This window comes from Anolis sagrei, chromosome 1 (genome assembly GCF_037176765.1).
Source record: "Anolis sagrei isolate rAnoSag1 chromosome 1, rAnoSag1.mat, whole genome shotgun sequence".
NCBI classification, from domain to species: Eukaryota; Metazoa; Chordata; class Lepidosauria; order Squamata; family Dactyloidae; genus Anolis; species Anolis sagrei.
This window is the reverse complement of record NC_090021.1, coordinates 10301306-10373394: the sequence shown is the minus strand read 5'-3', so window position 1 is coordinate 10373394 and position 72089 is coordinate 10301306. Positions and strand designations below refer to the sequence as shown.

Below are 72089 nucleotides of genomic sequence, written 5' to 3'. Positions count from 1 at the left end.
AGGCAACTAGGTCTCTCAGTTATTAAAATGATAGAATCATAGTGTCAGGAGTCAATTTCTGACGGCATGAAGACATCACAAATTCCCTCCGTGACATCCTGACTGAATCATTCTGGCTGCCTCAGTTTTCTCTCTGTGACATTTTGAAGCCAGCAAAGGGTGCTGGAAACCTTGTATTGGAACTTGTGAAGCAACAAGCTCTAATAAGGAAACTGAGAAGAGGGGGGAGATGGGCAGGAAAGGTGTATAAAAAGAAGTGGTGGTGGGAAAAAGTCGGTAGTGTCTTTCTTTGCTGCAGAGATACAAGCAATATATTCATTTCCAAGCAAAACCGGCTTGTGAGTGATCATTTAAGATTGCTATATAAAACCTCCAGTCTTACACATAGAATCATAGAATCAAAGAGTTGGAAGAGACCTCATGGGCCATCCAGTCCAACCCCCTGCCAAGAAGCAGGAATACTGCATTCAAATCACTCCTGACAGATGGCCATCCAGCCTCTGTTTAAAAGCGTCCAAAGAAGAAGCCTCCACCACACTCTGGGGCAGAGAGTTCCACTGCTGAATGGCTCTCACAGTCAGGACGTTCTTCCTCATGTTCAGATGGAATCTCCTTTCTTGTAGTTTGAAGCCATTTTTCCTTGTCATAATCTCCATGGAAGCAGTAAACAAGCTTGATCCCTCCTCCCTGTGGCTTCCTCTCACATATTTAAACATGGCTATCATATCTCCTCTCATCCTTCTCTTCTTCAGGCTAAACATGCCCAGCTCCTTAAGCCGCTCCTTATAGGGCTTGTTCTTCAGACCCTTGATCATTTTAGATGTACCTACATATGTCTTTGAACTGTCAGGGACAAAGACATATCAATGCACAAAAACATATATTCAGCAGAGTATCAGAAGTGTGTTTTTTTTAGTTGTCCAAAAACATCTACTCTCCCTTAAAATATATTTGACTTTAAATCATGCTCTCAAGAAACAAAATAAACAGTCTTCTTTAAAAGTAACAGAGTTGGTTTACCCACAAAACTTGAGGTATACAGCATACAGGTACTTTGCTTATGAATCCAGGTACAATAGGATTTTGTGGTCGTTTTTCTGTGTAGGTAACACAGGGTATCTTCCTTAGAATCAATAGTCCATAGTCCAATGGAGCCTAATGGCTTCTGTATAGCCATACCATTGCTATATTGAAGTCTAAAGCAAACACTGATCTAAAATGGAGTATTTCCAACAATGCATTACATTAAGAATCTTGATAACTGTAATACATTCATTTTAAGCCGTTTCCCAGATCACAGCTTGGAAATATGTTCTGGTCCAAAAAAAACATTTGTCTGGAATTGTCTAACATTCTCTGTACTAGGGAACTTTACATATTCTAATCTAAATAGCAGAGGTGCTATGTGAATTCCAAGAAGCATAATGGGATGATATCAAGAGTCCTCCAATGCCTATTAGAAAGCACCAAAGGACATCAGCACCTTTTGAGTATTGGTTCCAATCTGCATCCATCCCATTGTGTTTTGATTCTGTTGCATGCTGGTTCCATTACTTACTAATGTCGTTCAACCTCTTGTTGAATACAGATATATTTGGAACTCCTCAATTCTGTAGCCTGCAAACATTAAGTTCGCTTATGAAGACACAAGTCTCTAATTAAATTCTGGGCCTTGTAACATTTGGCCTTACTGACTGAGTCTGAGGCCATCCAGAATCAGAAACATAGAATTGGAAAAGACCTCTAGAGACATCCAGTCCAACCCTTCTTTACCATGCAAGAATACACAATCAAAGTCTTACTTACTTTATTTACTTACTTTATTTTTACGCTGCCTTTTTCCCTGTGGGGACTCAAAGTGGCTAACATGTCTTTGCACAATACAGTATGTGCTGGTACGGCTGTACCAGGAGCTCCAACTTTATTTGCTTTTTCTCAAATGTTTGCTTGCAGTCATAGGACAGGCCTCTTGTCCATCATAATTAAGCTTCGGTTCCGCCCCTTGTTCTGGGCTCTGGGAGGGAAAGCAGCCAATTTTTGGGCAGTCTCACACAAGGTAGCTAAGCTATAGGACGTAGACCAGCTCATCCCATAGAAAAGCTTCCTTTCTCAATAGCATCCGGGGATACAGAAACAGAAATTCCAGGGGAAAGGTCCCAAAAGTTCTGGCTGAGAGCTCACTGCCGCTCAGCCTCACAGCAATCAGAGGGAAAACAGCCCTGAAGTTTCAAAGAATTATCTGAGGGAGGACAGCATTACAGATCCACAGAACTCCAGCTGAAATATCTACAAGCCTTGGCTGGTAGGTCTACTTGATACCCAGACGCATTTGGAATCAGTAGTAGAACCCACACCGATGAGGCCTAGATAATAGACAGCCTAGGAGAGGTTAAAAGGGGTTTTTTCTCACAGAGAAAGTACAGATAATCAAAGTCAGGTGCCAGTCCATTGACGACTAGACTAAGAAAGCCTTGAAGTGTTGTTTGAACCTTTGAAGATTTGTTGTTTGTTCCATAATAAAGACTTGGTTGTATCATTAAAGACTCTAAAGACCATCACTTCAGAAAAATCCCCGAGAACCTCTCTTTGAGGTGCCCCTGGCTTGCCGCTGAGCTTAAAGTGTAGAAAAGACAGCTGTTACAGGCCCAGCGCGTGGCAGAACACAGTAGAATTTTTTTAAAAAGGCAAATGCATATAAAAATGAATATAAACATAAAAACAAATATTTGTGTCACATATTAAAATAGAATAAAAACACATTTAAAATAATACTAAAAAACATGTGCACCAACTGCACCTGTACCTTGGGAAGTCTGAATTGTCCACAGTGATCCATGCTCTGGTTACATCACGCTTAGATTACTGCAATGCACTCTACATGGAGTTGCCTTTGAAGACTGTTTGGAAGCTCCAAATGGTCCAACGGGCGGCAGCCAGATTGTTCACCGGAGTGATGAACAGGGAGCGTACAACCCCCCTGTGGTGTCAGCTTCACTGTCTGCCAATCTGCTACCAAGCACAATTCAAAGTGCTGGCTTTAGCCTATAGAGCCCTAAACTGTTCTGGTCCAGTTTACTTATCCGAACGTATCTCCCCCTATGAACCATCTAGGAGATTGAGATCATCTGGAGAGGCCCTACTCTCGGTTCCGCCTCCTTCACAGGCACTGTCCTGTCACGCGCTGGGCCTATAGCAGTTGGCTTTTGAACAGGATGTGCTCTTTGTGCCCAGCGGGAAGCCAGGGTGCCTCAAGTGAGAGGTCCTAAGGATTTTCCTATGCAGAGTCTTTAGAAGCTTGAAAGGTTTAACAAAGTCCTTTATGATTGCTTAAGTCTTCAACAAACTATCAAATACTTCTTAAATCTTCAACAAATTAAACAAATGCTTCAAGGCTTTGGATCAACTGGTGACTTTCTTAATCTTGTCCACAAGGGACAGGCAACTGCCTTCGTGAACTGTTTCTTTTCTTTAAGAGGAAAAACCTTTTTAACCCCTCCTTGGGCAATCTACTTTCTAAACTTTGCTGGTGTGGGCTCTACTCCCAGCTCCAAACTGCTTCTTGGGTCCCAAGTAGACCTACCTGTCAAGGCTTTGTAGATTCTCCAGCTGGAGTCCTTTGGAACTGTTTCCCCCCCCCCCCCCGGAATTTCCCCCAGATGCTGTGAGAAACGAAGTTTCTCTACAGGTGGAGCTAATCCACATCCTATAGCTAAGCTTTCCAATGCAAGACTGACCTAAAATGGCTCCCTCTCCTCCCAGAGTCCTGGGGAAAGGGGCGGAACCAAAACTTGACAATGATTGATGGGTCATTGGCCCTATAATTGCAAACCAAGGGAAGCCACCTTATTGCAAACACTCAAAGAAAGAAAAGGAAGTTGGAGCTTTTGGTACAGCCGTATCGGCACAGGCACAGTTGGTGGGGACAAGAGACAGGGCCTTTTCAGTGGTGGCTCCTTAGCTATGGAACTCCTTCCCCAGGGATATTAGATCAACCTCTCCTGACTTTCAGGAAAAAAAGGTGAAAACATGGCTTTGTGACCAAGCCTTTGGTAACTACTACAGTACAATAGATGACTTAGATTTATATCATTGGAATGGCCCGACCTTGGCTGTGGATAACCTGATTTTATAGCTGTAAGTGGTATTGTTTAGGTTTGAATTGTTTTTAACTTCATTTAGATTTTTAGCTAAATGTTATTTAATTGTTGAATTGTTTAAGGTCTTAAGTTGCCTGCGGGCTTGAGAAAGGCGGGATAGAAATATCGTAACTAAATAAATAAATAAATAATAAATTTTGCCTTTGCCTCAAGAAGGGCAGGATATAAAAATAGAAAATAAATAAATAAATATCACTCTTTTAGCAGTAGCTAATGTGTTGCACAAAAGTTTCTTAATATACTTCTAATTCAGTGTGTGTGTTTTACAACTCTTCCTATGACTTTTGATGACTGGCCATTCTTTTCACACAACCACAGAATAACACACCCACTGGTCCAAACAAGGAGCACCCTGAGACCTAGGTACCCAATTCAAGGAGGGTTTCTGATGAGAAGGGAAGCCAAGGTGAGTGACAGGAATGCAAGTGTTTGAAACTGTGGGGCCAGCCAGGAGTGGAGATCTATCATACTAGGGTTCTGTCAACATTAGGGACCTCAAGCTGTAGAACTGTGGCTATGGAAAATAAGAATAAAATATTAACCTTATGCTGATCTGTTCTAGTGAGCCTGATCTTGACAATAGCTGACATTTCCCTTTGGACTGTATTGTGATTTCTGCTTCTAGTGCAGTGTTTCTCAACCTGGGGGTCGGGTCCCTTGTGGGGGTTGTGAGGGGGTGTCAGAAGGGTCGCCAAAGACCATCAGAAAACATAGTATTTTCTGTTGGTCACGGGGGTTCTGTGTGGAAAGTTTGGTCCAATTCTATTGGTGGGGTTCAGAATGCTATTTCATTGTGGGTGAACTATAAATCCCAACAACTACAGCTCCCAAATGGCAAGGTCTATTTTCTCCAAACTCTACCAGTGTTCACATTTGGGCATATTGAGTATTTGTGCCAAGTTTGATCCAGATCCGTCATTGCTTGGGTCCACAGTGTTCTCTGGATGTAGGTGAACTACAACTCCAAAAACTCAAAGTCAATGTCCACCAGATCTTCCCAGTATTTTCTCTTGGTCATGGGAATTCTGTGTGCCAAGTTTGATTCAATTCCATCATTGGTGGAGTTCAGAAGGCTCTTTGATTTTAGGTGAACTATAAATCCCAGCAACTCCAGCATTACCAAATGACAAAATCAGTCACCCCCAACCCCACCAGTATTCAAATTTGGGCGTATCGGGTATTTGTGCCAAATTTGGTCCAATGACTGAAAATACACCCTGCATATCAGATATTTACATTACAATTCATAACAGTAGCAAAATTACAGTTATGTAGTAGCAATGAAAATGACGTTATGGTTGGGGGTCACCACAACATGAGGACCTGTACTAAGGGGTCGCAGCATTAGGAAGGTTGAGAACCACTGTTCTAGTGGCATAAATGCCATATCATGTACCAAGGGCCAGGAACTAGAAGTTGTGATTACATACAGTACCAGATCCAGGGAACATCCTGATCACATAGACCTCAGATTGATTGATTGATTGATTGATTGATTGATTTACAGCATTTATATTCCACCCTCCTCACCCTGCAGGCGACTCAGGGCGGATTACAATGCACATATATATGGCAAACATTCAATGCCATTACACATACAACATATATAGACAGATATAGAGGCAATTTTAACATTCCAGCTTTTCGAGCTTCACGAGGGTATGCTTGGTTCTGGCCTCAGGGGGAGCTGCTGTGTCACCATCCACTTGTGACACCGGGTCCTTTGATGGAGTCCTTGCTTATTCTTCTGCATGCTGCTGGAAGGTTTTAAGGTGTTGTTAACTAGTTCAATTAGCCTCTCCATATATAGCGGTACCTAAATTTCCTCCTTGACAGATGCAAATGTCTTCCAGGCTGCATAGGTCAACAGCAAGCTAGACTATTAATGGTCAGGAGCTTTCTCCAGTCCAGCCTGGCTTTGAACTCATGCTCTTTCAGTCAGTAGTGATTTAATCCAGCTGGCTACTAACTAGCCGCACCACAGCCCTGTCCTGTGGTAATAATGATGATTTACCAGATATGCATTAGATATAGAAAACCAGTTTTGTTATTATTGCTTTTGCATTATTTGCATAACTGAAGTTCATAAAATACTGATGCTTGGAATAAATTTTATCTGTGCTGTGAGTAGATTGGACTGAAAATAGCACTGAGTCCTGGTGAATCATTTGATCAAAATTATTGTTTGTTGTCAGTTGCCTTTCTGTTCAGTTTAAGGGCTCATTGTACCTGTGCTGGTACGGCTGTACCAGGAGCTCCAACTTTATTTGCTTTGTCTCAAATGTTTGCTTGCAGTCATAGGACAGGCCTCCTGTCCATCATAATTAAGCTTTGGTTCCGCCCCTTGTTCAGGGCTCTGGGAGGGAAAGGAGACATTTTTTGGGCAGTCTCACACAAGATAGCTAAGCTATAGGACGTAGACCAGCTCGTCCCGTAGAAAAGCTTCCTTTCTCAATAGCATCCAGGGAAAAAGTAACATCCGGGGATACGGAAGCAGAAATTCCAGGAGAAAGGTCCCAAAAGCTCTGGCTGAGAGCTCACAGCCTCTCAGCCTCACAGCACCAGAGGGAACAGCCCTGAAGTTTCAAAGAATTCTCGAAGGGAGAACAGCATTACAGATCCACGGAACTCCAGCTGAAATATCTTCAAGCCTCGGCTGGTAGGTCTACTTGATACCTAGATGCATTTGGAGTCGGTAGTAGGTCCCACACCGATGAGGCATAGATAGAAAGCAGCCTGGGAGAGGTTAAAAAGGATTTTTCCTACAGAGAAAGTACAGTTAATCAAAGTCAGGTACCAGCCCATTGACGACTAGACTAAGAAAGCCTTGAAGTGTTGTTTGAACCTTTGAAGATTTGTTGTTTGTTCCATAATAAAGACTTTGTTGTATCATTAAAGACTCTAAAGACCATCACTTCAGAAAAATCCCTGAGAACCTCTCTTTGAGGCCCCCTTGCTTTTTAATGGAGTTCCAAGGCAGGCCTCTCCCACCTGATGTTCAGTGATCTGAATCTTCTCTTTTCCATGTGCAAATCTACATGGATACTTAAACCTGATTTTTTTTTGGGGGGGGGTACAAATCAGCTTGGGAGCAGCTATAGGATTCTCTCAGTTCTTGTGGGTTTTTTCGGGCTATATGGCCATGTTCTAAAGGCATTTCTCCTGATGTTTCGCCTGCATCTATGGCAAGCATCCTCAGAGGTGAGGTCTGCTGGAACTGGGAAAAAAGGGGTTTATATATCTGTGGAATGACCAGGGTGAGACAAAGGGCTTTTGTAAGTTGGGCTAGATGTGGATCTTTCAACTGACCACCTTGATTAGCATACAATGGGCTGACTGTGCCTGGAGCAAACTCTTCTTGAATGGTGATTAGATGTCCCTGCCTGTTTTTCTCTCTGCTGTTTTTGCTGTTGCAATTTTAGAATTTTTTAATACTGGTAGCCAGATTTTGTTCATTTTCATGATTTCTTCCTTTCTGTTGAAATTGTCCACATGTTTGTGGATTTCAATGGCTCCTCTGTGTAGTCTGACATGGTGGTTGTGAGAGTGGTTCAACATTTTTGTGTTCTCAAATAAAATGCTGTGGCCAGGTTGGTTCATCAGGTGCTCTGCTATGGATGACTTCTCTAGTTGGAGTAGTCTGCAGTGCCTTTCATGTTCCTTGATTCTTGTTTGGGCAATGCTGCGTTTGGTGGTCCCTATGTAGACTTGTCCACAGCTGCATGGTATACGGTAGACTCCTGCAGAGGTGAGAGGATCCCTCTTGTCCTTTGCTGAACGTAGCATTTGTTGGATTTTCTTGGTGGGTCTGTAGATCGTTTGTATGTTGAGTTTCCTCATCAGCTTCCCTATGCAGTCAGTGGTTCCCTTGATGTATGGCAGGAACACTTTTCCTCTGGGTGGATCTTCATCTTGACTCTCGTGGCTTGTTCTTGTTTAAAAGCCTTGGTAGACCATGCAAAAAGAATCTGTGAACCCCACCTCCTCCAAGATGAACTGAACCACCTCAACTGGGCTCTCCAGGCCAATGGATATTCCACCTCAGACATCAGAAGAGCTGCAAGACTTCAGTCCCAAGTCTACATAGGGACCACCAAACGCAGCAGCATTGCCCAAATACAAATCAAGGAACATGAAAGGCACTGCAGACTACTTCAACCAGAGAAGTCAGCCATAGCATAGCACCTGATGAACCAACCCGGACACAGCATATTATTTGAGAACACAGAAATACTGGACCACTCTCACAACCACCATGTCAGACTACACAGAGAAGCCATTGAAATCCACAAGCATGTGGACAATTTCAACAGAAAGGAGGAAACCATGAAAATGAACAAATTCTGGCTACCAGTATTAAAAAAAACTCTAAAATTTCAATAGGACAACAACAGAGAGAAAGCAGGCAGGGACATCTAATTACCTCTCAACAAAAGTTTGCCCCAGGCACAGTCAGGCCATTGTATGCTAATCAAGGTGGTCAGTTGAAACATTCACACCTAGCTCCAGCAGAGAAGAGTCCTTTGTCCCACCCTGGTCATTCCACAGATATATAAACCGGTTTTCCTAGTTCCAACAGACCTCACTACCTCTGAGGATGCTTGCCATAGATGCAGGCGAAACGTCAGGAGATAATGCCTCTAGACCATGGCCATATAGCCCGAAAAAACCTACAACAACCCATAACAATCTTGATTCTAACATCATGGCATGCTTTTCAAGAGACTCCTCTTAGCTATATTTTCACCATTTGGGAAAGAAGCAGCCAAAACTCATGAGTTCCAAATTTCTGAATAGATATAGCAGGTTTGGAATTGAGTTGCTGTGGGTTTTTTGGGCTATATGGCCATGTACAGCCCGGAAAATTCACAGCAACCCAGTGAATCCGGCCATGAAAGCCTTCAGCAACACAGGTTTGGAATTGCTAGACAGATTAACAAAAGGGAAGGCACAAGCCAAAGATGATTACATTTTTTCAGCGCTCTGGGTGCTAGAAATGCCAAACCAGAACTGGGTCCAGAAATCAACTAGCAGACACCAGAGCTGTTCCAAAATTGGTGTTGCCTGTGGTACAGATTGAATATCCCTTCTCCGAAATATTTTGGAGGAGATATGTTGTGGATTATTTTTTTGTTATTATACTGGAATACATGTGCATATATGTGCAGAACGGGATAACTTGGAGATGGGAATCAAGCCTAAACTTGAAATGCACCTATGTTTCATATATACATTTATACATAGACTCTAATCAAGGTGAAAGAAGAAAGCGCAAAAGCTGGGTTGCAGCTAAACATCAAAAAAACCAAGATTATGGCAACAAGAATGATTGACAACTGGGAAATAGAGGGAGAAAACGTGGAGGCCGTGACAGGGTTTGTATTCCTAGGCGCAAAGATTACTGCAGATGCAGACTGTGGCCAGGAAATCAGAAGACGCTTCCTTCTTGGGAGGAGAGCAATGTCCAGTCTCGATAAAATAGTAAAGAGTAGAGACATCAGACTGGCAACAAAGATCCATTGCCTAGTCAAAGCCATGGTATTCCCTGTAGTCACCTACGGATGTGAGAGATGGACCTTAGGGAAGGCTGAGCGAAGGAAGATCGATGCTTTTGAGCTGTGGTGTTGGAGGAAAGTTCTGAGAGTGCCTTGGACTGTGAGAAGATCCAACCAGTCCATCCTCCAGGAAATAAAGCCCGGCTGCTCACTGGAGGGAAGGATACTAGAGACAAAGTTGAAATACTTTGGCCACATCATGAGGAGACAGTAAAGCCTAGAGAAGACAATTATGCTGGGGAAAGTGGAAGGCAAAAGGAAGAGGGGCTGACCAAGGGCAAGGTGGATGGACGGCATCCTTGAAGTGACAGGACTGACCTTGAAGGAGCTGGGGGTAGTGACGGCCGACAGGGAGCTCTGGCGTGGGCTGGTCCATGGGGTCACGAAGAGTCGGAGACGACTGAACGAATGAACAACAACATAGACTGGAGGTAATTTTATGCAAGATTATGAATAATCTTATGCTTGAAAAAGTATGTATATACTGAACTAAATGAAAGCAAAGGTGTTATTAGATTTGGGGGTATTTTGGAATTCCTAATAAGAGATGCTCAGGTTGTATTTTCAACAATGTGAAGTTACTGAGGCATTTCTAAACATTTGATCATTCAGTTTAGTTCTTCAGTTTACTTCACAGCCTGGGGATCACAACCAGATACAGTGAAGACATCTGCCCTTGTGCTGTGCTACTCTGCTGCTGAGTATGCATGCCCAGTGTGGAACACAACTCACCACGCTAAAACAGTGGATGTAGCTCTTAATGAGACATGCCGCATTATCACGGGGTGTCTGCGCCCTACACCACTTGAGAAATTACACTGCTTAGCTGGTATTGCACCACCTGACATCCGCCGGGAAGTAGCAGTCAATAGTGAAAGGACCAAAGCAGAGATATCTCCAGCTCATCCCCTGTTTGGGTATCAGCCAGCACGTCAATGACTTAAATCTAGAAATAGTTTTCTAAGATCTACAGAGACACTAGCTGGAACACCTCAGCAAGCGAGAGTCCAAAAGTGACAGGCTCAAACCCAGAACCTCAACCAATGGCTGATACCAGATGAGAGACTCCCCCCTGGGCACACAGAGGACTGGGCGACTTGGAAGGTGCTAAACAGACTGCGCTCTGGTACCACGAGATGCACAGCCAACCTCAAGAAATGGGGCCACAAAGTGGAATCCACGACATGCGAGTGTGGAGAAGAGCAAACCACTGACCACCTGCTACTCTGAGCCCTGCCACATGCAACGCCAGAGGCACTCCAAGTGGCCAGCTACTGGTCAAAGGACATTTAATCAACTACCAAACTCACAAATTTTGTATTTTGTCTGTTTGTTTGCTTTGTTGTTAGAAATGTAATATAATTTGACTGGTTGTCCTGACACAACAAATAAATAAGTTCTTCAAAATCTTGAAGATGAAGTCTTTGTTAAATGTCAGTGAACTTTTCCTCCAGAATAGGTACTGAGACAATGAGTGAGACAAAGCATTATGGAAGCTGCACATGAGGATGAAGGAGTTATCCAAACTCAATTGTCTCTGATGAAAATTATGATCCTGACTCCAACTTGATGAGTCTCTTTCAAGACTATAATCTCTGTCTTGGCCTTTTGCCTTCCATTATGCTCTTTGAAGGTGTGCTAGATGTTTTTGATGTCAATGGCAGTTGAGAAAGTTGGCACTAAATGGCTTTCTCATGGAAGATCTGACTGCAATACATTCTTGCAATGTCCTTGTGAAGTCAAAAGGACACAATAGTGTTGTGACTTAAAATATTGTACGTCACTTAACCCCAAGTCCCTTTCTTTCATTCCACCGAGCCTTGGCCATCTAGTCTTGTGGGTGACTCCTCTATTGGATCAGCTGTCATCAGGGCTCACTGAAGGGGATCTCTGTTAGCGTCTGCAGAAGTTTTGTAGAAGCTTATGAAAAAACATGGACTCTGGAGTCATCTGGTACAAAGCAGGTTCAATTTTACTTGAGCAGTTCCAAACATAACCATTACTGTATGCGAGCAGACATGAACTACGCAGAACACAGGACAAAGAAAGTTGAAACGAAAACAAAACTGCATCTGGCTAGCTAGAAACAGGACACTCCCTAATTTTTCTTACAGCTACACTCAGAGAGTGTCTCAGGGTTACATTCTCATAGCCTTTCTATGTAAACATACATCCTAGCAATACAAACTTATGGCAACCATATTTCTACTGCATGAAATTACATTTAAACATACATAGAATCACAGAATCATAGAATCAAAGAGTTGGAAGAGACCTCTTGGGCCATCCAGTCCAATCCCCTGCCAAGAAGCAGGAATGTTGCATTCAAATCACCCCTGACAGATGGCCATCCAGCCTCTGCTTAAAAGCTTCCAAGGAAGGAGCCTCCACCACACTCCGGGGCAGAGAGTTCCACTGCTGAACGGCTCTCACAGTCAGGAAGTTCTTCCTCATGTTCAGATGGAATCTCCTCTCTTGTAGTTTGAAGGCATTGTTCCGCGTCCTAGTCTCCAAGGAAGCAGAAAACAAGCTTGCTCCCTCCTCCCTGTGGCTTCCTCTCACATATTTATACATGGCTATCATATCTCCTCTCAGCCTTCTCTTCTTCAGGCTAGACATGCCCAGCTCCTTAAGCCACTCTTCATAGGGCTTGTTCTCCAGACCCTTGATCATTTTAGTCGCCCTCTTCTGGACACATTCCAGCTTGTCAATATCTCTCTTGAATTGTGGTGCCCAGAATTGGACACAATATTCCAGGTGTGATCTAACCAAAGCAGAATAGAGGGGTAGCATTACTTTCTTGGACCTAGACACTATGCTCCTATTGATGCAGGCCAAAATCTCATTGGCTTTTTTTGCCGCCACATCACATTGTTGGCTCATGTTTAACTTGTTGTCCACGAGGACTCCAAGATCTTTTTCACACGTACTGCTCTCAAGCCAGGCATTGTCCCCCATTCTGTATCTTTGCATTTCATTTTTCTTGCCAAAGTGGAGTATCTTGCATTTGTCCCTGTTGAACTTCATTTTGTTAGTTTTGGCCCATCTCTCTAATCTGTCAAGATCGTTTTGAATCCTGCTCCTGTCCTCTAGAGTATTGGCAATCCCTCCCAATTTGGTGTCATCTGCAAACTTGATGATCCTGCCTTCTAACCCTTCATCTAAGTCATTAATAAAGATGTTGAACAGGACCGCGCCCAGGACAGAACCCTCATACATCATACATTAAATCATACACTGACAATTTCATCCCAATTCTCACCATGAGGGCCATTTTCTTTGCCTTTGTGGTGCTCCTGCTGGCCATTGTGGCCACTGAAAGTAACTATGCTGGGGATTCATTGGTGTATCTTTGAAACAAAGAATCATAGAACTGGGAGAAACCAGAAGATTGACCCATTCCAACCCACCACAATTACAAGGTTTGAAAGTTATCTAATAACAATTTTATGTATTTCATAGAATTATAGAATCAAAGAGTTGGAAGAGACCTCATGGGCCATCCAGTCCAACCCCCTGCCAAGAAGCAGGAATATTGCATTCAAATCACCCCTGACAGATGGCCATCCAGCCTCTGTTTAAAAGCTTCCAAAGAAGGAGCCTCCACCACACTCCGGGGCAGAGGGTTCCACTGCTGAACGGCTCTCACAGTCAGGAAGTTCTTCCTAATGTTCAGATGGAATCTCCTCTCTTGTAGTTTGAAGCCATTGTTCCGCGTCCTAGTCTCCAAGGAAGCAGAAAACAAGCTTCCCCCTCCTCCCTGTGGCTTCCTCTCACATATTTATACATGGCTATCATATCTCCTCTCATCCTTCTCTTCTTCAGGCTAAACATGCCCAGTTCCCTAAGCCGCTCCTCATAGGGCTTGTTCTCCAGACCCTTGATCATTTTAGTCGCCCTCCTCTGGACACATTCCAGCTTGTCAATATCTCTCTTGAATTGTGGTGCCCAGAATTGGACACAATATTCCAGATGTGGTCTAACCAAAGCAGAATAGAGGGGTAGCATTACTTCCTTAGATCTAGACACTATGCTCCTATTGATGCAGGCCAAAATCCCATTGGCTTTTTTTGCCGATGGGATTTCGGCCTGCATCAATAGGAGCATAGTGTCTAGATCTAAGTAATGCTACCCCTCTATTCTGCTTTGGTTAGACCACATCTGGAATATTGTGTCCAATTCTGGGCAATTTAAAGGAGTGCAGGATAGTTGCAATAATATATAAGTGGAACTGAAGTAAAGTACTTTGTAACAGATAAGCTTATGTGCAAATGAATTCATAAATAAACATTTCTTTGCTTCAACATGCATATTAAATAATAATAATAATAATAATAATAATAATAATAATAATAAACCTTATTTGTACCCTGCCATCATCTCCCCCAACGGGGACTCGGGGTGGCTCACATGAGGCCAAGCCCAAACAACAAATTACATTAAAATACAATACAAATTACAATAAAATAAAATAAGCAAGATCGCAATAAAGTACAAAGCATATAAATACAACAAGCAATATACACAAAGCATAAGAAAGCAATAAACAACATGACAGAGAGAGGGCCACATGTACAATAAAATGGTTTAAAAACTCAGGGTGAGATAAATGGAGCAGATTATTTGTATGGGGGAACTCATAGAGAACAGTGTAATAAACATACCTTCGTACAAGGGGGGGGGGGTTACTCCTAGGTCAAAATGTTGACGGGGGCAATAGCTAAAGCTTGTGTGACTACTCTCCAAAAGTGCAGCGACAGAGCCAGGTTTTGAGATTCTTTTTAAAGGTTTCTAAGGTAGGGGCTTTCCTAATCTCACCGAGCAATGAGTTCCAGAGTTGGGGAGCCACAGAGGAGAAGGCTCTCTCCCTTGTACCCACAAGGCGAGCCTGAGAAACTGGCAATGGTGAAAGGAGGGCCTCCCCTGAAGATCGAAGAGCTCGGGCTAGTTTAGGGAGAGAGATACAGTCACGAAGGTAGACAGGTCCCAAACCATTTAGGGCTTTATAGGTAAGAACTTGGACTTTGAATTGGGACCGCTCCCTGTAAGTTGCCCCAATTATTCATCTGGCTGCCAAACATTGGACAAGTTGTAATTTCCAGACCATCTTCAAGGGTAGCCCCACGTAGAGTGAATTGCAGTAATCCAGTCTAGAAATAACTAATAGGCTTGGACGATCAAGAAAAAAATTGGTTCTAAACTCGTTTCGTTTCTAGGGTGCGCTAGCATTTCGAAATTCTGAGGACTTCCAAAATTTAAGATTTCAAAATTTCGAAATTTCCGAAATTTCGTAAATTACGAATCGATTCATTAATGGCGGAGGCGATTGCGCAATATGCTTAAAAAACCTCCAAATGGGACAGGGGGAACTTCTGAAGTTTCCCTCTCCCTCTGTTGTTGACTGTTGGTGTGATAAAACAAACAACAACTATAAAACTTGCACCAGACATGTGAAAATAATTACGAAATAATTACAAATTAATAACAACTATATTATATTATATTATATTATATTATATTATTATTATATTATTATATTATATTGTTGTATATTATATTATAATATTATTATATTATATTATTGTATTATATATTGTATATTATATTACATTATTATATTATTATTATATTATATATTATTATAATAATATAATATAATATAATATAATATAATATAATATAATATAATAAATTTATTATTATATTATATTATATTATTGTATATTATATTATTATTATATATTATATTATATATTATTATATTATATTATAATATATTATATTATAATATATATATATATTATATTATATTATATTATAATACACAATTATAATATAATATAATAATAATATAGTAATATAATATATAATATAATAATATAATATAATATACAATACTATAATATAGTATTATAATAATATAATATAATATATAATATATAATATATTATTATAATATTATTATATAATATATTATATTATAATTGTATATTATATTATATTATATTATATTATATTATATTATATTATATTATATTATATACTAGCTGTACCTGGCATCGCATTGCTGTGGCATAGAGTGAGGGTATGAAAAATAAAGTAATGAGAAATTTTGGGCAAGAAGGATGCCAGGAGAAAGAGGAGGGAGGGGTGAATGTGGGATTTGCCAGCTGTAAGGAAGGAAGGAAGGAAGGAAGGAAGGAAGGAAGGAAGGAAGGAAGGAAGGTAGCCCAGTGCAGCCCAGAGTGAGGCAAGAAGAAGCATGAGGAAAGAGGAGGGAAGCAGCAGGGCAAAGGGACCGGAAGTGGGGTAAATGCGAGATTGTAAAACTTGCACCAGACATACGGAAATAATTACGAAATAATAAACCGCATTGAGTCGCCTGTTAAGGGCTGAAAAATGCGGTATAGAAATGAAGCAAATAAATAAATAAATAAATAAATAAATACAAAAATTGGAAAACATTGTTTCGATTCTTAATTACTCCTCACACTATTCCTGCATGGCTCGATATTGGATCGTAAGCTAATTTAAATATGAATCAATAACAAATTACGAAAATAACAAATGAAACCGCCCAAGCCTAATAACTAAAGCATGGACCACCATGGTCAAGTCAGACTTTACGAGGTATGGTCGCAGTTGGTGCATGAATTTTAATTGAGCGAAGGCTCTCCTGGCCACCACAGACACCTGTGCTTCAAGTATCAGCGCTGAGTCCAGGAGGACCCCCAAACTGAGGACCTGTGACTTCAGGGGGAGTGCAACCCCGTCTAGCACAGGTTGCCACCCAATACCCTGGTCAGACTGGTGACTGACCTGGAGAACCTCTGTCTTGTCAGGATTGATCCTCAGCTTGTTCATCCTCATCCAGTTTGTCACAGCAGCCAGGCACTGGTCCAGTATCCGAGGGGCTTCCTTGGAATCTGGTGGAAATGAGTAGTGGAGGTGGGTGCCATCTGCGTAGAGATGGCACCATACTCCAAAACTCCTGATATCCTCTCCCAGCGGTTTCATGTAGATGTTAAAAAGCATGGGGGACAGAATGGATCCGTGCGGGACCCCACGGGTCAATGGCCAGGGGTCCGAGCAGGAGTCTCCCAGCTTCACTGACTGGGAACAATCCTCCAGGAAGGACCGGAGCCACAGAAGAACTGTTCCTCAGAGTCCCATCCCAGCGGGTCTCCCCAGAAGGATATCATAGTTGATGGTATCGAAAGCTGCTGAGATATCCAAGAGAACAAGCAGGGTCACACTCCCCCTGTCCAGTTCCCTGCAGAGGTCATCCACCAAGGCGACCAAAGCCGTCTCGGTACTGTGCCCAGGCCACAAGCAAATGATCTAGAATATTGGTGTCATGGAGGAATCCCTGAAGCTGCGAGGCAACCACCCGCTCCAGAACCTTGCCCAGAAAAGGGAGGTTGGAAATTGGTCTGTAGTTGTCACATATAGTGGGGTCAAGGGAGGTCTTCTTTAGCAGAAGTTTTACCACCGCCTGCTTAAGCAGGATGGAAATTTCCCCTGGCCCAATGAAGCATTTACTATCACAACAAACAATTCCCAAAACCCCTCTCTGGCCACCTTATCTAACCAGGAAGGTCAAGGATCCAGAGTGCAGGTGGTCGCCCTGACAGTGGATCCTCAGGCTGTCTCGGGTTCCCACTTTCAAGTAGACACACTCAAACCTCGAAGATTGCAGAACGGTGCATCTGATCAGGATGATGGACTGCCGAAAGATCACCACGACCCTTCCCCCCGCCCCCCTTGCCTGCTGGTGCACCCCAAAACCTGGTGGGCACAGCTGGGTAAGGTTTACCCCCCTCCAACTCATCTAACCACGTCTTGGTGATGCACGCCAGATCCGCCACCTCATCCAGGATCAAGTCCTAAATGACAGATGTCTTACCATTGACAGATCTGGCATTCAGAAGCAGGATTTTAAGTCCAGGGGGTCTCTCATGAAAACTGTCACACCTATCCTTCTCCAGGGATGCAATTACTCTGTTTCGCTTCCTCCTTCCCCACACCACCTCAATGGCACCCGACCCGTTCAGAACCCCTCCCTCCTGATGGATAGGTTGATTGGAGCTATGATCTGGAGAGATCAGTCAGCTCTTCAAAACTGGAGAGCTGACTAATGAGTTTACTTTACCAGAGGAAGTGATCTCCAAGGGAGATAAGGAAAAGGAGACATCTGAAATGGAGAGGGGGCTAAACAATGGGAGCGTGTGTGGGCGGGATTGGAAATTGGAAGAGGCAGGGATGGACACTAGGGAGGGAGTCTCAAAACAAGACTCTAATGAGGGAGGGGCCAAAATGGGTGGACTTTCTATCCTAATGCTGGGGCTTTTGGAAACCTGCGGGTGTGACCTCAGCCCAGTGACCAGAGGGAGGACCGATGGATCTACAAACACCTTTCTAAAAATGAGTCTCGTGTAGAGTTACAGAAATAAAGTTACGTGACTGTAAATCAGTCTGTGATTACATTGATGTACCCTGTGAGGAGAAATTGGAAGCTACATATTGACTCCAGGTTTGGATTACACATTGAAGAAATATACACAGACATATAAAGATTGCATCTTGTAACAAACATATATTAAGAAAGGCGCCACAGAGACAGAGATATTCTTTTCCAAGTATGAACTACAAGTCACTGAGCTTGTGAGGTTCAATGTATTGTCATGGCTGGAATCACTAGGTTCTTGTGGGTTTTTTCAGGCTATAGGGCCATGTTCTAGAGGCATTTCTCCTGACGTTTCGCCTGTATCTATGGCAAGCATCCTCAGAGGTAGTGAGGATGCTTGCCATCCTCACTACCTCTGAGGATGCTTGCCATAGATGCAGGTGAAACGTCAGGAGAAATGCCTCTAGAACATGGCCCTATAGCCCGAAAAAACCCACAAGAACCTTGTGAGGTTCAATTCCTCACTCCCCTCATATTACCTTAATGCCTTACGTGTACATACATATATGTGTTCGATGTAGATGGAGGTGGGATAACCCCTTGTCTTTGTTGCATATGGCAAAGAAATCTTTGTTAAATGTCAGTGAACCTTTCCTCCAGAATAGGTCCTGAGACGATGATTGAGACAAAGCATTATGGAAGCTGCACATGAGGATGAAGGCTCAATGACGGAGTTATCCAAACTTAATTGTCTCTGATGAAAATTATGTTCCCAACTCTAACCTGATGAGTCTTTACAAGACTATGATCTCTGTCTTGGCCTTTTGCCTTCCATTATGCTCTTTGAAGGTATGCTAGATGTTTTTGATGTCAATGGCAGTTGAGAAAGCTGGCAGTAAATGGCTTTCTCATGGAAGATCTGACTGCAATGCGTTCTTGCAGAATCCTTTTGAAGTCAAAAGGACACAATAGTGTTGTGACTTAAAATATTGTACGTCACTCAACCCCAAGTCCCTTTCTTTCAATCCACCGAGCCTTCTATAAAAACCGGAGTTCAAGACCTTGGTCTTCATCCAGTCTTGTGGGTGACTCCTCTATTGGATCAGCTGTCATCAGGGCTCACTGAAGGGGATCTCAACCCGATTCTCACCATGAGGGCCATCTTCTTTGCCTTTGTGGTGCTCCTGCTGGCCATTGTGGCCACTGAAGGTAACTGTGGAAGGAATTTATTGTTTTGTCTTTGAAACAAAGAATCATAGAACTGGGAGAAACCAGAAGATTGACCCATTAAAACCCACCCCCATTACAAGGTTGAATTAGATGCATATTACTGAAGACATTACTATTAGATTAGATGCATATTACTGAAGACAATTTGAATATATAGGGATTTGCTTCTTTAATGGGATGGTCACAGTGTCCTAGAGCTTGGAAAGCATTACTTTGGAGATGAGAATTCCTAGAGCTCACCAACAATCATCACAATGGAATATTGCAGATATAGTCTGAAAAGGCAATGTTCCTGACTTCTGTATGATTCTTTACACCCTGCTTTTGTCTGCAGAAATGTAGAGGATGAAGTAGAGGATTGCTGGATGAAGACTGTGCTTTCGTCATGCTTTTGAATGGGGATACTTTAAGATAAGGATGGCCAATATAGTAATGGACTATATCTGCCATGGTCCCTTATCATGAGCTAAAGGCTAGTATTGTTGGTGGGGGGGGGGGGGGGTATAGGCCAAAAAGTTTAAAAAGTAAATAGTATGCTTAGGTAACCATGGAAAAATTTGGTTCTAAACTCATTTTGTTTTTAGGGGGCCCTTGCGTTTCATTTTTTTTTAATAATTCCGAATTTTTCCTTTAAAAAATGTCAAAATTTACAAAATTTCGTAAAATTACAAATCGATTCGTTAATGGCGGATGAGATTGTGCAATATGCTAAAAAAAAACCTCCAAATGGGACAGGAGGAACTTCTGAAGCTTCCCTCTCCCTCTGTTGTTGACTGTTGGTGTGATAAAACAAACAACAACTATAAAACTTGCACCAGACATGTGAAAATAATTACGAAATAATTACGGATTAATTACAAAATAATTTCGAAATAATTACGAAATAAATTGAAAAAAATGTTTCGAATCTTAATTACTCCTCACACTATTCCAGCATGGCTCAATATTGGATTGTAAGCTAATTTAAATACGAATTAATAACGAATTACGAAATTAACGAATGAAACCGCCCAAGCCTAGTAAATAGGTCTAGTTGCTCATCTATCTTTCATCTATTACAGGCAGCCTCTGAGTTACAAACATTCAACTTCCATATGACTCATAGTTAAGAATAAGTGTGAGACAACAGGATGTGAGAGTAAATCTTGGAAGAGTTATCAAGGGGAAAAGGTGCCTCCACTGAAGCTTTCTCGCCAATCTTTTTTCCTTTCTTTTTTGTAGCCTATCCGTATCCAAGTAAAGGCAAATGTGCTGTTCCCTGTCCTGGAGGCTGTGGCAAAACCTGTGCTTACGGTGTGGACGCCAGCGCAAACTGTATCTGTGCCCCCTCTGGAACTTACTGCTGTCGGACACCACCACCACCTCCGCCACCTCCGCCACCTCCACCGCCACCACCACCTCCTCCACATTATAAACATTATAAAGCACCAGTACCCCACAAAAAAGGCTGAGCACCTGGAGAACCAAACAAGAAGAGCCGTCTCAGGCATGCAAGCACATCTTGCCAGCACATGCAAAAAAAAAAAAAGTCTCCTCTTGCTGAATAATATTAATAAAAAGGGTTGAAACCACAAAAAATTGAGTCATGTGCTTCCTTTGTGTGCCTGTTCCTTCAAACTTATGAAATATCCAAAACATAAACTTTATTATTTATTTATCTGTTTATTTACATCCTGCTTTCCTTTCTTAAAAATTACTCAAAGCCGGTATGGATTCCTGAGATTTGTATAATGGAAATGTTTTATTGTTTTATTGTATTTTAAAGTTAGTTGTATTGTTTTAATCTACTGCTGTAAACCGCTCCGAGCCAAATTGGGAGTAGCGGTATACAAGTCAAATAAATAAATAAATAAATAAAACCGAACCCCCAAAATGTCCATGGCTCCATAGGGTTTGATAGAGGAGTATATTGTTGTTCATTCGTTCAGTTGTCTCCAACTCTTGGTGACCTCATGGACCAGCCCATGCCAGAGCTCCCTGTCAACCGTCACCACCCCCAGCACCTTCAAGGTCAGTCCAGTCACTTCAAGGGTGCCATCCATCCATCTTGCCCTTGGTCGGCCCCTCTTCCTTTTGCCTTCCACTTTCCCCAGCATAATTGTCTTCTCTAGGCTTTCCTGTCTCCTCATGATGTGGCCAAAGTACTTCAACTTTGTCTCTAGTATCCTTCCCTCCAGTGAGCAGTCGGGCTTTATTTCCTGGAGGATGGACTGGTTGGATCTTCTCGCAGTCCAAGGCACTCTCAGCACTTTCCTCCAACACCACAGCTCAAAAGCATCTCTCTTCCTTCGCTCAGCCTTCCCTAAGGTCCAGCTCTCACATCCATAGGTGACTACAGGGAATACCATGGCTTTGACTAGGCAATGGATCTTTGTTCCCAGTGTGATGTCTCTACTCTTCACTATTTTATCGAGATTGGACATTGCTCTCCTCCCAAGAAGGAAGCGTCTTCTGATTTCCTGGCCACAGTCTGCATCTGCAGTCATCTTTGCACCTAGAAACACAAAGTCTGTCACGGCCTCCACATTTTCTCCCTCTATTTTCCAGTTGTCAATCATCTATTTTCCAGTTGTCAATCATCCAGTTGTCAATCATCTGGAAATACAGAGGAGTATACATTGGCCATATTCCTATTTTACAACAAACTTACATTTAAAAAAACTCTAAAATGTTGCACAAGCAACATACACATCTCAAACCTCAGAGATGACTACACATTAGTTGGCATGATTTCTTCACAATAACTTGAGGAGACACATACAACGAGCTAAAGATTCAGCTGCTGGGTCTTTTCCTGTTTTCCTGATATGTTCTGATTTTATTCCTGAGGATGTTTCTTCATCTTTATTGCTAGATCAGACCCCTGTCTGAGGACTCCATTGAATTTGCCAACACCTTCAGCACCCTTCTGTCTACTTGACCGGCACCCATTATATTGACCGAAACGGTAACATCAAAACCTATTTAAACCCATTCTCTCTATCCCAACTACATTCCTTTCTGCCATCACCTTTCTCCTGGGCAGATCAATAAACATACACAAGCATTCAGATATACCAATATTTTATTAAATTGCCCTCCAAACCCAAAGACCAATTGGCAACAACAACAGTCAGTGTATCCCTGCCAAACATCCTACAAATCTGGGTCGTTGTAGGTTTTTTCAGGCTATATGGCCATGTTCTAGAGGCATTCTCTCCTGACGTTTCGCCTGCATCTATGGCAAGCATCCTCAGAGGTAGTGAGGTCTGTTGGAATTAAGAAATGGGTTTATACCTGTGGAATGACCAGGGTGGGACAAAGAACTCTTGTCTGCTGGAGCTAGGTGTGAATGATTCAACTGACTACCTTGATTAGCATTTGATGGCCTGGCAGTACCTGGGGGAATCTTTTGTTGAGAGGTGATTAGATGTCCCTGATTGTTTTCCCTCTGCTCTTTTGCTGTTTTAATTTTAGAGTTTTTTTTATATACTGGTAGCCAGATTTTGTTCATTTTCATAGTTTCCTCCTTTCTGTTGAAATTGTCCACATGCTTGTGGATTTCAATGGCTTCTCTGTGTAGTCTGACATGGTGGTTGTGAAAGTGGTCCAGCATTTCTGTGTTCTCAAATAATATGCTGTGTCCAGGTTGGTTCATCAGGTGCTCTGCTGTGGCTGAGTTCTCTGGTTGAAGTAGTCTGCAGTAGTCTGACTTCCATCAAATGCTAATCACGGTGGTCAGTTGAAATATTCACACCTAGCTCCAGAAGACAAGAGTTCTTTGTCCCACCCTGGTCTTTCCACAGATATATAAAGGGAGTGGGGAGCAAGCTTGTTTTCTGCTGCCCTGGGGACTAGGGTGCAAAACAATGGCTTCAAACTACAGGAATAGAGATTCCACCTGAACATGAGGAATAACTTCCTAACTGTGAGAGCTGTTCAACAGTGGAACTCTCTGCCCCAGAGTGTGGTGGAGGCTTCTTTTTGGAGGTCTTTAAGCAGACGCTGGAAGGCCATCTGTCAGGGGTGCTTTGACTGCAATTTTCCTGCTTCTTGGCAGAATGGGATTAGACTGGATGACCCACGAGGTCTCTTCCAACTCAATGATTCTATGATTGTAAGTACTGCTCTACACACCCTTTAAATCCATTTCACTCTATGAGGAATGCCTGCATTTAGTCCAAACTTGCAGAAGTGGAGTTGTGCCTCACTAAACTACAAACCTCAGAATTCTGCAGGAGGCAGAAATCAGATTTAAAGTGGATCCCTTCTCTAGTGTGATGAAGTAGTGTGATGGAGTCCCTGTTGGCACAGTGGGTTAAACCCTTGTTCCGGCTGGACTGAAGACCACCAGGTCGCAGGTTCGAATCCAGGGAGAATGTGGATGAGCTCCCTCTGTCAGATCCAGCTCCCCAAGCGGGGACATGAGAGAAGCCTCCCAAAAGGATGGTAAAAGCATCCAAACATCCGGGCATCCCCTGGGCAACGTTCTTGCAGACGGCCAATTCTCTCACACCAGAAGTAACATGCAGTTTCTCAAGTCGCTCCTGACACACACACACACAAAGTGAAGTAGTAAGACAGACCATGCATAGTGGTCTCTCTTGGTCTCTCTAAGGAAGTAATGCTACCCCTCTATTCTGCTTTGGTTAGACCACATCTGGAATATTGTGTCCAATTCTGGGCACCACAATTCAAGAGAGATATTGACAAGCTGGAATGTGTCCAGAGGAGGGCGACTAAAATGATCAAGGGTCTGGAGAACAAGCCCTATGAGGAGCGGCTTAGGGAACTGGGCATGTATAGCCTGAAGAAGAGAAGGCTGAGAGGAGAAATGATAGCCATGTATAAATATGTGAGAGGAAGCCACAGGGAGGAGGGAGCAAGCTTGTTTTCTGCTTCCTTGGAGACTAGGACGCGGAACAATGGCTTCAAACTACAAGAGAGGAGATTCCATCTGAACATTAGGAAGAACTTCCTGACTGTGAGAGCCGTTCAGCAGTGGAACTCTCTGCCCCGGAGTGTGGTGGAGGCTCCTTCTTTGGAAGCTTTTAAACAGAGGCTGGATGGCCATTTGTCAGGGGTGATTTGAATGCAATATTCCTGCTTCTTGGCAGGGGGTTGGACTGGATGGCCCATGAGGTCTCTTCCAACTCTTTGATTCTATGATTCTATGATTAATACGTCTATATCAGTATTGCTAGTCTCTAGTATTAGCCAGTTGAAAAGTTCTGGGAGCTGAATTATATGCATCTGGTGAGATTTAAGTCTCCACCAGAGTGGAGTAAATATGGAAGGAGGTGCTTCAAACCAGAGACTCAAACCTAGAACCAGAAATGAATTGGCAGGTGCCACAGCAGATAAAATAGGGGATAAATGATCTGGATCGATCACAGTCTGGTTTCAGGCCTGGTCACAGCACCGAGACGGCTTTGGTCACCTTGGTGGATGACCTCCACAGGGAACTGGACAGGAGGAGTGTGACCCTGCTGGTTCTCTTGGACATCTCAGCAGCTTTTGATACCACTGACCATGGGATCCTTCTGGGTTGTCTCTCCGGGATGGGACTGGGGAGCATGGTTGGAGGCTCGTTCTCAGATGGTAGAGCTGGGTGACACCTGCTTGGACTCCTGGCCATTGACCTGTGGGATCCTGCAAGGTTCCATTCTGTCCCACATGCTTTTAAACGTCTATATGAAACAGCTGGGTGAGGTCATCCGGAGTTTTGGAGTTGGGTGCCACCTCTATGTGGATGATGCCCAATTCCACGACTCTTCTCCACCAGAATCCAAGGAAGCCCCTCGGATGCTGGACCAGTGCCTGGCTGCTTTGTCAATCTGGATGGGGGAAAACAAGCTGAAGATCAATCCTGACAAGACAGAGGTACTCCAGGTCAGTCTTACGTCTGACCAGGGTATAGGGTGGCAACCTGTGCTTGACAGGGTTGCACTCCCCCTGAAGGGGGACACCTGGCTTGAGAGCAGTACGTGTGAAAAAGATCTTGGAGTCCTCGTGTACAACAAGTTAAACATGACCCAACAATGTGATGCGGCAGCAAAAAAAGCCAATGGGATTTGGGCCTGCATCAATAGGAGCATAGTGTCTATATCTAGGGAAGTCATGCTACACCACTATTCTGCCTTGGTTAGACCACACATGGAATATTGTGTCCAATTCTGGGCACCACAGTTGAAGGGAGATATTAACAAGCTGGAATGTGTCCAGAGGAGGGCGACTAAAATGATCAAGGGTCTGGAGAACAAGCCCTATGAGGAGCGGCTTAAGGAGCTGGGCATGTTTAGCCTGAAGAAGAGAAGGCTGAGAGGAGATATGATAGCCATGTATAAATATGTGAGAGGAAGCCACAAGGAGGAGGGAGCAAGCTTGTTTTCTGCTTCCTTGGAGACTAGGACGCGGAACAATGGCTTCAAACTACAAGAGAGGAGATTCCATCTGAACATGAGGAAGAATTTCCTGACTGTGAGAGCTGTTCAGCAGTGGAACTCTGCCCCGGAGTGTGGTGGAGGCTCCTTCTTTGGAAGCTTTTAAACAGAGGCTGGATGGTCATCTGTCAGGGGTGATTTGAATGCAACATTCCTGCTTCTTGGCAGGGGGTTGGACTGGATGGCCCATGAGGTCTCTTCCAACTCTTTGATTGTATGATTCTATAAGACACAGGTCCGCAACTTGGGGGTCCTCCTGGACTCTGTGCTGATGCTTGATGTGCAGGTGTCGGCGGTGGTTGGGAGGGCCAGCTGCGACCATACCTCGCAAAGTCTGATTTGGCCACGGTGGTCCATGCCTTAGTTACCTCTAGACTGGACTATTGCAATGCAATCTATGTGGGGCTTCCCTTGAAGATGGTCCGGAATCTACAATTGGTCCAACGCTCGACAATCAGACTCCTAACTGGGGCAAATTACAGGGAGCAGTCAACCCACTGTTCAAGGAGCTCCATCGGCTGCCGTTCATCTTCCAGTCCCAATTCAAGGTGCAGGTCATCACCTATAAAGCCCTAAACGGTTTGGGACCCACCTACCTTTGTGACTGCCTCTCCTACCACAAACCTGCACTATCTTTTCGATCTTCTGGAGAGGCCCTACTTTTGCACCCTCCTCTATCACAGGCTCGACTTATGGGAGCGAGGGAGATGGCCTTCTCCACTGTGGCCCCCCGCTTTGGGAACACACTACCTCGGGAGATCAGCCAAGCCCCTACCCTAGCAGCCGTCAAGAAAGAGCTAAAAACTTGGCTCTTCCAATGTGCCTTTGGAGAGCGACCACTCAACCCATTTATTTGTTCCCACCTACAATTGCCCTCATGATAAAGTACCCCCCCCCCCCCCCCCCCCTGTCCTTTATAAAGGCTAAACCTCACTGCTCTTCCTCTTGGGTTCCTCCATTACAAATACACTTTTTTATTCCTATCTCACCCAGGGTTTTAACCTTTTAACATTTTATCTCATACATCTGGCCCGCCCTTTGTGTTTGATTTTACTATGCTATTTTATACTGTTTATTTTATTTGTTATTTTATATATTTTGTTATGATGTATTTTGCTGTTTTGTGTCTAATTATGTTGTATTATTTTTGGGCTTGGCCTTATGTTAGCCGCCTCGAGTCCCCTTTGGTGGGATATAAATAAAGTGATGGTGGAGGGTTATAAATAAAGATTATTATTATTATTATTATTATTGTATTGTAGAAGGCTTTCATGGCTGGAATCACTAGGTTCTTGTGGGTTTTTTTCGGGCTATAGAGCCATGTTCTAGAGGCATTTCTCCTGACGTTTCGCTTGCATCTATGGCAAGCATCCTCAGAGGTTGTGAGGTCTGTTGGAATTAGGACAATGGGTTTATATATCTCTGGAATGGCTGGGGTGGGCCAAGGAGCTCTTCCCTGCTGCAGTTAGGTGTGAATGTTTAGCTGATCACCTTCATTAGCATTTGAAGGCCTGCCTGAGCCTGGGAAAATCTGTTGCTGGGAGGTGTTAATCTGTGCCTGGTTTTTTCCTCCCTGTTGTTTGGCTGTTATAAAAACAAAATCTGGCTACCAGTATTAAAAAACTCTAAAATTATAACAGCCAAACAACAGGGAGGAAAAAACCAGGCACAGATTAACACCTCCCAGCAACAGATTTTCCCAGGCTCAGGCAGGCCTTCAAATGCTAATGAAGGTGATCAGCTAAACATTCACACCTAACTGCAGCAGGGAAGAGCTCCTTGCCCTACCCCAGCCATTCCACAGATATATAAACCCATTTTTCCTACTTCCAACAGACCTTCTCAACCTCTGAGGATGCTTGCCATAGATGCAGGCGAAACGTCAGGAGAAATGCCTCTAGAACATGGCTCTATAGCCCGAAAAAACCCACAAGAATCTTATTATTATTATTATTATTATTATTATTATTATTTGAAACACCACAAGATGAGTCCACAGCAGACACTCTGCTGGCTGTTGAATTGGATCACACATCAGACACCTCCCAAGTGTCTAGAACTGTGTGATGTATCGGCAAATAATGCGTGCAGATCCCAGTAAGGTGGCCTTCTGCGGCTGGCAGATGGTAATTTTGTCAGCGCCAATTGTGTTTAAGTGCAGGCCAAGGTCTTTAGGCATTGCACCCAGCAGGCCTGTAGCAAGGGGGGGGGGGTTAGGGGTTCAACCCCCCCCCCCCCCCAAATTTTTCAGGTTAAAAAAAAATAAACCTGGTTTACTCATGAATTTTAACTGGTTAACCAAATCCGCATGCTAAGTCTATGAGCCGCAAAAAAATTAGAGTCCCTCCAGAACTGCAAGCACTATCTCAAGAAAAAAATATTGACAATTTATTCACACTGTCATTTTTTGGAATATTTTTTATTGTGAATTATTGAATACATAAAAAGTGGTGGAACAATTGGGTAGGGATAGGAAAGTGTAGAAAAGGGGAGAGGGAACTTTAATAATCATTATGTAAGATCTTCATTGCTAAAAACCTGGAACAAATATAAGAATTTTTTTTTTACCAAAAAAACCACTATGGATTTCACCAGTGGAAGCATACCATAGAAGGAAAATTCCAAGAAACAGGTGGCTCAGTTATAAACAATTGCTTACTAAGATAGACAATGAATGGTGCCTGGAAACTATGGAAGAATTAAAACAAAAGGACAAAGAGATAGGCTGGTTCCATTGTTTACAAATAAAGGAATGTTTTAGAAAGGACCAAAAGGTAGGATTTAATGAAAAAGACACATGCTGGGATATCATAATGAAAAGGGAAAAAACTGATTAAAATGTTATAACAAAAATTACTGGAATGGAATAACGAGCAAGAACTGATACAGGCAAATATGATAAAGTGGCCTAGAGACATTGGACATTCAATACTATACAAGGACTGGGAGCAGGTCTGGAAGACACGGATAAGATACACAAGAGCCATTAATATAGTGGAGAACTGGTATAAGCTATTTTACAGATGGCACTTAACACCGATACAGCTCTCCAAATTTAACAAAAAATGTGACGGAACCTGCTGGAAATGTAAAAAAGAAGCCGGAACATACTTCCATCAATACTGGGAATGTAGGGAGGTACAAAAATTCTGGCGGTTGATACACAAACACGCCCAAAATATAATTCAAACAAAGTTTGAAATGAAACCTGAATATTACCTATTGAATATAATAGACCTAGATTTTTTAAAAAATCAGGTGGCTCAGTTATAAACAATTGCGTCCTGGGCCCGGTCCTGTTCAACATCTTTATTAATGACTTAGATGAAGGGCTAGAAGGCATGATCATCAAGTTTGCAGATGACACCAAATTGGGAGGGATAGCCAATACTCCAGAGGACAGGAGCAGAATTCAAAACGATCTTGATAGATTAGAGAGATGGGCCAAAACTAACAAAATGAAGTTCAACAGTGACAAATGCAAGATACTCCACTTTGGCAGGATAAACGAAATGCAAAGATACAGAATGGGGGACAATGCCTGGCTCGAGAGCAGTACGTGTGAAAAAGATCTTGGAGTCCTCGTGGACAACAAGTTAAACATGAGCCAACAATGTGATGTGGCGGCAAAAAAAGCCAATGGGATTTTGGCCTGCATCAATAGGAGCATAGTGTCTAGATCTAAGGAAGTAATGCTACCCCTCTATTCCGCTTTGGTTAGACCACATCTGGAATACTGTGTCCAATTCTGGGCACCACAATTCAAGAGAGATATTGACAAGCTGGAATGTGTCCAGAGGAGAGCGACTAAAATGATCAAGGGTCTGGAGAACAAGCCCTACGAAGAGCGGCTTAGGGAACTGGGCATGTTTAGCCTGAAGAAGAGAAGGCTGAGAGGAGATATGATAGCCATGTATAAATATGTGAGAGGAAGCCACAGGGAGGAGGGAGCAAGCTTGTTTTCTGCTTCCTTGGAGACTAGGACGCGGAACAATGGCTTCAAACTACAAGAGAGGAGATTCCATCTGAACATTAGGAAGAACTTCCTGACTGTGAGAGCCGTTCAGCAGTGGAACTCTCTGCCCCGGAGTGTGGTGGAGGCTCCTTCTTTGGAAGCTTTTAAGCAGAGGCTGGATGGCCATTTGTCAGGGGTGATTTGAATGCAATATTCCTGCTTCTTGGCAGAATGGGGTTGGACTGGATGGCCCATGAGGTCTCTTCCAACTCTTTGATTCTATGATTCTATGATTCTATGATTCCTCTATATCTCGTCAGCTGCGAGAATCCTAATAGCACAAAAATGGAAAAATAAGGAAACCCCAACCAATGAAGATTGGATTCAGAAGATAATGGAATTTAAGGATTTGGATAAACTTTCACAAATACTAGAAGAACAAAGTAAAGGGAAACATGTAAATTGGAAACAATTCGAAGAATATATTAAAAGGCAAACTAAGCTGGACATTTAGGATGCTACATATAAGATGGAATACAAATTAATAGGAACACAAGAAGAGTTATCAAACCAACGACCTCTCCCCTGCGGACTGAACGGGAGTCAACACTTTCGTCCCCCCCCCCCCTTTTTTTCTATTTCCACCCTCAGTACCTACTCCTAGATTCACAGGACCCCACCCCCACCTACCCCATTCCCATTCCTTTCCCTTCCCTCCTACACAAACCTCTTAATTTTTCCTACCTCTCCTATCCAGAAATATGTTCCCCCTCTTTCACTGTATATGCAAAAAAACTCAATAAAAACGTATATAAAAAGAAAAAAGAAAAGGGGAGAGGGAGAAAGGGGGGGATTTACTCACTCTCTCACACACTCATACAGTATCATTCACTCCACACTCAGACGTAGGGAAGGTTCTCTCCTTGGGGAGTAGTACTTCCAAGTTGTTCAAGGGGTTGCTTGTCCATTTCTTCTTCTTGGGACTGGTTTCATTCCATCAGGAAGAGTGGAGGAGGTCTGGTTGAACTCATGGTTTTACCATGTTCTGGTCTGATGGTGGTTTTCTCTGAGCTGGGAATGGATTATCTTATAGTTCCTCATTGTTATATTCTTATTTTGATATTGTTTTATTTATTTATTTATTTATTAGATTTTAATTAATTAGTGTTTTTATTCGATTATTCTTTTTTTCTCTTCATCTAGGAATTGGAGGAAATTAGTCCAGTTTGTTGTTTTACTCCTATTACTATGTTGGGATATTCTTTGTGTGAGAAGGTCCATTGGGAAGTCAGATCTGGCCACGGTGGTCCACGCTCTTGTCACATCCCGGTTGGATTACTGCAACGCACTCTACGTGGGGTTGCCTTTGAAGACTGCTCGGAAACTTCAACTAGTCCAGCGAGAAGCAGCCAGATTGCTCACCGGAGCGGCGTACAGGGAGCATACCACCCCCTTGTTGCGCCAGCTCCACTGGCTGCCGATCCAATTTCGAGCACAATTCAAAGTGCTGGTTTTGACCTACAAAACCCTATACGGTTCCGGCCCAGTGTATTTGTCCGAACGGATCTCCCTCTACATCCCATCTCGAAGTTTAAGATCCTCTGGGGAGGCCCTGCTCTCGACCCCGCCACTGTCACAAGTGAGGCTGGCAGGGACAAGGAGCAGGGCCTTCTCAGTGGTGGCCCCCCCACCTGTGGAACTCACTCCCTGGGGAGATTAGATCGGCAACTTCCCTTCTGGCGTTTAGGAAAAAACTGAAGACCTGGGTGTGGGACCAAGCCTTTGGTCATTCTGATGACTAAACTAAGGATCTGATGATAGACAAGGACAAATGGAATGGAATGAAATATGGACTCTGAACCCTGAGCATGAGATTGTTTTAGCGTGAGATTGTTTATTATTTTATTATGTATTGATGTTTTAATTAATTGTTGAATTGTTTTGTATTTTGTATTACTTGTCAATTGATTTGGGCATCTAATTGTGCCCCCACTGTAAGCCGCCCTGAGTCCCCCCCGGGGTGAGAAGGGCGGGGTATAAGTAAGTGAAATAAATAAATAAATAAAATATTCATAATATCAAGGACTTTCCATGTCCAGTGCTCTATTGAGGGAATTTCAGAAGACTTCCTCAGCTGGGCCAATTTAATTCTTGCTGCAGTTATTAGGTTTCAAGACATTGGGTAGAAATGAGCATAATTGCATTCCAAATTGTGTGATTTTTTTTTTAACTGGAGGAAAACCGATTGGGAGCTGGGCAGGGGGCACTCAACGCGTTCAGCTTCTCCTTTGTCTCCAGCTCAAATGTCATTCTAGATTTTTCATGATAGTCATCAATCTTTTATTTCTCTTTCTTCTCCATGGAGTTGTGCTTGATGTGCTTGATCGCATCAGCTGTTAAGATCTACTGTATCTCTTTGAAATGGCCGAATCTGATATAGACAACTGTATGTTCTGCCACCTGGCACAGACTGCCCTCTTCATGGAAAGTGAGGTGAGATTGCCAGGAAGCTTTTGTCTTGTGTTCCTCCACTGAGATTAAGATGACACTGTGATATTCAGAGACAAAAGACCAGACATCATTCAACTCCAAGTACGTCTCCCTCCATTAATTGAACTCTCCATAAATATCAGGGCTCTGGGCCTCACTTCTCATCTGAACTTTGGATCATCACCTTCATTGGATCCTCCAAACAGAGCTTCACCATGAGGGCCATTTTCCTTGCCTTTGCCGTTCTCCTGCTGTGCATCGTGGCCACAGAAGGTAAAGGGGAAATGGGGAACTCTGTGGTTTCATTCTAGAATGCTTATATTGTTTATTGTTGATATTTACTTGTATTTTATCCTGCCTTTCTCCTCATAGAGAGGTACTCATGGTGGCAAGGATAGGTGCAGGATTAGACAAGTGATTTACTGGCTTGCTTTTTATCCCAATGGTTGTGTAGTGGGTTGCTTCTATGAGGAAAAATGCTTTTGTCACAATATTCAAAAGTTGGAGTGGTGGTGTTAGCACTTCACCTCCCAGAATATCTGTAAGTATAGTCACTGGAGTGAATGCATGTCCCAGGGGGCCACCCATGTCCATCCAGTCCAACCCATTCTGAAATGCAATTTTTATTTCTCGTGTCAGGGCAGCCAGTCAATTATATTACATTTCTAACAGAACAAAGCAAACAAACAGAGAAAATACAAAATGTGTGAGTTTGGTAGTTGATTAAATGTCCTTTGACCAGTATCTGGCCACTTGGAGTGCCTCTGGTGTAGCCACAAGGAGGTCCTCCATTGTGCATGTGGCAGGGCTCAGGTTGCATTGCAGCAGGTGATCAGTGGTTTGCTCTTCTCCACACTCGCATGTCATGGATTCCACTTTGTGGCCCCATTTCTGAAGGTTGGCTCTACATCTCGTGGTGCCAGCGCGCAGTCTGTTCAGCGCCTTCCAAGTCGCCCAGTCCTCTGTGTGCCCAGGGGGGAGTCTCTCATTTGGTATAAGCCATTGGTTAAGGTTCTGGGTTTGAGCCTGCCACTTTTGGACTCTCGCTTGCTGAGGCGTTCCAGCGAGTGTCTCTGTAGATCTTAGAAAACTATGTCTGGATTTAAGTCGTTGGCGTGCTGGCTGATACCCAAACGGGATGAGCTGGAGATGTCTCTGCCTTGGTCCTTTCACTATTGGCTGCCACTTCCCGGTGGATGTCAGGTGGTGCAATGTAATTTCTCCAGTGGTGTAGGGCACAGACACCTCGTGATAATGCGGCATGTCTCATTAAGAGCCACATCCACTGTTTTAGCGTGATGAGATGTGTTCCACACTGGGCATGCGTACTCAGCAGCAGAGTAGCATAGCACAAGGGCAGATGTCTTCACTGTATCTGGTTGAGATCCCCAGGTTGTGCCAGTCAGCTTTCGTATGATATTGTTTCTAGCACCCACTTTTTGCTTGATGTTCAGGCAATGCTTCTTGTAGGTAAGAGCACGGTCCAGAGTGACTCCCAGGTATTTGGGTGCGCTGCAATGCTCCAGTGGGATTCCTTACCAGGTGAAATGCAATAATACACAGCTAAGAAATTCTGAAAGATGTCAGTCCAACCTCTGTTTAAAGCTGCATTTCTCAACCTGGGGGTCACAGTATTTTGTGTTGGTCATGGGGGTTCTCTGTGGGAAGTTTGGCCAAATTTTTATCATTGGTGGGGTTCAGAATGCTATTTGATTGTAGGTGAACTATAAATCCCATGCACCAATGGTGTAGTCAATTAGTATGTTTCTTTCAGACTTGGCCTCTAGTCTGCTTGGAGATGGAGGGACAGTTGTGGAGTTGTAGACCCTCCAAGGCCTCAGTCCCAAAAATCACTGTCTGGAAACTGCAAATAATTTTAGGCACTGCCTGTCTTTGGCTGTCCAAATGAATATTCTCTGGTTGGTACAAAAATATGTTAGTAATTGAAGGTTTGTATAATTAAGCTTGGTGCCCTGGATAGCTCCTGAAGCCTTGAATGGTTCTATCTCCTAACCAAGCACTTTACTCAATCCCTGCTTAATCCAAAGTAGCTCAGACTTCATCTTGAAAATCTTTCCCTACTCTTGTCATTAGCTAATTCTGGATTTTCTCTTTTGCAGCCTATCCACAGAAAGGCAAATGCGGCTTTCACTGTCCTCATGGACTTTGCCAGAAACATTGTGCCTATGGTGTAAATGCTGCTGCAAACTGTGCATGTGCTTTCCGAGGATATGGATATCAGTGCTGCCGTGTGCCACCACCTCCACCACCTCCACCTCCTCCACCACCACCACCACCTCCTCCTCCACCACCACCACCTCCACCACCACCACCACCTCCACCACCAAAGCATCACAAGCATCCCAAACATCACTGGGTAGCACCACAACCTCACAAGAAAGGCTGAGCACCTGGGGAACCAATGGAGAGGAATGTGACAGCCATTTCTTCAGCAGTTGCAAAAGAAATCTTTATCTCCTATTACTGAAAAAAATAAATAAAAAGTGTTATAAACGTCACATCTTTGTTGTGTGTTCCCTTCTGTCAAACTGAGACAGCTCAAAATTCTGTAAAGCAGTAGTTTCAAAAATTACTACCAGAACCTCCTCTTATCTGTACAAACATCACTGGGTAGCACCACAACCTCACAAGAAAGGCTGAGCATTATTATTATTATTATTATTATTATTATTATTATTATTTCAAACATCCTTCTCAACCCCTATGGGGACTCAGGGCGGCTTACAATTGGCAATAATTCAATCATAAAATACAGAATACAGAATAACAAATATAACAATCAAACATGAACATTAATAAATAAAGATTAAAACAGTATACTTACACTCTGATTAGCTATTGCCCATCTGGTGGCTGTTTAGCTAGCCATCTACTAATGATTACTCCTTTTAACTTATCCAAATCCTCTTCCATGCCATAGTCAAACATTATCAATTGTCCTTTAACCTGATTGCCCGAAGGCCTGGTCCCACAGTTCCACGTTTTAACCTTTTTTCTAAAGGTGAGGAGGGATGAGAATGACCTAATTTCCTCGGAGAGCAAATTCCACAGGTGGGGGGCCACCACCGAGAAGGCCCTGTCCCTCGTCCCCGCCAAGCATGTTTGAGACAAAGGTGGGGCCGAGAGCAGGGCCTCCCCAGACGATCTTAACCTCCAAGGTGGGACGTAGAAGGAGATACGTTCGGACAGGTACACTGGACCGGAGCCGTATCTGGAGCATCTGGAGAATCAATGGAGATGTCGAAGGCTTTCATGGCTGGAATCACTCATTTCTTGTGGGTTTTTTCGGGCTATATGGCCATGTTGTAGAGGCATTTCTCCTGACGTTTCGCCTGCATCTATGGCAAGCATCCTCAGAGGTAGTGAGGTCTGCTGACCTCACCTCTGAGGATGCTTGCCATAGATGCAGGCGAAACGTCAGGAGAAATGCCTCTAGAACATGGTCATATAGCCCGAAAAAACCCACAAGAACTGAATCAATGGAGAGCCATGGCAAGAGATGTGCTAGCCATTTTGTCAGCAGTAGAAAAAGAAATGTTTCTCTCCTTTCAGTAAAAAAATAAAATTTGGTAAAAACTCATCATCTTGACCATGTGTTTTGTTTTGTGAAACTGAGACATATCAATATGCTGTAAAGCTGGATGTTTTGGTATAATTACAGAACTTCCTCTTATCTCTACTATGACAATCTTCTCCAACCTCTAAACTATTCAGATGCATTGAATGCATCCCAAGTCCAATGCATACAAGAGATCATAAGTTTCAAAGCTATTGGAGAATCAAGCTCAGTGCTGTCACCTGACTTTATTGGTATAAGTGTTGTTATAGTTAAGTAGGGGGTTGTGGTTTGTTACTGATTTTTTGTGGATTTTCAGCATTGGTTACATCTGCATTGGTTACATATGCTACCTCTATTTTCCATAGGATTATAAGGTTGGAGGAGAATCAGTATCATCTAGTTTAATGTATTACCATAAATGATAAAAGGTCTGGAGAACAAGCCCTATGAGGAGCGGCTTAAGGAGCTGGGCATGTTTAGCCTGAAAAAGAGAAGGCTGAGAGGAGATATAATAGCCATGTATAAATATGTGAGAGGAAGTCACAGGGAGGAGGGAGCAAGCTTGCTTTCTGCTTCCCTGGAGACTAGGACGGAATGGAACAATGGCTTCAAACTACAAGAGAGGAGATTCCATCTGAACATGAGGAAGAACTTCCTGACTGTGAGAGCCGTTCAGCAGTGGAACTCTCTGCCCCGGAGTGTGGTGGAGGCTCCTTCTTTGGAAGCTTTTGATGGCCATCTGTCAGGGGTGATTTGAATGCAATATTCCTGCTTCTTGGCAGGGGGTTGGACTGGATGGCCAATGAGGTCTCTTCCAACTCTTTGATTCTATGATTCTATAACGATTCTCCTCAAATCTTAGAATCCTATGGGAAATAGAGTTAGCATATGTAACCAACGCAGATGAATTTATCTGTATTTTTTTATTTTTCATGACTACACAGTCTACATAGTAAAGGTAAAGGTTTCCCCCTGACATGAAGTCCAGTCGCGTCCAACTCTGGGGTGTGATGCTCATCTCCATTTCTAAGCCGAAGAGCTGGTGTTTTCCATAGGCACCTCCAAGGTCATGTGGCCAGCATGACTGCATGGAATGCCGTTACCTTCCTGCCAAAGTGGTATCCACTGATCGACTCACATTTGCATGTTTTCGAACTGCTAGGTTGGCAGAAGCTAGGGCTGAGATCGGAAACTCACGCCGCTCCCCGGATTCAAACCTGCAATCTTTCAGTCAACAAGCTCAGCAGCTCAGTGGTTTAACCCACTGCGCCACCGGGGGCTCCTACATAGTCTAAATAGAGGACACCAAATGTACCACCCAAACGCCAATCAATTTTAAATGACTAAAATATCTTTCATCATTTATTACTTTAAACCAGACTATTAAAAAGAAGATAACTCATTTAAAATAATGTTGACCATAGCTATGGTGAACATTGCATGGCAATCAACAGGCGTGTAGCCGGGGGGGGGGGGGGCTTGAGGGGCTGCAGCCCCCCCCCCCCCCCCGAAATTCTCATGGTGGTTCGCGAAAAGGCCTTACTGGTGCATTATTTAAACTGTTATGTTTATTCATATCATGATCTGATCACCATGCTCAATATATCCCATATGCATGGGGGTATTGGGGTAACGATGCAAAAGGTTTGCTAGGCTAGACCCTCCTTCACTCAGACTCAGCCCCCCCCCCCCCCCGGAAACTCAGCCCCCCGAACCCCCCCCCCGAAAAAAGTTCAGCCCCCCCCCCCCCCCCAAAATGAAATCCTGGCTACGGGCCTGGCAATCAATAACAATACTCACAAGCTGGTTGATTTTCCTTTTGCCTACTTGTCGATACAAGTAGAGGGAGAAGAAATTACTTTTTCCATCAATTATGTGAAGATGGAAAGATGACAGAATTTCCCCTTTTAAAAACCACTGGGGTGCCAAGATCTTAGGATGTATGCACCGGGATTGTGGCGCAGCTGGCTGAGTGTCAGCTGCATTAAGATCACTCTGACCAAAAGGTCATGAGTTCGAAGCCAGCCCGAGTTGGAGTGGGCTTCCAACCAATTGTGTAGCCTGTTGTCGACCTTTGCAACCCGAAAGACAGTTGCATCTGTCAAGTAGGAAAATTAGGTACAACCTTGTGTGGGGAGGCTAAATTAACTAATTAATGAGACCATAAAAAAGACTCCAGCAAAGCACTCCAGCAAAAGCATGCGGGGAATGCGGAAGTACTTCATCACTATCGCAGATGGACGATGAAAGCGACAGCTCCACTGGTGGCCAGAAAAAGTTAAACAGCCTCTGTCTATGTCTGTATATGTTTGTATGTCAAAATTGGCATTGAATGTTTGCCATATATGTGTACACTGTAATCCGCCCTGAGTCTCCTGCGAGGTGAGAAGGGCGGAATATAAAAGCTGTAAATAAATAAATAAATAATGTTGTTCATTCGTTCAGTCGTCTCCGACTCTTCGTGACCTCATGGACCAGCCCACGCCAGAGCTCCCTGTCGGCCGTTACCACCCCCAGCTCCCTCAAGGTCAGTCCAGTCACTTCAAGGATGCCATCCATCCATCTTGCCCTTGGTCGGCCCCTCTTCCTTTTGCCTTCCACTTTCCCCAGAATCATTGTCTTCTCTAGGCTTTCCTGTCTCCTCATGATGTGGCCAAAGTACTTCAACTTTGTCTCTAGTATCTTTCCCTCCAGTGAGCAGCCGGGCTTTATTTCCTGGAGGATGGACTGGTTGGATCTTCTCGCAGTCCAAGGCACTCTCAGCACTTTCCTCCAACACCACAGCTCAAAAGCATCTCTCTTCCTTCGCTCAGCCTTCCCTAAGGTCCAGCTCTCACATCCGTAGGTGACTACAGGGAATACCATGGCTTTGACTAGGCGGATCTTTGTTGCCAGTCTGATGTCTCTACTCTTTACTATTTTATCGAGACTGGACATTGCTCTCCTCCCAAGAAGTAAGCGTCTTCTGATTTCCTAATGTACACTGGGGAATTCATTTGCACTTTAACTGCCAATGCTATGGAATGATGGGAGCTGTAGTTTTACAAAATCTTTAGCTTTCTCTGTCAAATAATACTGGTGCCTCACCAAACTACAACCCTCATGATTTCACCGCACTGAGCCACAACAGTTAAATTGCATTAATTCTACAAAGAACCTCTTTTCTTGCCATTTAAATCCATTGCCTTGTCTTCTAGCTTCAAAACATCCAACACATCATTTTCATTTGTCAAGACTTAAGAGAGTTTATAAAACAGGATAATTTTTTTTTTTACTACAAGACCAATTTTGAGAGTTAAAAAAATTGTGATAAGTTCTTGGCGGTACGAGGAGACCAAGCCATCTGTCTGTCTCTATATAATGACCACATAGGAACAGTGAGCACAGACCATGGAACAACAGTCTGGTTCAAGATTGGGAAAGGAGTACAGCAGGGCTGTATACTCTCACCCAACCTATTCAACTTGTATGCAGAACACATCATGCGATGTGCGGGGCTTGATTAATCCAAGGCTGGAGTTAAACATTAACAACCTTAGATATACAGATGATACCACGTTGATTGCTGAAAGCTGAGGAGGAGCTGAGGAGCCTTCCATCCAAGCTGAAAGAAGAAAGTGCCAAAGCTGGGTTGCAGTTCAACATTTTAAAAAAACTAAGATTATGGCAACAAGAATGATTGATAACTGGAAAATAGAGGGAGAAAACGTGGAGGCAGCGATAGACTTTGTATTTCAAGGTGCAAAGATGACTGCAGATGCAGACTGCAGCCAGGAAATCAGGAGACATTTACTTCTTGGGAGGAGAACAATGACCAATCTCGATAAAATGGTGAAGAGTAGAGACATCACACTGGCAGCAAAGATCTGCATAGTTAAAGCAATGGTATTCCCCGTAGTAACCTATGGATTAGAGAGCTGGACTATAAGGAAGGCTGAGCGAAGGAAGAGAGATGCTTTTGAACTGTGGTGTTGGAGGAAAATTCTGTGGTGCCTTGGACTGTGAGAAGATCCAACTAGTCCATATTTTGGAAATAAAGCCCAAATGCTCACTGGAGGGAAGGAGATTAGAGGAAAAGATGAAGTATTTGGCCACATTTTTTTTGTCGTGTCATGAATGACTTGAGAAACTGCAAGTCGCTTCTGGTGTGAGAAAATTGGCTGTCTGCAAGGATGTTGCCCAGGGGATGCCCGAATGATTTGATGTTTTTATCATCCTTGTGGGAGGCTTCTCTCATGTCCCCGTATGAGGAGCTGGAGCTGATAGAGGGAGCTCATCCGCCTCTCCCCGGATTCGAACCTGCGACCTGTCAGTCTTCAGTCCTGTCAGCACAGGGGTTTAACCCACCGCACCACCGGGAGCTCCATTGGCCACATAATGAGAGGACAGGAAAGCTTAGAGAAGACAATTATGCTGGGGAAAATGGAAGGAAAAAGGGAGAGGGGCCAACCAAGGGCAAGATGGATGGATGGCATCCTTGAAGTGACTGACTTGACTTTGAAGGAATTGAGGGTGGCCACAGCCAACAGGGATCTCTGATGTGGGCTGGTCCATGTGGTCCCAAAGAGTCGAAAGAGTCTGAACAAATAAACAATAACAAAGCTGTATTGTCGAAGGCTTTCATGGCTGGAATCACTAGGTTCTTGTAGGTTTTTTCGGGCTATAGGGCCATGTTCTAGAGGCATTTTTCCTGACGTTTCGCCTGCATCTATGGCAAGCATCCTCAGACCTCACTACCTCTGAGGATGCTTGCCACAGATGCAGGCGAAACGTCAGGAGAAATGCCTCTAGAACATGGCCCTATAGCCCGAAAAAACCTACAAGAACCTAATAACAAAGCTTCTGAGAGACATTTAGACTGGGACAATGCATTGTCAAACCTGTGCAGGGATTAGAGGCCATCAACATCTCTTTTGTCTCAAATGAATGTTTTTCCAGGTTATGGTTTCACAATCATCTTCAAAGACTACAATCATGATCTCAATCTTTTCCCTCTCACTATTCTCTTTGGAGGTACACTTAACATTTTGATCCCAGCAGCTGTTAAGGCAGCCTTTGTCCACTATGGTTTTTTTTAGTGAAATCTCAAAGTCAGATCTAGAGTGTGGCATATACTATCAGCTGGCACCAAATAGATTCCTCGCAGAAAGCATGACAAAAGACCAGTGGATCTTTCTTCTTGTGATCCATTGATGTCAGGATGACATACAAGTATTTAGAGACAAAAGGCCTACATCACTCAACTTATTTTTTATCTTTTTTTTTTTGAGTCCTCATGGACAGCAAGTTGTACATGAGCTAACAATGTCATGCGGCAGCTTAAAAAGCCTATAGGATTTTGGCTTGCATAAATAGGAGTATAGTATTTAGATCCAGGGAAGTCCTGCTACCCCTCTATTCTGCCTTGGTCAGACCACACCTGGAATCACACAGTGTCCAATTCTGTGTGCACCACAATTGAAGGGAAATGTTGCCTCTAAGCTGGAATGTGTCCAGAGAACGGTGACTAAAATGATCAATGGTCTGGAGAACAAGCCCTGTGAGGAGCGGCTGAAAGAGCTGGGCATGTTTAGCCTGCAGAAGAGAAGGCTGAGGGGAGACAATGGTGAGGGCCATGTATAAATATGTGATGGGAAGTTAGAGGGAGGAGGGAGCAGGCTTGTTTTCTGCTGCCCTGGAAACTAGGACACAATGGAACAATGGCTTCAAACTTCAGGAAAAGAGATTCACCTGAACATTGGGAAGAACTTACTAACTGTGAGAGTTGTTCAGCAGTGGAACTCTCTGCCCTGGAGTATAGTGGAAGCTCCTTCTTTGGATGCTTTTAAACAGAGGCTGGATGGCCATCTGTCAGGGGTGGTTTGAAAGTGATTTTCCTGCTTCTTGGCAGGGGGTTGGACTGGATGGCCCATGAGGTCTCTTCCAACTCTATCACTATGATTCGAAGCCAGTAATGAAAGGACCAAGACATTGACATCTCCATCCTATCCTCTGTATGAATCTCAGCCAACATGTCAACATCTTAAATCTAGGAACAGCTTCCTAAGATCTACAGATATACTTGCAGGAACACCTCAGCAAGCAAGAGTCCAAAAGTGGCAGGCTATAACTTGGAACCTCAATCAATGGCTGATACCAGATGAAAGACTCCCTCCTGGGCACACAGAAGACTGGGCGACTTGGAAGGCACCACGAGATAAAGCCAATATTAAGAAATGGGGTTACAAAGTCGAATCCATGACATGCGAGTGTGTAGAAGAGCAAACCACAGACCACTTACTAGAATGCAACCTGGGCCCTGCCACATGCACAATGCAGGACCTTCTCACAGCGCAACCAGAGGCACTCCAAGTGGACGGCTTCGGGTCAAAGGAAATTCAGTATAACTTTAGTATAACTTTGTTTATGTTACTATAATAATAATTCAGTATAACAATAATTTAGTATAATAATAATTTAGTATAACTTTGTGTTTTTTTTTAAAAAAAACATTATAGCTGTATTCTCAATTTGCCTCTGACACGATAAATAAAATAAATAAATAGTGTGGGATTGAGATTATTTGTTGGTTTTATTTGGTAACAGTGGGGGGGGGGGGTTTGTATGGAAGGAACGCTATGAGGTGACTTCTGTATTTGATCCTTTTGTTTCATTTTCTATTTTTGTATCTGTGTTTTTATTACTTTATTTTCACTTTGTTGGAAGTAAGTTCCAGTTTTGAAGACCTAATAAAATGAATTTTGAAAATAAAGCCATCCCTCCTGTGCTGTCACTCGCTGGGCCTGTGCAAGAGACTGTAGACAGGACGTATATTTTGTGTGCCCAACGGGACGCCGGGGCTGCCTCAGATGAGAAGCTTTAGGATTTCCTTAAACAGAGTCTTTAGATTGCTTAAAGGTTGAACAAAGTTTTTTTATTATTGCTAAGGTCTTCAATAAAACACAACTATTTCAAGGCTTTCTTAACCAATTGGTGGCTTTCTCAATCTTGTCCACAGGGGACAGGCAACTATCTTCATAAACTGTTTCTTCGCTATCGGGGAAATCCTTAACCTCTATCTGGGCAGTCTGTCTTAGGCCTTGCTAGCGTGGGACCCCTACACCCGGTACCAACTGCTTCTGGCTGCTGCGAGTGGCCCTTACCAGACAGAGTCCTTTGTAGACTTTCAGTTCCCAGCAATGGCTGGCTGTAGTGCTGTGGAGCTGGATCCCTTCAGTAAAGGAGCTATAAGGCTGTAAATTCCCAGCAAAGGCTATGCTGAGACTGTATTCCCCCAGCCAAGCTGTAAAAGACGAAGCTTTCTACAGGAGGACCTGATTTACGTCCTGTACGAAGACTTCTCTGTGTGGACTGAGCCAAAATGGCTCCCTTTCCCTCCCAAAACCCAAAAGGGGGCGGAACTAGAGAACCCAACGATGACTGAGGGGTCATTGGTCTAATAACTGCAAATCAAGGAAAGCCATTATAAAATGCATAGAACGTTAGAATACATGCAAATACTCAACAAAGGAAAGGTAAGTTGGAGCTCCTGGTACAGCCGTTCCAGAACACCTCCCTCCTCAGTTCTTGCCTTGAGTGTCAGTCTTCTTAAGCCGCCTTGGACACTGTGCTTAGATACTGCCAGGCTAGGGCTGCCAAAACCATCACGCAGGACAAGTAACCAAGGGAGTAATGGGTTCGTGGGACCAGGGTCCTTCTGGGTGAACACAACGAACAGATAGAAGTGACAATTTGTTGGGTTCTGCTGGAAGAAGGATCCGTGCTGGGGATTTTCTGGTAAATCTACCAAGAGAAGAGACAACATCCATTAAGAAGCAGATTTCTCAGGGCAGGGCAACATTTAACACGTATTGGGGTTAGAAATGGAAATTCCCTGTTTGAGCAATTCAACATGCTGATTATGAGCTATTCTGTCACGCGCTGGGCCTGTATTTGGTTGACTTTAAATATAGGATGGGTAACCTTTGCCCAGCGGGAAGCTAGGGGCTGAAGCGGAAGTTCTCAGAGGTTTCCGCAACAAAGAATCTTCAGATGGCTTGAGAAGTACAACAAAGTCTTTTATTAATGAAATCCAACAGGTACTTCAAGGCTTTCTTGATAAACCATTGGCTCCCTCAATCTTGTCCACAGGGGACAGGCACTATCTTCAATAACCTTTAAAAAAAAGGAAAATTCCCCTTTTTAACTTCTCCCAGGCTGACTGAAATCCAACCCTCACTGATGTGGGCTCCGCTACCGGGCCGAACTGCTTCTCAGACGTCGAGCGGACCTACCAGCAAGGCAGTGGATATTATCCAGCTGGAGTTCTTTAGTCTTTAAGGCTGTTTCCCTGGAAATTCTTAAAGATGTAGGAATGCCTCCCTGGAGTTCTTAAAGGTTGAAGCTTTTGTACAGGGGAAGTTACACACATCCTATACATAAGCTAACCTGGCTGAGACTAACTAACAAAATGGCCCAATTCCCTTCCCAATTGCCCTGAGCAAGGGGCAGGACCAAAACTTAACGATAACGGACAGGTGGCCTGCCCTATGACTGCAGCCAAAAGAAGCTATCTGCAGAGTCCCTGAAACTTAGGACTACAAACAAACATTCAATGCAAAGCAAACAAAATTGGAGCTCCTAGTACAGCTGTTCCAGAACATGAGCTATCAATTAAGAGCAATCTGAGGGAACATCCAACAAAATCCAATCCAAAAAATCCACTCCCAAGATGTCAAAAAGAGAATTGTATTATTATTATTATTATTATTATTATTATTATTATTATTAACAATAATAAACCTTTATTTGTATACCGTTCCACACACTCTTAGCTTTAGAAGTCACTGTAAAATAGAAAAGACCTGAAGACATACAGAAAGAACAATTCAATCTAGAAGGCATTGACAACAAAGGAAAGGGATAGGCGAGATTCTATTGGGAAACCCAACTAGAAAAAACAAAGAAGAGGGAATGTAAACAACACTTTCTGTTCCACAAGTGATATAGAGGATCTAGTCTGTTTACTATAATGTATCACTGACATCAACTCACCTCTTCCATGTACTGGAACATGATGGCTTTGACAGCCTGGATGTTGGTGGCATCCATCATTAGGGTGACAGCTTGCCCCTTCCGGATCTTCACCACTTCTTGCAAGACCTGCGGATTGTTGTAGAAGGCTGCCAAGGTGGCAATGCCTTTTACCTGGAAGAGGAGAAGGTGGCAGAAATCACCAAAAATAGTCCTGCTGTAATTTGGCCCGAAAAGTCACCAATTTTTCGGGGGGGGGGGGGTGGGAGGAGGGTGTGCAAGAAATACTCTGTGGTGGTTTTCCCAATTCCTCCCACTGAAATATAGCCAAAAGCATTGTGCCCGTCTCCTATCCAAGTACCAACTAGGCCTGATCCTGCTCTTGAAGCCGAGCCCCCCCCCCCCCCAAATAAGGGATAGTGACTTATAGTTCTGCAAAGGGCAAGGGCACCAGACTGCACAGTAAGGGTTAAGTCTTGGTCACATTGCCAAGTCACTAACAACAACAAGGACCCCACAAGACTTTTGGGGAATGGCTGGATCTTGGGACTTCTGCCCTTCATGAGAGTTGTAGTTTCCCAAGGACCAGCTTCGATCCCAGCGTGGCAGCTCTGCCTAATGTTTTGGACTCACAAGGACATCTTTCCCGCTCATGAACTTCCCTCAAAATGAACTATGGACTCACATTGCTTGAAAATAATTTCTTTATTAAATTTCTCTGGTGGGTGGGATGGAGAAGGGTTGATTGATATGAATTTCCTACAATTTCTATATACTCAGTTCTTGTGGGTTTTTTCGGGCTATATGGCCATGTTCTAGAGGCATTTCTCCTGACGTTTCGCCTGCATCTATGGCAGGCTTCCTCAGAGGTCTGCTGGAGCTGGGAAAAAAGGGGTTTATATATCTGTGGACTGACCAGGGTGAGACAAAAGGCTATATACTTTCTATATACTTTCCTTCTATGTATTTCCTTCACAAGTCTGACCCAGCCATGAACTCTTTTGCCCTTTGGGAAGCTGATCAGGAAGCAGCCCGCTGGGCTGAAAAGGCAATCAGGAATCACAAAAACACCTATTTACTTAGAACTCTCATCTGAACAATGGGACCTGGAGTTACTATTTGACTTTAGGAGGGGGTCATCAAACTGTGATTTCCTCTGCCAAGTTTTCCTTCACAACAAACATCCTTCCCAGCCTCACCTTCTACCTTATCTGATCCTGGAAGGGGAAAACCCTAATCACTGATCCATCACAAGAACAAAAAAACTAGTTTCCTTGGCTGGCTGATCCCTCGGGCACAGGAAATCCAGGACAGTGGAATGTCATAATCCTCTCTGGACACATTGTCCCTTTTCCATCCCGCCTCCCTCTCCCTGATTTGCTAAGGAGCCGAAGCGAGGGGAGTTTTGAAACTTTCAAACCTGTATTTTGCTATAAATATGCCTCTGATCAATGTACTGGTATGCTTGCATGTGAATGATCACTGCAATTGCATCCGCTTGAGCTGAATCGCTCAATAAACCTCGGTGCCACTTCTTCGCCTTGGCAAGAGTCTCATTTCAATTATTAATATTAATAAAATAGCTGGAATCAGGCTTCTCTGACGGCTCCCCAAGGTCATGGACCCTCTTTGGTGCAGTCCTAGGGGTCTCTCTTACTGGGGAGACCCTCCTAAAGTCCGTATTGACTTCACTCTTTGATTACCAAGAAGGAAAAACACACACACACAAAAGTATACTGCATTCTGACTAGTGGGGGAATATTATGCAAGAAAAGAGAGAAAGAATTGTGCTACCTATCAATATATGAAGCTTGCAGTGCTTGGCAGTTCTGACACTAAATGGAATACAGTAACTTGCCTTTGTTTTCTTTAATAAAGCGTTAAAACCTCAAAGAGAGCTTGTATCTGAAGTAAAGTTAAGGGAATCATAATGTTGTCACTGTGCAATGTGAAAAGACCCACAAAGGGGCAAAGTCCCATAGGGGCTATCCAACCTACCTGGGGGATAGCACAGAACCTGAACACACTCTGGTTCTTCAGTTGTGACAGATAGGTCAAGATATCCGGGATGTGGTGCAAGGCATTGGTGATGAGCTCATTCAGACACTGGACACCTTTGTCAATGTTCTCAGGCTTTGCCAGATCCGACAACTTCTGTACGTATTTGCTCCACACCTGGGAACACTCAAAGGGTTAGAAATGCTGTCCAACCAGAACTGGGTGGGATGTTGCAATGTCACAACAAGAAATCTGCCACTTTATCTCTTTTCTCAATAAACATTGAGACCGAATTCAGCCATTCTAGTTTGCACAATGCATTTTGTCTTGTGTTGTTATCACGCACCTTTAAGCTGACTCTGTCATATGATGACCCTTTTGTAGGGCATGCTTGCTAGGATTCCTTCAGAGGTTTTCCATGATCTTCTACTGGCAGTCACTCAATGGATTTCCATGGCTGAGTGGAGATTTGAATCATGGTTGTGCAGAATCGTCATCCAACATTCACATGACCAAACGAGTATGGGCAAAACGTGGCCCATTGGCCACATGTAGACTTTCAACATCACTTCTACAGTCCATGGTCATAGAATCAAAGAGTTGGAAGAGACCTCATGGGCCTTCCAGTCCACCCCCTGCCAAAAAGCAGGAAAATTGCATTCATAGCACCCCTGACAGATTGCCATCCAGCCTCTGTTTAAAAGCCTCCAAAGAAGGAGCCTCCACCACACTCCGGGGCACTTCTTGGCAGGGGGTTGGACTGGATGGCCCACGAAGTCTCTTCCAACTCTGATTCTATGAACTGAGGAAATAAACAAATCAGTGACTCAAGATGCTGTAAACCCAAACTGTGCTGGTACGGCTGTACCAGGAGCTCCCACTTTATTTGCTTTCTATTGAGTGTTTGCTTGCAGTTCAGGGTTTCAGGGGTTCTGCAGAAAGGTGGCTTCCTTTGGTTGCAGTCATAGGGCAAGTCACCTGTCTATCATCGTTAAGTTTTGGTTACACCCCTTGCTCAGGGCTATTGGGAAAGGAAGGGAGCCATTTTTTAGTTAGTCTCAGCAAGGAAAACTAATGTACAGGATGTGTGCAAGCTTCCCCTGTACAAAAGCTTTAACCCTTAAGATTTTCCGGGGGAAAACAGTCTTAAGAGTCTCCAAAGATGTCCAGGAAAACAGCCCTAAAGACCAAAGAACTCCAGCTGGAGAGTATACTGCCTTACTGGTAGGTCCACTCGGCATTCGAGACGCAGTTCGAGCCCACATCACAAAGGGTTAGATTACAGTAAGCCTGGGAGAAGTTAAAAAGGGGATTTTCCTTTAAAGTAAAGAAGAAGTTATTGAAGACAGTTGCCTGTCCTTCGTGGGCAAGATTAGGAAGTCACCAGTTGCATAAGGCCTGGAAGCATTTGTTTAGCTTTATTGAAGACAAGAGAAGTTTCTGTTTGATTGTTCATTAATAAAAGACTTTGTTATACTACACAAGCCATCTAAAGGTCATTTGTGGTGGAAAACCTCTGAGAACTTCTCCTTGGGCTTCCCGCTGGGCAAAGGTTGCACGTCTTGTTCTAAAGGAAATTCTTTACAGGCCCAGAGCACAACAGAACACAAACACAAGATCACACCATCAACTACTCAGCAAAATGAGGGTGTCTGCCTCACCCTCATTTTCCTTACCTCTCGAGGCCAAAACTCTCTGCCCACAAGTAGGTCTTCATGGTAATCCCGAATGATGTTGATTTTCTGCAGGAAAACCCCCATGGAGTTTACAAGCTCCGTGTCCTGGTCACCAACAGGGACCTCCAGCTTGGATGCAGAGAAGAGCTGATAGAGGCCGATCCCCACCAGACCAGCGACGTAGTGGCAGTACTAGAGAGGTTCAAAACACTCAAGTTTTAGGGCAGGGTGGATTCTTTAGGGCTGTATATGAAGCTTTAAAATGTGGTGAAATTCCTCTTCACACCCCCAGGCCCTGTGTGGAACAGGTGTTTTTGGAGTTTTTAAACAAAAATGGTAGGGAATTGGATACTGAAAATTCAGGAATGTACAGAGATGGGTATGTTAACACTTTGTCCCACCCTGGTCATTCCACAGATATATAAACCCTTTTTCCTAGTTCCAACAGACCTCACTACCTCTGAGGATGCTTGCCATAGATGCAGGCAAAACGTCAGGAGAGAATGCCTCTAGACCATGGCCATATACCCCGAAAAAACCTACAACAACCCAGTGATTCCGGCCATGAAAGCCTTCGACAATACATTGAAGTGTATTTCTCAGTTAGCTCTAAGCCATTTAAAGCAATAGATTAAAAAAAAGGTCAAGTCTTCCCCTTGGCATTAAGTCTAGTCATGTCCAACTCTGGAAGGTGTTGCTCATTTCCATTTCGAAGCCAAACAGCCGGTGTTGTCCATAGACACCTCCAAGGTCACGTGGCCAGCATGACTGCATGGAGCTCCATTATCTTCCCACAGAAGTGGTACCTATTGATCTACTCATATTTGCATGTTTTGGAACTGCGAGGTTGGCAGAACCTGGGACTAACAGCAGGAGCTCACCCCCTTCCTGGATTGGAACCACCGACCTTTTGGTCAGCAATTTCAGCAGCTCAGCAGTTTAACCCGCTGTGCCACCAGGGGGGTCACAAGCAATAGATAACTTTATGTATATATAGAAGTAATGCTTAAATTAGTATGATTAAGATTTTAATCAAGATAGTTATAGAAGTGGAAAATTATTAAATTACCTTTGATTATGATTGGGCAAGTTGGAAGTATATGTATATAAATCCAGAATGTCTAGTTTATTTTAGTTTAGTCTAGTCTTACTTAGAATAAACAGTAAAAGAGATTTAAATATGGGCTTAAAGCTAACCTTAAAAATTGTGGCATAGACACTGAGAACTGGGAAGCCCTGGCCCTTCAGCGGTCTTACTGGAGGTCAGCTGTGACCAGCAGTGCTGCAGAATTTGAAGAGGCATGAGTGGAGGGCGAAAGGGAGAAATGTGCCATGAGGAAGGTGCATCAAGCCAACCTTGACCGGGACCACCTTCCATCTGGAAACCAATGTCCTCTTTGGAGGTAGGTAGTCCCCTGACATTAAGTCCAGTCATGTCTGACTCTGGGGTGTGGTGCTCATCTCCATTTCTAAGCCGAAGAGCCAGCGTTGTCCGTAGACACCTCCAAAGTCATGTGGCCGGCATGACTGCATGGAGCGCTGTTACCTTCCTGCTGGAGCGGTACCTATTGATCTACTCACATTTGCATGTTTTCGAAATGCTAGGTTGGCAGAAGCTAGGGCTGACAGTGGAAGCTCACACCGCTCCCCGGAATCGAACCTGCGACCTTTCGATCATCAAGCTCAGCAGCTCAGTGCTTTAACCCACTGCGCTACCAGGGGCTCTTTGGAGGAGAACATGCAAATCAAGAATAGAGCTCCACAGCCACCTATGGACCCACCACCAAGACACCACATCTGAAAGACCATCATCCTCAAGCTACGAGGAATCGCCTAAGTAAGTAAGTAAGTAAATTAGTGTAGGTATTATTGTGATTTCTTTGCTTTGCTTTGATTGTTTTATTATTTCTGAAATGTGGTTGTATGTGGTTAAAACTTGTGTACTAGTATAAATATTTTTGAAAGTACACCCCTTTGTCACCCCACTTCAGCCAATCAAAGGATTACGTCCACCACGAAAGATTGCCACTGACCTTGTCCCAGTCTTCTACAGATTCCACCTTCTTCTCCAAGAACTCCGCCATCCCAAGGCCCATCCTGCGGCAAATGTCAGCAATGACATCCTGATAGACCTTTGACAGCTTGCGGAACTCCAAGGAGATCTAGGGCACAAGGGGAAATTGCTAATTCCCAAAACAGACTACCAAGACTCAACTCAAGATCATATCAAACATTGATTTAATGTTGCTCACCAAGGGTTTTCCAGTTTGGAAAGAAGGGAAACATATATCAATGCATACACTCCTATAATGATATTTTAATTAGAATGCTTCAATTAAAAAAACTTAAAATAACAATAACAATACCTGAATCGCAAACCATGACCAAATATCATTTGGAAACTGGGTTGTTGTAGGTTTTTTCGGGCTATATGGCCATGTTCTAGAGGCATTTTCTCCTGACGTTTCGCCTGCATCTATGGCAAGCATCCTCAGAGGTAGTGAGGTCTGTTGGAACTAGGAAAAAAGGGTTTATATATCTGTGGAATGACCAGGGTGGGACAAAGGGCTCTTGTCTGCCGGAGCTAGGTGTGAATGTTTCAACTGACCAGCTTGATTAGCATTTGATGGCCTGGCAGTGCCTGGAGCAATCTTTTGTTGAGAGGTGATTAGATGTCCCTGCCTGCTTCCTCTCTGTTGTTGTGCTGTTGCAATTTTAGAGTTTTTTAATACTGGCAGCCAGATTTTGTTCATTTTCATGGTCTCTTCCTTTCTGTTGAAATTGTCCACATGCTTGTGGATTTCAATGGCTTCTCTGTGTAATCTGACCTAGTGGTTGTTGGAATGAAAATGAAAAAAACCTACAACAATCCAGTGATTTTGGCAATGAAAGCCTTCGACAATACATCATTTGGAAAATTTAACTAGCTAACTAATAAGAAAGCTGCATTTCACTTACAAGCTTTATTATACCTGAAACTTTTTTTTTGCTTGCATCAGGAACTAGAAAACGTTCACATAAGGTGTGCTGCAAATATTTGAAATTTTGTGCAAAAAGTAGTGAATAGATAACTGACAGCTATGGTTATTTTACTGACAAAACTTCCTTTCATGATAGCCAATGAATTTCACTGTGTATCAAAAGTTGATTATATTCACTGTTTATATCTTTGCAAAACTACTCAAAATGTCTTGAATTCAATTGTTACTGGTCCAATGTATTGTCAAAGGCTTTCATGGCGGGAATCACTGGGTTGTTGTAGGTTTTTTCGGGCTATATGGCCATGTTCTAGAGGCCTACAACAACTGTTACTGGTCCTTTTTATGACTGTTTTAACTTTTTTTCTCCACCTATTTAGAGACGGGAGCTTCCTTATGTCTGCAGCAAGTGCTATCAAGCCACCAACAGCATGATTTCCTTTATCTGTGTAACAAGTCTAGCAAATTTTCCAAATACTTCTCATGCCACATCCATGACGTTTCCGATGCATGTCAACCAATCCACATCATTTATTTATTTATCGTGTCAGGAGCAACCAAACAGTTGTATTCAGGCCTGTAGCAAGGGGGCGGGGGGGGGGGGGGGGGTAGGGGTTCACACCACCCCCCCCCCCCCGAAATTTTTCAGGTTAAAAAAAAACTTGGTTTACTCATGAATTTTAACTGGTTAACCAAATCCCCATGCTAAGTCTATGAGATGCAAAAAATGAAGAGTTCCTCCAGAACTGCAAATGTTGACCATTTATTCACAGTGTCATTACTTGCAGCAATAGCTGATGTAGCGAAGCAACCAAGTTTTGGGGGGGGGGGGGTGTTGAATGCTCTCATTAAGGAGGCCAGACTTGGTGGAGGTGGTTGACAGGGGAGGAACTGCAGGCTCTTGAAGGCTGCTCTGCCCCCTGCTGTGCTCTTTGCTTCAGTGTGAATTAGGAGACAGGTTTCAACCCCCCCCCCCTTAAATTTTCAAAACCCCCCCTCGAATTTTTTTTCTGGCTACGGCCCTGGTTGTATTACATTTTTAACAAAACAAACAAACAGACACTCAAAACACAAAGTTTGCAAGCTTGGTAGTTGATTAAATGTCCTTTGACCAGTATCTGGCCACTTGGAGTGCCTCTGGTGTTGCCGCAAGAAGGTCCTCCATTGTGCATGTGGCAGGGCTCAGGTTGCATTGCAGCAGGTGGTCAGTGGTTTGCTCTTCTCCACACTCGCATGTCATGGATTCCACTTTCTAGCCCCATTTCTTAAAGTTGGCTCTGCATCTCGTGGTGCCAGAGCGCAGTTTGTTCAGCGCCTTCCAAGTCTCCCAGTCTTCTGTGTGCCCAGGGGGGAGTCTCTCATTTGGGGTCAGCTATTGATTGAGATTCTGGGTTTGAGCCTGCCACTTTTGGACTCTCGCTTGCTGAGGTGTTCCAGCGAGTGTCTGTGTAGATCTTAGAAAACTATTTCTTGATTTAAGTCGTTGACGTGCTGGCTGATACCCAAACAAGGGATGAGCTGGAGATGTCACTGCCTTGGCCCTTTAACTATTGGCTGCTACTTCCCAGCAGATGTCAGGTGGAGCAATGCCAGCTAGACAGTGTAATTTCTCCAGTGGTGTAGGGCGCAGACACCCTGTGATAATGTCTCATTAAGAGCCACATCCACTGTTTTAGCATGGTGAGATGTGTTCCACAATGGGCATGCGTACTCAGCAGCAGAGTAGCATGGCGCAAGGGCAGATGTCTTCATGGCCATATAGCCCGAATCCACATCATGAAATGTTATAAATGCATTTTATTATGTTTTTTAAAGGATATAACTTTTTAAAAACCCAATTAAAATGAAATGAAATAAACATTAAAATAACTTCCTGCAACTCCTCTAGCCCCATTCTTTTTTAAAAAGCAAATAAATTAAAAAATTAAAAATTAAAAACATAAAAATACTAAAACCACAGCTAATCCCCCCCCCCCCCCCCCCGCAATCAAGTCAAGGCATCTATCAAAGTATTATAATATACTTCTCTTCTCATTGCTTTAACTTCTGCTAAATTTAAACAAATATAGTTAAAATTAATACTTACCCACAAGTGATATTAATACTAATAATTGGAATATTTTATTAAAATTCAAATATTGTAATTTAATATTTTATTTTTTGTCTCAATATCTCCCTAGAGTTTTCCTTTTAATCTAGATTGATCTTATTACATTTCAACGTTTTTTCGATATTTTCAACATTACAATAGCATTAAACCAAAAACTATTTAAAAATAAACAGTTAAACCCATTTTAAAAAACTACTAACATACATAAAACACTACACGTCACCCCCGATCAGGAGCCCCCAGTGGTGCAGTGGGTTTAACCCTTGTGCCAGCAGGTCTGCTGATCGAAAGGTAGGTGGTTTGAATCCGGGGAGTAGGATGAGCTCTCATCTGTCAGCTCCAGCTTCTCATGTGGAGACATGAGAAAAACCTCCCAGAGGATGGTAAAACATCCGGGTGTCCACTGGGCAAACTTCCTTGCAGACGCCAATTCCCTCACATCAGAAGCGACTTGCAGAAGCCTGCCTGAAAATAAAGGTTTTAGCCAATCCTGAGGATTGCAGGCCCTGGGCTGGTTTGTACCTTGAGATATGATTTGCCAAGTAGCCTAGACCTGAACCATATGACCAGTTTGTGCCTGGAAACAAACTGGCAGAGAGTGGACCAGCTAATGCTTCCAAACAGTCTACATAGGCATATAAAGTTGAGATTAAAGTATGGGGGCAGTAGCTCACCATTGGGAAATCTTCCAGCACTCGTTTGTCCTTATCATTGCTGTCCATGAATCTCCAGTTGGGCTGATACAGGTAGGAATGGAAGTTATGTAAAATGGGGATCTTGGTTTCCAAGCTGATCGTCATGTCATCCTCCACAGTGTCCAGAGCCCGGAGGACCAAATAGAAGATGCAAACTGCATGGCTGGGGGAGAAGTTTAGGAGGGAAGAAGATCACTTGTGACTTGGATTCCAACTTGGTGGTGCAGTCAGTATTTCAAAGGAAGAAACTATCAAAACTACTTCAGAGTACAGTATGACCCTTATAGCAGTGTTTCTCAACCTTCCTAATGTCGTGACCCCTTAATACAGTTCCTCATGTTGTGGTGACCCCTCAACCATAGCATCATTTTTGTTGCTACTTCATAACTGTAATTTTTGCTACGGTTCTGAATCGTAATGTAAATATCTGATATGCAGGATGTATTTTCATTCACTTGACCAAATTTGGCACAAATTATTTTGTCACTTGGAAGTTATAGTTGCTGTCATTTATAGTTCACCTACAATCAAAGAGCATTCTGAACTCCACCAACAATGGAACTGAATCAAATTTGGCACACAGAAGTCCCATGATCAACAGAAAATACCGGAAGGGTTTGGTGGGCATTGAGTTTTGGAGTTGTAGTTCACCTACACCCAGAGACCACTCTGGACAAACAATGATGGATCTGGACCACACTTGGCCTGAATACTCAATACTTCTGTTGTGTTTTTCAGTGTTTTTTTTTAGTGATGGTCACTCATTGGCCTGATAGATGTATTGTGTCCAAATTTGATGTCTTTTCATTCTGTGGTTTTTGAGTTATGTTAATCCCACAAATAAACATTAAATTTGTAGTCCAGTCTGTGTATTTGTGTTTTATGTGTGTGTATATGTGTATGTGTGTGTAGGTATATATGTGTTTGTGTATATATGTGATTTTGTGCATGTGCTGTAATATAATTTTTATTTTTTTGCCTTTTAAATCTCTTCTGCTGTATTTTTCAGTGTTTTTATGAGTGATGGTCACTCGTTGACCTGATAGGTGTATTGTGTCCAAATTTGGTGTCCATTCATCCACTGGTTTTTGAGTTATGTTAATCCCACAAATGAACTTTACATTGTACTGTCGAACATTACATTTTTATTTATATAGACTAACCATCAATAATAGCATATAGCTATAAGTTGTTGTTGTTCATTCGTTCAGTCGTCTGCGACTCTTCGTGACCTCATGGACCAGCCTATGCCAGAGCTCCCTGTCGGCCGTTACCACCCCCAGCTCCCTCAAGTCACTTCAAGGATGCCATCCATCCATCTTGCCCTTGGTCGGCCCCTCTTCCTTTTGCCTTCCACTTTCCCCAGCATAACTGTCTTCTCTAGGCTTTCCTGTCTCCTCATGATGTGGCCAAAGTACTTCAACTTTGTCTCTAGTATCTTTCCCTCCAGTGAGCAGTCGGGCTTTATTTCCTGGAGGATGGACTGGTTGGATCTTCTCGCAGTCCAAGGCACTCTCAGCACTTTCCTCCAACACCACAGCTCAAAAGCATCGATGTTCCTTCGCTCAGCCTTCCCTAAGGTCCAGCTCTCACATCCGTAGGTTACTACAGGGAATACCATGGCTTTGACTAGGCGGATCTTTGTTGCCAGTCTGATGTCTCTACTCTTCACTATTTTATCGAGACTGGACATTGCTCTCCTCCCAAGAAGGAAGCGTCTTCTGATTTCCTGGCCACAGTCTGCATCTGCAGTAATCTTTGCACCTAGAAATACAAAGTCTGTCACGGCCTCCACGGTTTCTCCCTCTATTTTCCAGTTGTCAATCATTCTTGTTGCCATAATCTTGGTTTTTTTGACGTTTAGCTGCAACCCGGCTTTTGCGCTTTCTTCTTTCGCCTTGATTAGAAGGCTCCTCAGCTCCTCCTCGCTTTCGGCCATCAGAGTGGTGTCATCTGCATATCTGAGGTTGTTAATGTTTCTTCCAGCAATTTTCACCCCAGCTTTGCATTCATCCAGCCCCGCACATCGCATGATGTGTTCTGCATACAAGTTAAAAAGGTTGGGTGAGAGGATGCAGCCTTGCCGTACGCCTTTCCCAATCTTGAACCAGTCTGTTGTTCCGTGGTCAGTTCTGACTGTTGCTACTTGGTCCTTGTACAGATTCCTCAGGAGAGAGGGAAGGGGGCTTGGGATGCCCATCCCACCAAGAACTTGCCACAATTTATTATGATCCACACAGTCAAAGGCTTTAGAATAGTCAATGAAGCAGAAGTAGATGTTTTTCTGAAACTCCCTGCCTTTCTCCATTATCCAGCGGATATTGGCAATCTGGTCTCTCGTTCCTCTGCCTTTTCTAAACCCAGCTTGAACATCTGGCAACTCTCGCTCCATGTATTGCTGGAGTCTTCCTTGCAGGATCTTGAGCATTACCTTACTGGCATGAGAAATAAGGGCCACTGTACGGAAGTTTGAGCAGTTTGTAGCTATAAGTACAAAGATGAATAACCAACTTAAAAGGGGAAAGCAGATGACACACCCAGTTCTTTCTGCTATCCCAGGACACCTAGCCAGTTCTTCAACACTTTCAGGGACTTCCAAGTTGCCCATTCTTGGTTTGCCCCCAGAGGCAGACCCTCGTGGGTTTTCATAGTTTGGCTGCCCAGAGAGACTGTTGCTGGGGAAATGTTAAGAGGAGCGGTGGTTCTCATGAAGCTTTTTCTTGATTTGAATCTACTGGGAGGAGCCTGATAGCCATGAAGGGTGGCTTTCACAGTGTTTGTTCTGTCGCACGCTGGGGCTGTAACAATTGTCTTTGTATAGGACGTATACTTTAAGCCCAGCGGGAAGCCGGGGTGCCTCAAAGAGAGATTCTCAGGGATTTTTCTGAAGTGATGGTCTTTAGAGTCCTTAATGATACAACAAAGTCTTTATTAGGAAACAAACAACAAATCTTTAATGGTTCAAACAACACTTCAAGGCTTTCTTAGTCTAGTCCTCAATGGACTGGTACTTGACTTTGATTAACTGTACTTTCTTTGTAAGAAAAAAACCCTTTTTAATCTCTCCTAGGCTGTCTATTATCTAGGCCTCGTGATGTGGGTCGTACCACCGATTCCAAATGCATCTGGGCATCGAGTAGACCTACCAGCTGAGGCTTGTAGATATTTCAGCTGGAGTTCCATGGATCTGTAGTGCTGTCCTCCCTCTGAAAATTCTTTGAAACTTCAGGGCTGTTTTCCCTCTGATGCTGTGAGGCTGAGAGGCTGTGAGCTCTCAGCCAGAGCTTTGGGACCTTTTTTCCTGGAATTTCTGTTTATGTTACTGAGAAAGGATGCTTTTCTACGGGACGAGCAGGTCTACGTCCTATAGCTTAGCTTCCTTAAGTGAGACTGCTCAAAAAATGGCTCCTTTCCCTCCCAGAGTCCTGAACAAGGGGTGGAACCAAAGCTTAATTATGATTGACAGGTGGCCTGTCCTATGACTGCAAGCAAACATTTGATACAAAGCAGATAACAGAAAGAAAATAAAGTTGGAGCCCCTGGTACAGCCGTACCAGCACAGTGTTCAATCTTATTTATCTCACAGTTAGTAGGAACTTTCCGTCGCACATCAGCGGGGACAATGTAGCTTGTAGAGTTTATCAACAGGTGTAAGTTTAAGACATCCTGTGATTATTCTGCATGTTTCGTTCAATGCTATGTTCACCTGCTTCGTGTGGACAGATTTGTGCCAAACAGAGCCTCCTAGAAGACTGAGTAAATACAGTTGGCCATCCCCTGGGCAAAATTTCTTGTAAATGGCTAATCTTTCCAAACCAAAACGCATTGCTTTTAAACATGTTAAACAGGAACATCCACTGAAAGTTGATTATAGAATTGGACTGGAAACCTAGAACCAACAGTTTTCTAGGATTGCTCAGTTCTTCAGCACAAACCTCTGGTGTTGCATATAACAAGCTTGAGTTTCTAATGCTCTTTAGAAAGACATAGGGGAAATATTGTAAAGGACATGGAAGAAAAACTTCCGAGCTCTTGCATCCTGTTTATAGAATATACTTCTCTTGGCAGCCCAATTGACACATAGAGTGTTTGGGCTTCCCATAAGAAGAATAACTTTCCCTTTTTCTTCCCAAGACAAATGCACAGATACACGCACATGCCCCAACTCACCGCAGCTCCCCACTGAGTGTCTGGATGATGACTGTAGCGTAGTTCTGACTGCTCTGGTACAGGTACTGGTAACAGAGACAGAGGCTTTTGCTGAGTGAATCCTACATGAAGAAGACAGACAATGGGAAAGGCAGGATTGGTCCAGAGGGTCAGAAAGTGAGGCCAGAAACGTGACAGTAAACCTGGGGGTGGTGGGGCGGGGCCATGAAAGACCTAGTGAGTACTCAAGAAGTTACTTTGGAGGTATTGTCCATAAATGGATGAGAAGTGACTTGAAAAAATTCTAAAGTAGCTAGTGGTGTGCCCCTTCCCAAAGATCTCAAAACCCAAACATAATGGTATGAACCACCAAGGACATTAGGATCAATAGATTACTGCAACGCTCTCTACGTGGGGTTGCCTCTGAAGACTGCCCAGAAGCTGCAATTAGTCCAGCACTTAGTAGCCAGGCTACTGACGGGAGCTGGGTACAGGGAGCGCACAACTCCCTTGCTGCACCAGCTCCACTGGCTGCCAATTAGCTTCCGAGCACAATTCAAAGTGCTGGTTTTAACCTACAAATCCCTATACGGTTCTGGCCCAGTTTACCTGTCCGAACGTATTCTCTCCTATGAACGATCAAGGACATTAAGATCTTCCGGAGAGGCTCTGCTCTCGGTCCCACCACCTTTACAAGCGCGTTTGGTGGGGACGAGAGACAGGGCCTTCTCTGTGGTGGCCCCTCGGCTATGGAACTCTCTCCCGAGTGAGATTACATCTGCCCCCTTACAAAGAGCCATCCAGCCATAGATATAAATAGATAAAAATGACACACACAGATATAGTATCATAGATTTGAAAGGGACCCTTAGAGAAGGACAATGATATCTTGCATGTTCCAGAGTGGGCAAACCAGACACTTTCCACATCAAAACAGACAAAGAAACAGCAAGAAATACTGTTTACCCACAAGCATAAACAAATTACATATATTAAAAACCAACACTTTCTCATTACTTTATTTTTCAGATCAACAGACTGGGCCACTGCAACACGTGGCAGGGGACAGCTAGTTATTATTATTATTATTATTATTATTATTATTATTATTATTATTTCTGTTATCACTAAAAGTTAATGTGAGTTTTGCAAAAACAAGTCATGACAGAGTAATCTTATCTCTTTTTAATAAAGTTACAAGCTTGGTAGATGAAAGGAGTGTTGTGGATGTAGTGTGTTCTGATTTTAGCTAGCCTTTGATAAAGATGGTTAATAGCACAAGGCACAGGCAAACCTTGCACCGCCCTACGAGTCACTTCTCCCAGGATGAAGAAGAGCCATTTGATAAGCACCCTTTGAGTTTGGCTGTCACATTGGTATGTGTCATCATGGCCAGATCTGATGTCTCCAGGAATGGGTGCAGCTGGTATGCAAGCATTAACTGTTCAAATGCACTCTTGGCCACTGCTGAAACCCAAACTTCCAGGCTCAGAATTGAATCCATGAGCACTCTCAAGTGGAGAACCTGCATCTTCAAGGAGAGTGTAACCCTATCCAGCACAAGCTTAATCCCTGTTCCCTAATCTGACAAAGGCCTCTTCCATCTTGTTTGAATTAAGTTTTGAATTAACCCAGGGGTGAGAAAGGCGAGGTAGAAATGTGGTAAATAAATAAGTAATAGTGTACAGTGTTCCCTCACTTATTGCTGGGGCTAAGTTCCAGGACCTCCCGCAATAAGTGAAAAACCACGATGTAGGGATACTCTATTTATTTTAGAATCAAAGAATCATAGAATCAAAGAATCAAAGAGTTGGAAGAGACCTCATGGGCCATCCAGTCCAACCCCCTGCCAAGAAGCAGGAATATTGCATTCAAATCACCCCTGACAGATGGCCATCCAGCCTCTGTTTGAAAGCTTCCAAAGAAGGAACCTCCACCACACTCCGGGGCAGAGAGTTCCACTGCTGAACGGCTCTCACAGTCAGGAAGTTCTTCCTCGTGTTCAGATGGAATCTCCTTTCCTGTAGTTTGAAGACATTGTTCCGCGTCCTAGTCTCCAAGGAAGCAGAAAACAAGCTTTCTCCCTCTGATGCGGAGCATCTTCCCCCCCCCCCCCCCCAAGTATTTGTAGTTCGCCAAGGGCCGGACAATGGATTCTGTTGCTTCCTGACCCAGCACACATAACTGGGTTCCTGTTTCCTCTCTGTGAATTCTCTGGCTTGTGCACTGGACCCTGGCCCCTGATCAGGGAAATGTAGTTTCCCAAAGGACACTGCTTCACAGATCGCAACCCGGAAGCCCCCCTTTGAACTCTCTTGCTTGCCCTCTCCTATTGACTTTCTGCTCCACATCCCGGACTGTTTTCAGCCACACTTTTGGACACAAACCTCAGACCAGGCTAGCTTGGAGGGACAAGCAGCCTCTGCCTACATGCGCCTTCACCAAGGAGACTATGATTCCAACAAGAATGAAATACATTTATTATTGTTGTCTTTAATAAACTTTGCTGGGTTGGGGATGGGGATTCATTTATGGAATGTATGAGGGATATGAAGCATGATGAAATGTATATAATGGAAGTCTATCATATGAAATGTACCCTGACCCTCCTCCCCACCTTTTCTCCCTCTGAACCTTGCCCCAAAAAGGAATGTGACCTGAGGTTACTGTCAAGAGGAAATCCTATTTCCTCAAAAGTAAATCCATATTTGCGTCCCGCCTCCCCTGAGCTGTCAAGCTGAGTCCCGCCTCCTGGCTGCTGATTGGACCATCTTCGGAGGCGCTAGGAAGGCTCCGATTGGCCCCCTGGAAGCAGCAACACTCGCCGATTGGAGGAGAGGCGGGACATGCGGCCAAGCCTCCTCCCAGCTGTTCCAGGGCCCGCCAATCAGGGCGAAGCCAGCTGAGGGAGGGCGGGCGGGAGTTTCAACTGATTTTCCTTTGTTCTGAGTGTATAAAAATGCTGGAAAACCTCTGTACCATATGCTTATGGTGGAACTATCCCTATAACGCATCTGATCTCAGCTGAATCACAATAAACGCTTCGGTCACTGGATACTTCTTCAGCCTCTGGTGAGATTAATTCTTAATATTCCTGCGCTTTGGATTGGCTCTCGCTGGCTGCTCACCAAGGTCAAAGACCCCATTAGCGGTCTTCTGGGATCTTCCCCGCTGGGAGAGCCCCACAAAAGAGCTCGATAACACCTCCTCCCTGTGGCTTCCTCTTACATATTTATACATGGCTATCATATCTCCTCTCAGCCTTCTCTTCTTCAGGCTAAACATGCCCAGCTCCTTAAGCCGCTCCTCATAGAGCTTGTTCTCCAGACCCTTGATCATTTTAGTCGCCCTTTTAATAATTTAATGATTTAATAATTTAATTTATAATTTAATAATTATACACTAGCCATCCCCTGCCACGCGTTGCTGTGGCCCCTTCTGGTGATCTCGAAAATAAAGTAATGAGAAAGAGTTGGTTTCTAATATATGTAATTTCTTTATGCTTGTAGGTAAACAGTACTTCTTGTTGTTTCTTTGTCAGTGTTGATGTGGAGATTGTCAGGTTTGCCTACATGGAACATACAATTGTCCTTCTTTAGGGGTCCTTTTCAAATCTATGATATTATATCTGTCATATACATGTGTGTGTGTGAATCATATATATCTATCTATATCTATAGCTGGATAGCTCTTTGTCCGGAGGGCTTTGATTATGTTATCTTGCCCTGGTGAAGGGAGTTGGACTTGATGACCTTAAGGCAGCATTTCTCAACCTGGGGGTTGGGACCTGGAGGGGAGGCGTGAGCGGGTGTCGGAAGGGTTGCCAAAGACTACCAGAAAACACAGTATTTTCCATTGGTCAAGGGGGTTCTGTGTGAAAGGTTTGGACCAATTCTATCATTGGTGGAGTTCAGAATGCTCTTTGATTGTAGGTGAACTACAAACCCCAGTGATGCAGAGCATCTTCCCCCCCAAGTATTTGTAGTTCACCAAGGGCCGGAAAATGGATTCTGCTGCTTCCTGACCCAGCACCCATAACTGGGTTCCTGTTTCCTCTCTGTGAATTCTCTGGCTTGTGCACTGGACCCTGGCCCCTGATCAGGGAAATGCAGTTCCCCCAAAGGACATTGCCCCACTCTCCACCATTTGTGGACTCTTTGCGGACTTTTCTGCCCTTTCTGATTGACTTGGTGCCCTGGCATCACGGGCTTCCTCCATGAACTCAAAAACCAAGCCGCTTGGGGAGAAGGAGCTCCCCGCCTGTGTGTGCATGCTCTCGTTGCAAGGGATCAAACCTCAAGAACTCTGATGAATTGCTTTTGCCAATTGTTGTTGCTTCTAATAAACTTTGCTGGGGATGGGGATGGGATGGGGACCCCCTTTATGAAATCTGTGAGCTTATGAAAGTTTATGAAGAATGTACATGATATGGAAAGATATGAAATCTATGAAATGTACCCTGACCCTCTCCCCCACCTTTTCTCCCTCTGAACTTTACCCTACTAAAGTATGTGACCTGGGATTACCGTTAGGGAAATCCAATTTCCTTGGAAGAAACTCCATTCATATTTACATTGCATGGACAAATACTGGCAGATCTATGGCTTTGTTTTCAGAGTCAGACGAACAAAGGCCAGAGATTTTGTCAGCCAAAAGCCCGGAAAAACAGACTGATAAAATCAATCATGGTGCTTGTGTATGCTCCCTTGTGTCAAAGGATTTCCTTTGCCTACAGGGTTGAGATCCAGACACCACCCATAGCCACCCTTTTTGCTCATACACATCTTTTATCAAGACCCAGGAAATCCCTTGTTCTCCCCATCCGCCTCCCTGCCGTGAAGAGACAAAAGGTGTTCCATCAGCTGGCAGACGCCTCCCAGGCATTCCGCCCCTCCGCGCTGTCAAACTAGAGCCCGCCTCCTGGCCGCTGATTGGACAATCTCCGGAGGCGCTCCGAGGGCTCTGATTGGCCCCCTGGAGGCGACAGCGGCCGGCGATTGGAGGGAAGGCGGGACCAGCGGCCAAGCCTCCTCCCAGCTGTTCTGGAGCCGGCCAATCAGGACAGAGGGAACTGACAGGAGGCGGGCGGGAGATTCAAACCAGGATTTCTTTGTTTTGCCTGTATAAATATACCTGAAATTCACTGTACTGCATGCTTATAGAGGAAATATCCCTGTAATGCATCCTTTTCAGCTGAATCGCTAAATAAACGCTTCGGTCACTGGATACCTCTTCAGCCTCTGGTGGGATTAATTCTTAATATTCTGCGCTTTGGATTGGCTTTTGCTGGCAGCTCACCAAGGTCAAAGATCCCTTTTGCGATCTCCAGGGATCTTCCCCGCTGGGAAGACCCCCCCCCCAAAAGAGCTCGATATCACCAGCAACTACAACTCCCAAATGTCAAGGTCTATTTTTCCCAAACTCCATCTGTGTTCACATTTGGGCATATGGAGTATTCGTGGAAGGTTTGGTCCAGATCCATCATTGTTTGAGTCCACAGTGCTTTCCGGATGTAGGTGAACTAGAACTCCCAAACTCAAGGTCAATGCCCACCAAGCCCTTCCAGAATTTTCTGTTGGTTGTGGAAGTCCTATGTGTCAAGTTTGGTTCAATTCCATCGTTGGTGGGGTTCAGAATGCTCTTTGATTGTAGGTTAACTATAAATCCCAGCAACTACAACTCCCAAATGACAAAACCAAAAAGTTTTGAGTGAAGGACACACATTGGGTTGTTAGGTGTCTTGTGTCCAAATTTGGTGTAAATTCATCCAGTGGTTTTTGAGTTATGTTAATCCCACAAACGAACATTACATTTTTATTTATATAGATTATTTCAGTAGTTATACATTATTTTAAGTCTTTTTAAACTTAAAATAAAGTGAAGAAAAAGAAGGAAAGGCCCTTCAAAGCTGGAGGGAGGGAAGGAGGACTGAGGAGGGAAAGCGCTTTGGAGAGTGGCACTGGCAAAACCCCACAAAACAGCAAAAATACCGTTATATATATTTTAAATTAATATTTTTTGAAACAGCGAGTCTGCAAATAAGCAAACTGTGAAGTAGTAAGGGAACACTGTAATTCAGATGAAGGAACAGACTAAACTATTTCAGAGTATTCTTTGCTTTGCTTAGCAAAACTCTATAAAATCCTGAAGATACATTCATCCATCCACAGTGAGTGAAAAAGAAAACAGATGACTGGTAGGTTTACCAGCATCAAACTACAAGAAAGGAGATTCCACATGAACATTAGGAAGAACTTCCTGACTGTGCGAGCTGTTCAGCAGTGGAACTCTCTGCCCCGGAGTGTGGTGGAGGCTCCTTCTTTGGAGGCTTTTAAGCAGAGGCTGGATGGCCATCTGTCAGGGGTGCTTTGAATGCAATATTCCTGCTTCTTGGCAGGGGGTTGGACTGGATGGCCCATGAGGTCTCTTCCAACTCTTTGATTCTATGATTCCCCTCCCTCCAAAAAATCCCAGTCAATCAGACCAGTGGGAGGAAAATTGATTCCAGTCACCTGAGCATGTGCAAACTCTTATTTATATAACAAAACATAACATATAAATAAATATATGAATAACTAACCATCAATGATAGTATAAAGCTATAAAAAAGGGAAATAACCAACTTAAAAGGGGAAGCAGATGACACACCCAGTTGACACAAAGACACACCAAGTTACCTGGTCCATCTTGGGCATCATGTAATCACCCATCTTGAACCGCACCAGGTTATAGAGCTCTTTGGGGTGAGCCAGCCAGTTCTTCAACACTTCCATGGCCTCAGATTTGCAAATTTGAGGTGTCCTGGGAAGGAAAAAGCAAGGGTGTGATTCTACCTGATGGAAAAATTGAAAATCGTCCCCTTCCATGCTATCTACCTACGCTTTCCCACCTATACCAATCTATATAAATAAAAATGTAATGTTCATTTGTGGGATTACCAGAACTCAAAAACCACTAGATGAATTGACACCAAATTTGGACACAAGACATCTATCATCTATCACCAAATTTGGACACAAGACATCTATATATGTCCTTCACTCAAAAAAATTGATTTTGTCACTTGGGAGTTGTAGTTGCTGGGATTTATAGTCAATCAAAGAGCATTCTGAACCCCACCAACGATGGAATTGGACCAAACTTGGCACAGAGTTCTCCCATTACCAACAGAAAATACTGGAAGGGTTTGGTGGGCAGTGTCCTTTGGTTTTGGAGTTGTAGTTCACCTACATCCAGAGATCACTGTGGACTCAAACAATGATGGATCTGGACCAAACTCTACACCAATACTCAATATGCCCAAATGTGAACACTGGTGGAGTTTGGGGGAAAATAGAATCTTGACATTTGGGAGTTGTAGTTGCTGGGATTTATAGTTCACCTACGAACACAGAGCATTCTGAACCCCACCAAGGATAGAACTGGGCCAAACCTTCCACACAGAACCCTCATGTGGGCCACAGCAACGCGTGGCAGGGGACGGCTAGTCTATATAAATAAAAATGTAATGTTTGTTTGTGGGATTAACATAACTCAAAACCACTGGACTAATTGCCACCAAATTTGGCCACAAGACACCTACTAACCCAAAGAGTGACCATCACTCAAAAAATTGATTTTGTCATTTGAGAGTTGTAGTTGTTGGGATGTATATTTAACCTAAAATCAAAGAGCATTCTAAACTCCACCAGTTGTGGCACACAGGACTCCCATGACCAAAATAAAACACTAGAAGGGTTTGGTGAGCATTGACCTTGAGTTTGGGAGTTGTAGTTCACCTACATCCACTGTGGACTGAAACAATGATGGATCTGGACCAAACTTGGCACAAATATTCCATATGCCCAAATATGAACACAGATGGAGTTTGGGGGAAATAGACCTTCACATATGGGAGTTGTAGTTACTGGAATTTATAGTTCACCTACAATCAAGGAGCATTCTGAACCCCACCAACAAAAGAATTGGGAAAACTTCTGACACAGTGAGTCGCCCCTGGGCTGAGAATTGCGGTATATAAGCGAAGTAAATAAATAAAATAAATAAGAACCCTCATGACCAACAGAAAATACTTAAGGTCATCCAGTCCAACTCCCTTCACCAGGGCAAGAAAATATAATCAAAGCCCTCCTGACAAAGAGCCATCCAGCCATAGATATAGATAGATAGATAGATAGATAGATAGATAGATAGATAGATAGATAGAGATATGATTCACACACAGAGAGATATAGTATAACAGATCTGAAAGGGACCCCTAAAGAAGGACAATGCTGCATGTTCCAGAGTAGACAAACCAGACAATCTCTACATCAACACTGACCAAAAGAAACAACAAAAAATAATCCTTACTCACGAGCATAAAGAAATTACATATATTAGAAACCAACACTTTCTCGTTACTTTATTTTCCAGATCACCAGGCTGGGCCACAGCAACACATGGCAGGGGATGGCTAGTAGTCTATAAATTGCTCCCATTCTTAATCTTCCCCATTTTATGTTCTGCTCTGTTTGGCAATTCTCTGTTGATAGGTTTCTATTCCCAGTGAGGACTACGCTTACCTGGAGCCTTCCTCTTTCCCCTCTCCCTGGGTGTTTCTCCTTTGAGATGTTCTACCAACTTCAGGGATCCTCTTCTCTCCCCTCCCTGTTCTGTGTCATCCCCACCCTGGGAACACACATCATCTATCAGCAGCCAATGAATTGCTGGCAAATCTGTCAGAGGAGGCTGATAGGGAGCATTAGGGACAAAACAGAAAATGAAGTTGAAAGGTCATTCATTCACAGTATTGCCGTAAACTGAAGACCAATTGACAACAATAAACGAAAGGCAACATTCCTGGAAAGCTTGATATGCTGCCTAAGGCATCAAGATCAGTACATTTCTCAACACTAGAACAAAAATAAATGCCAATGTACATTTCTGAGCAGGATTTACGTATTTATCTGAAGCATTGCGCTGAGCATGTTTCAAAATGTTAGGATCAAGAGAGATATTGACAAGCTGGAATGTGTCCAGGGGGGGGCGACTAAAACGATCAAGGGTCTGGAGAACAAACCCTATGAGGAGCGGCTTAAGGAGTTGGGCATGTTTAGCCTGAAGAAGAGAAGGCTGAGAGGGGACATGATGAGGACCATGTATAAATATGTGAGAGGAAGCCACAGGGAGGAGGGAGCAAGCTTGTTTTCTGCTTCCCTGGAGACTAGGACGTGAAACAATGGCTTCAAACTACAAGAGAGGAGATTCCATCTGAACATGAGGAAGAACTTCCTGACCGTGAGAGCCATTCAGCAGTGGAACTCTCTGCCCTGGAGTGTGGTGGAGGCTCGTTCTTTGGAAGCTTTTAAACAGAGGCTGGATGGCCATCTGTCAGGGGTGATTTGAATGCAATATTCCTGCTTCTTGGCAGAATGGGGTTGGACTGGATGGCCCATGAGGTCTCTTCCAACTCTTTGATTTTATGATTCTATCTCAAAAACAGTTAAAATATGGAACATGGAATCATAAAATCATAGAATCATGGAGTTGGAAGAGACTGTAAGAACCATCCAGTCCTCCCCACTGGCATGTGAGCTCCTGGGACTTTATTTGGGATTATTGTGCTCTCACTGCTTGGTCCTTGTTGTGCTGTGCTTCTCATTTTGCTTCACCTTCTCTTGCAGCAATCCCTTGCAGTTTATAGTGATGTTACCCATTGTGTTGTGCTATGCCACCGTTGCCCTCCCTCATTCCTTTTTCATCTCATTAGGCAGAAAACTTCTTGTTTGTGATAGAAAGTTTCATATGATGAGGGTTGAATGAAAAGTAATACCTCCACCTTCTTTACTTGGGTTTGAATGGGAATATTTTAATAAATCAAATGCAGAAATAATGCTTAGGATGTGCTCTTTAACTACCACTATTCACTTTTCCACATAATCACCAGACAATTGGATACATTTCTGCCAACGATGAACAAGTTTTCTGAAGCCATCATGGAAGAAGTTGACACTCTGTTTCCGCACAGATCTTCCAATAGCCAAGCAAAGCAATAATGTGACCCACATGTTCTTGTGAAATGCCAACTATGCTTGAAATTCCTCTGTGAGTGATATGACAATTGTCCTGAATCAATCTGTCAACCTTTTGCTTGTGAAACTCGGTGGCTGCTGTCACAGGACGTCCAACTCTTTGTTTGTCACATGAGTCAGATGTTTCCACCTCGACATCTTTAAACTTACTCACTCAATGACACACAATATTCACATCAACACAATCACCATAAACAGCTTGCATTCTCTGATGGATCTCCTTTGGAGTGACGCCTTCTGCTGTCAAGAATTCAATGGCTGCACATTGCTTAAGTTGTATTGACCGACCCTCTGCACAGATTTCCATACTTCCCACTTTAACAACACAACCATTCAATGATAAGACTTCCTGCCAAAATGGAACTGTAGAGGAAAGTCAGTACCTGCCGCATACCTGTACTGCTATCTGTTGAGAAGTTACGAAAGAGGAGGCATTACTTTTCATTCAACCCTCAGGTTTAAAAAGACAGTAACAAGGCAATCTTCTACATGTCCTTTAAGGTTGAATCTATATGGGCATGAAAACCCAGGGCCCTTCCACACAGCCATATAACCCAGAATATCAAGGCAGAAAATCCCACAACATCTGCTTTGAACTAGGTTATCTGAGTCGACACTGCCATATATTCCAGTTCAAAGCAGATAATGTGGGATTTTATTCAGCAGTGTGGAAGGGGCCATAGGGACCATCCAGACAGGCCCTAAAATGCACATCTTCCCGCATTTTTCCAAAGGGCGTCCAGATGAGGCCCCACATAAGCACATAAACACGAGTGCATTCATCACAAAGCAGGAAAACCCTGCTTTGTGTCAAGATTATTTGTTAGCGAGAAAAGAATGGGTCTTCTTGAAAGGCCTGTATTGAAAACCGGAAAGAAGGGAAGGAAAACAGCAATGCTCCCTTCCTCCTTCCTTCCCTCTCTTGGCTGCCCCACAGAGAAGAGGGTGGAGCTTGGAAAACTATAACTCCCAGGACTGCATACTATAGAGCTATGGTATTTAAAGCAGGGTCCAAGAGCATTCATTCCAAGACAATGGTATGGACCTTGGGAACTACAACTCCCAGGACTGCACAGCATGGAGACATGTGGCAGAATAATAATAATAATAATAATAATAATAATAATAATAATGTCCTAGACACTTGGGAAGTGTCCGACATGTGATCCAATACAACAGCCAGCAGAGTGATCATGTTTACTGTGGACTCATCTTGTTGTGTTTCAATCAATAATAATAATCCTTCTCTTCCAGCATTCCCATGCAACTCAGGGCACAGATATATCATGAGGGGAAGGGAAGGGAAGAAAAGGACCCGGAAAGGCTATTTTTAAAAAAGAAATTGTTCTGGCAAAGTAAAAACTCGGTGAGCAAAAGGCAATGCTTTCCTTAACAATGGTACTTTTGGCTTTCCCACAATTTCCCCTCCCACAAATCGGGAGAACGTTTCATTGTCATGGGAGTTCTGTGTGCCAAGTTTGGTTCAATTCCATTGCTGGTGGACTTCAGAATGCTCTTTGATTGTAGGTGAATTATAAATCCCAGCAACTACAACTCCCAAATGACAAAATCAATCCTACCCCCCCCCCCCCCAAATCCCGCCAGTATTCAAATTTGGGCTATTGGGTATTTGATCTAGTGAATAAAAATACATCCGATATATCAGATTTTTACATTATGATTCATACCAGTAGCAAAATTACAGTTAATCAAGTAGTAACTAATTTTAACTAATTTTAAGGTTAGGGGTGACCACAACATAAGAAACTGTATTAGGGGGTTATGGCATTGGGAAGGTTGAGAACCACTGCTTTAAAGTAAATATTTTATTACATGAGTAGAATACAAGCATGATGAATAGGCTTAGAAAATGTTTTTACAATTATAATGAGTTTACTGCTTCTCAAAGTTGCCAGACTTGCCTTAGAAGTAAAAGGAGTCAAACTGTTTCAAATGGTTTTTTTAAAAAATGCTGGCAAACCTGAAGATCAGAGTAAACACCTTGATCTTCCAGTTTGAGAGCATTAGAAAAATATGCAATAGCACCTCTGTCTTCCAGCACTTGCAACAACAAAAAAATGTTGGAGCATGCAAGGAATCAGTAAGTGTGTGAGTCAATTGTAAAATAAGATCCATGAAACTGATTGGTCGGCAATGTCCGTGGAGATGACTGAGCCTGGGACTTTTGAATACAGTTACATTTTTGTTCAGGCAGAGAGATACAGTTTTGAAGAGAGAAGCAGAGAGTGACAGAATTTGGAGTGTGCTCTCACTTCATGAGCTGCTGAAGGAATTTATCTAAAAGGACAATGAAATACCATTTTAAATCTCTCATAAAAGGACATGATGTGAGTTGATCACATTGTATATATGTTGTTCTGAACTATGAAGAGTAAACTACTTGTTCTGTATTGTTCACTTGTATGGCATATTTTCTTTCTCTGACAAGGCGGTGTGTGGGCTGATCAAACGTGAACTACACATGGTTTATTTTACATTAGGCCACATAAAAAGAACATCAGAAAAAGAATGACTAAATTCCCAGATTACAAATCATAAAGGTTTTTGTGTTTGGCATCTCCCTGAAGCACTATTACATCAACTATTATGGCTGAAATTTTGTGCACAATACTTCTGAAAGTGAATGTGACAGGCTTTCGGAATCAGACCAAAATACTCTACTTAGTAGTCCACTTCTTGTATTGCGATCTATGCATCCTGGACTCTTTTGGGGTTTCAAAGTGCAAACCAAACCTAGACCCAGAAATATATCGGCATGTAGTACACTGAGTTAAAAAAGGGGGAAGCATGACAATGTATGCAATGCAATGTATGCAATGTATGCAGTACTCTTCCAGCAGTCATCAGCCAATCCCTCTCAAATGCCAGAAATACAGCTTAATGGTGAAACATTAGAAAATGTTGACAATTTTCTCTCCCTTAGCAGCCACCTCTCCACCAAAGTCAACATTGACACTGAAATTCAACACCGCCTGAGCTCTGCAAGTGCAGCATTTTCCGAATGAAGCAGAGAGTGTTTGAGGACCGGGACATCCATAGGGATACCAAGATTCTTGTCTATAAAGCTATTGTCCTCCCAACCCTGCTATACACCTGCAAGACGTGGACAGTCTACAGACATCACATGCAACTCCTGGAACGATTCCATCAGCGCTGCCTCTGAAAAATCCTGCAAATCTCTTGGGAAGACAAGCGGACAAATATCAGCATGCTGGAAGAAGCAAAGACCATCAGCATTGAAGCGATGGTCCTCTGCCATCAACTCCGCTGTACTGGCCATGTTGTCCGGATGCCCGACCACCGTCTCCCAAAGCAGTTACTCTACTCCGAACTCAAGAACGGAAAACGGAATGTTGGAGGACAGGAAAAGAGATTGAAAGATGGGCTCAAAGCCAACCTCAAAAACTGTGGCATAGACACTGAGAACTGGGAAGCCCTGGCCCTTGAGTGCTCCAGTTGGAGGTCAGCTGTGACCAGCAGTGCTGAATAATTTGAAGAGGCACGAATGAAGGGCAAAAGAGAGAAACATGCCAAGAGGAAGGCGCATCAAGCCAACCCTAACTGGGACCGCCTCCTACCTT

The 72089-nt window shown here is 43.5% G+C and overlaps 1 protein-coding gene across 1 annotated transcript; it reads right to left on the bottom strand.

Moving 5' to 3' along the window:
• Positions 1–43277: 43277 nt before the first annotated feature.
• On the bottom strand, positions 43278–65202 carry LOC132762148 (squalene synthase-like). The gene is made up of 8 exons (XM_060755111.2): positions 65092–65202; positions 58436–58536; positions 54245–54428; positions 50516–50644; positions 48483–48674; positions 46807–46983; positions 44830–44982; positions 43278–43578 (listed from the first exon to the last, which is right to left on the bottom strand). Exons 1-8 carry the CDS (start codon positions 65185–65187, stop codon positions 43384–43386), a joined length of 1227 nt encoding a protein of 408 aa, XP_060611094.2. The 5' UTR covers positions 65188–65202; the 3' UTR covers positions 43278–43383.
• Positions 65203–72089: the final 6887 nt, after the last annotated feature.

Excerpts from the sequence above, each read along its gene's own strand:
- LOC132762148 (XM_060755111.2), bottom strand. The coding sequence starts at position 65,187 with ATGGAAGTGTTGAAGAACTGGCTGGCTCACCCCAAAGAGCTCTATAAC. Across the intron at positions 54,429-58,435 it reads ACACTCAGTGGGGAGCTGCG|CCATGCAGTTTGCATCTTCT; the intron begins GTGAGTTGGGGC and ends CTTCTCCCCCAG. Across the intron at positions 50,645-54,244 it reads TGCTGGAAGATTTCCCAATG|ATCTCCTTGGAGTTCCGCAA; the intron begins GTGAGCTACTGC and ends CTTGTGCCCTAG.